Genomic DNA, 72089 nt, shown 5'->3' on the forward strand with positions numbered 1-72089 from the left:
GATCCAATAGATCCTCCTCAATTATTGGGTCTCCTTACTCAATTTTATACAATAAACATCAAAGAAACAACAAGACAACACATCAATATTTCCTCAAAAAAAATTTGGGTTATTATTCATATGAAAACCTGACATCCATAAAAATATATAAAAACTTGATTAGAGTAGAGATTTCTTACCACAATTGATACTAGGATGAGGGGAGGAGAGTTTTCCAAGTTTCCTATGGTTGAAACACCCCAAAATCACTCAAAGTATTCAAAACTTGAAATAGTAGAGGGGTGGTATCTCACTCCACACAACTCTTCACTTGAAATTGATGGTTTGGATTTGAAGAGGAGAGGATTTGACACACTTTTGGCTTTGGAATGTGTAATGTCCCGTCTGCAGCCAGTTAATTAACATTCATATGATAGTAAGCGTAGCGTGCTCCACTTAATTAATGTGGAAGCTAACTAAATAGGTTTACTCTTTTTCCTTATGTTTTGCGAACTTTTCACTTCCATGCCCAAAATAAAACGGACAGGATTTTCTCTGTATTTTGGACCACTGGGGATAATTTCCAGTATGAAAATTTCAACCTGATTGACAGTTTAATATAATTCAGGCATGCCACAACATAGATAAAAAGTATTGCCCAGCCATTCATGGCCTAGGCTATCTCATAATCATATTGTCTCAAAATAATGTCCATGATGTTACTTATATAATTACATCAAATAAACAAAAGAGATGCAATTAAATAAGTAACATAGACCTGAACATGCATCACTAACAATATATACACACTATCAACATGGCATAGACATCTCCAATGCTCTCAAAAAATACATGGCACATACAACCCAAAATAAAGTATGTCAGGTACAAATCTAAATATCCGTAAGACCATGACAATCATGTCAAGTAGTATCTCTCATCTGGCCTCTCGTCACGCGATGCCTCAGCACCATCAGCTCCTGCACCTGAAATGGTAATCCCCATAACGCAGGGTGAGATAATATAATTACCTCAGTAAGCTAGGGACCCTTGGAGGGCTCCTCCACCCCTAAGCTTACTTATGGTATAAACACAGTATAAAAATCCATGCATACATCGAAATATGTATGACAATGCAGTGTGCAATAACATAATCCTACTGGCCAGAGAATATAACAAGTATGCATTACGCAAGGAAACACCGTCTTGCAACATACTGTATGAGGAAACACCGTCTCATGCTATGCATAAGGAAACACCGTCTTATGCCTCACACAAGAAAACACCGTCTTGTATGGCACACAAACATACATACATATACATGCACCACATAGAAAATCATTTTCAACATATCATATCAAACTACCACCCTCCCTTGGAGTTTGGTGGAATAAACGGGGGATTAACCCCAAGGACCGAAAGCTTGCCTCGCAAGCAAAGTCCTTCAATAAATCTCGGGTCCAGGGATTCACAATCACGATCACAACCTAGTTCCAAAAATGTGAATACAATTAGCATATCACTAATCTATCACCATCATTAATACATACATACGATATTGTTCATCTATGCAGTACTATTCATGTATACGACACTATTCACAAATACGATATCTCTAATTTTTTTGAATACATTTTCACCGTTAAAATCTTCATCTAAACACTTTTCTCAACATGAGCTAAGCCTCAATCAAGCTCTAACATGTTCAATCAAGCCAAACTTAAAAAATGAAAACCTAAATCAATCTTTCTCAAAACTCAAATTAAACTAGGATTTCTTAACATACCTAGAATCACCCAATGAGTGGATTCCCAACCTCAAATGAGATCAAAATGCCTTCTTGGACCTTCAATCAACAAAGGGGAGCCACTTTCCCTTCCATTTTTCTCTCAATACAGGAGTTTTTGATAGATTATGGATTAGAAGTGTTGTGTTTGTCTCCCAATTCTATGCAACTTTGCTTTTTACCTCACTTGATTTCATCAAGAAATGAAGAAGTTGGAATTAAAGCTCCCCTTCAATGGCTACGGGTCGTCGACGCACAGAGAAGAAGAAAGAAAGAGGCGCATGCGTGAGAAGAAAAAAAGAAACGAGGATACTGTTTCCAAACTTAAGTATTTAAGTTAGTTTAATTGGGTAAAATCTTATCTATCTACGCACCTCCATTCACTACCAAACCTTACCCAATGGACTAGAATATTTTTCTAGTCACGTTCCTATTTTTACTTTCACTTTTTGGATAACTTTATTTACCCGTATTTTTACCCTTTAACTGTTATTTTACCTCCTTTTTCACCAAATGTGACTTTATTTCTTTTTCTTCTACTTTTCTTATAATTATTCTTCAATATCATGATTAAAATCATTAATTCATAATTGAATCCAACACTACATGTGAGGATTATTATAGAATGGATTGATTTCATCAATCTTAGCTCAAGTTATCAAAGGATGAAGATTGACTCAACTTTCCTTTTTTTTCTTCCTTTGCTCTCTGTCGAGTTGATGCGCAGAAGATGAAGAAGAATAGGAAGCTTTAGGTACTTAAGTGATTTAAATAAACCCAATGGGTATAAACTCATATATCCCGCTCACTTAACTCTCATTCTAACTTTACACATTGGTTTACAATATTTTTATGGTAATATTTACCATTTTACTTTTTTACTTTCGGGTAACTTTGCCTACTCACATTTTTACCCCTTAACTATCATTTTAACTCCTTTTTCACCAGATGTGACTTTATTTCCTTTTTTTCTACTTTCCTTATAATTATTCTTCAATATTATGATTAAAATCATTAATTCATAATTAAATCCACAACCACATGTGAGTGTTATTATATATTTGGCATCCAAATCATCAAATTAAATCTCTGTAATAAAGATTTACCGGTGAGAATCATTATATAAATGACTTGTTTGACATATTTTTAATTTTTACAATGATAGTCTCATTTATGAGCTTTTTCGGTAAAATTGCACACTAGAATTTTTATCCGGTAAAATTTACTGTTCACACTTTTTTTCCCCCAAAATGTGTCTATATTCTTAATTCATTTTTATCATTTTTATCACCAAAATGATCCTTAATTATTTATTTCACTGGTTAGGGTTATTATAATTGTCATGCCAATTCATGTCGAAATTCAAGTCATAACTAGTTAAACCAATTTTCAAAGGATGTCAAGTTTCATGATCTCTACATAAACATTAGACAAACGTGGTTTTCACACCTTGTCATCACATGAAATAAACCTAAAAATACATTCCAAGTTCTATTAATAATTTATTCCTTCCTATTCTTCATGCTTTGGCCAAATGGTACACTACTGAAATCAATATGATTACAAGCTTCCATGCACTGAAAATTAGCCTAATCATAATTACAATAATCAAGGATTATTATCCAACATCAAATAACCTTCGAACACCCTTTTTAAACTTCAAATATCAAATATCATAACTAAAAAATCAAAATGTGCTATGTGGTAATTTTTCTTGTTGTCCTCACACAAGAAGCATTTCTTAGCATGTTTAACAAAGGATATCATATACAAAACAACCTATAACACCTCCAAACATCAAAATTGTGTGTCACTATTCATGCAAAAACCTAACATCTTGAAATCCATGAAAACTAGATAGGAGTGGTGCAAACTTACCATGAATCATCCTAGAATGCAAGAGGAAGGATACTCCTAGCTCTAACGCACTCAAAAAACCCCAAAATCACGAAAATCCTCACTAATTTGTGGCTTTGAGGAAGAAATATCCCACTCGACAATGAGCTATGAGTTAGAAAGAGGAGAAAATTTGAAGTGATTTTGGCTTGAGAATTGTTGAATTTCGTTGTGTCTAGCTGAATCTACAAAATTTTTAAGCTTCCTCACTCTCTCCAATGGCTGTCACGGTTTAGGGAAGAAGAAATGGCTGAAAATGTGTCTTGCATGTCTCTTTCCTTCTTTTCTTTAGTTACATAAGTGACTAGTAGTATTTGGTCGCACCACTAAACATGATAATTTTCTATTCTAACTTGCTCTCTTACTTACTATAGCCAAATGACTTACTATAAACGTGTTCTCATTTCATAATTATCGTATAACTAACTTTTTTATACTTTATTTATCAGTTTTGAGTATTTTTGCCTAATTTTCATTTCTATTACCAAGCTTACTATAATTGCACTTTTATCTAAAAAGTGACTTTATGCACATAATTAGATTTTCCTCTAATTTTTCTCTTTCCAAAATGATTCCCTAATTTTATAGGCTTAGGTGAAATGTATTTCATAAAGTTGGTCCAAAACCAGGCGGTTTTAGCCAAATTGTTATTTTACCCCCCGGATGAGGTTTTACTCAAAGTTCAGGATTTTCACTCAATTAACCCTATAATTAGACATAAATTTCTAATTAGTGTAACTTAATTATTTGGGTCATTGTAGATTCTGTTTGGAATACTTAGTTCATGAACAATTAATTGTTCTTTCACCGAAAAGTGCAGAACTGTTATAGCAAATTTGTTAGTAAATGAAGGCGCTACAACAAGTTTTTGGTGTTTTAGGATATTTGGGTTATTATAGGATAATATAATATTATTTGTCCGCACAAATAATTACAACATGCCCCACACATAACATTTAATAGTAGAATGAGATCACAATGGTAGATACCATCACATGCAAAGCTATTAGGTGAAAATACATCAATAATTTTGTATGATATTTCTAACGGTAGTTAAGTGTAATGCCAAAGAAGTTGAAAGGTGGGTAAGAGGAACTAAATATGCAGTGTTATGCTTGGTTTTGAAATTCAAAAGATACCACTACTTTTCATCTCCAAAGCATGGACACGAAGTTTTTTTAAAAATTTGCGTGCCAGACACGTGTCCGACACGGACACGCTCGGACACTTGTTTGGGGACACGTAGTCAACTCTTCGACACGTTTTTCCGACACGCAGTCAACTTTTTTCGACACGCGGTTAACACTCGGACACGCTCAGACACGTTTTTTTTTTTAAATCTTAATTTTATTTTGTTAACTAAATATAAAAGAAATAATTTATAAATTAATTTTTTTCTGTTATAAAATTTGACATAAAAAATTAACAAAGTACGAAAAATTCTTTATATTTATATTTATGTTATGAAATTTAAATATTTGATTGGTTATATGATTTATTATGGACTCTTATATGTATAAAATATAAATTATATTATATATATTAAAAAATTTATTTAATATCAAAACGTGTCCCAACGTGTCGAAATATGACATTTTTTATAAGGGAAAAATTACTCTTATGTCACATGTGATAAATTTCTCTCCTACACAATCTTCGATAACTGTGTCACCTTTTTTTTTTCAGGTGATAGAGCCCACAAGTTTATCTCTATGACATGAGATAACGTATCTCCTTTAACATGAGATTAATAACACCCTTTTTAGAATTAACGTGTCAGCGTGTCATGTCCTGTCCCGTGTCCAGTGTCCATGCATCTTAGCTTTTCATTGCAAAATTCAATCCATTTTCTTAATCCATCTCTTATTCTCGTTAGGGATGTGCAAAAAAGAAGTCTCATTTCACTTAAAAGAATTGTTTTTTTTTAAAGCAATTCATGAACTCAACTAATTTTTTAAAATAGTTCATCATAAGGTTAAATATAACCTATACTTCAGTCATAATTCTGGGTTTTGGGTTGTGACCATGATGTAGTTAATATTTGCTTGAATTAGGGTTTATATATGAACTAAAGGAAGTTGTTGTGTTATTGAATCACTCTTTTCAACAATTTAAGAAGGATTAAAAATGGAGGTAAAGAGTTTACCAAAAAAAAAAAAATGGAGGTAAAGATGTTGAGATTGTTGTTGAAGGTTGCATTCTCATTGGTCCATATAGATTACACAAGGGACGGAAAATTATATACATCAGTATTAGAAAATCAAATGCATGTGCAAGCTCTTTCAAGGCTCCCAAAATCACAAAAAAAGAAAAAGAAAAAGAAACACTAGGTAGCAGATTCAGCCATTCCTAATATCTGAAATGTTTAAGCAGCTACCCTGATCCCCAAAGTTGCATCCTCAGGATTCAACACGTGATATTTGCTGTAACTCTGGGACCAGCAGCCTTAGATATTTTCACCCATTCTGAGTCCCCAGCTCTTTCAAAACACACGGTTGCCATGTCATGATTATTTTGAAAATACAGCTGCACAGAAACAGTCACGCGGTATAATATCATTTGAAAAAACAATAACAAAGAAGTGCGATATCAACAAATTGCTCAAATCCTTATATCTTATGCATATAAAACTAATAATAATGTTATAAATATCGACATGGTAAAGCCATCTGTGACTTTACCTACGTTGATGAAGCAAATCATAATAATTAATTTGTCAAAACAGTAATGACAAATCATTCAATCTATTTATTGATTTCATGGATTGTGCACTAAATAATAAGGAATAGAATATAAATGATTACCTTCATTCCCCTTGACTTCCATTCTTCTGTAGTGCTTGCCTCCTTCATTTTCTCGGCAAGTGAAGCATCTAGATTTTTGCATTGGACAAGATTCTTCTTTTTCCAATAGTCAAACATAGGTCTAGAAAACTCTTCTGCATCCTCACAAATCCACAATCTCTTCCTTGCACGAGTTAAAGCAACATATAATTGCTTGAGCTCAGAGCACAAAACATTGTGCTTGGAATCATCAAAACTTCTATGTGCTCTAGAGTCCAACAAATGCTTTCCCTTCATATATTCATATATTACCCCCCATCGCCTTTTCAAAGGTGAAGAAGCAAAAAAATTATACAGCATCAAATCCTAAAAAATGCAAAAGGAGACCATAAGAAAGATTCTTATTAAAAAGATTACAGAAAAAAAAAATGTACCTTAAACTAATCAAGTTCTGTTGTGACAACCTGAAACTCAAGGCCCTTGCACTCTAAAATGGTTAAAACAAGAGCTTGGTTTCCTACATATTGCATGATTTCCTTCCTGGAAGAATCATCTCGTACCAAAATTACTTGTTCTGCCCCAAATTCGCAATTACTCCCACCCTTCCATCCACTTTCACCAAAAATTGTTACAATTGGATTTTCTCTGTTTTTAGATTCTAGCACAACTGGGGCTTCCCCATGTATCAAACTATTCTCCACCTTCAACATATCAACAGAATAAGGAAAAAAATGAAACAGAAGTTCAATGACACTTTGTGATAATTTCAGCACCTCAGCACAAGTGCGAAAGTTCTGACTCAACAAAAAAATATCAGAAATATGTGCCTTCTCTTTTCTTTTGTCATGACCCCAAGTCTTAGATTCTAGCACAAAGTTCTTATAAAAAAGGGATCTTACATCTTGGAATCTAAAATCAATGCCTCTTCCAATAGTCTGTGCTGTATCTCCACAAAAAACAAAACCCTCTTTTACATTTCTACAGACATGTTTAAACAAAGCAATTTGAGCCATTGTTAGATCCTGCACTTCATCAATATACACAAAGTTCATTTCATCACCCCGGTATCTTTCCGTCCTTAGTCTACTATGGAGATCAATTACAATATCAGTCAAATCAAATTCACCATTTTGCATCTTCATTTTTTCATAATTTTGAAATATATCATATATCATTTCTCTTGTCTTCATGCTCAAACTTGATGTTCGGCTTTCACATGAAGTATAATAGTCCTCCCGGCTTAACTTAACAGCTCTTATTCCACCTTTTATATGTGACATTGTTTCGGTGAACACTTGATAAGAATCCAACTTCTTACTGAATTGGGAATTAAAATGAGGCCAATATAATGAATCAAACCTTTCATAATTCACTTCCTTCCTCATTATGATAGTCTCCAACTCAACTGAACTTAATCCATGGTTCTGACTGTAAGAAGAATTCTTCTTGGGATCACAAAATCTCTTAAAATAAGAATTACTCAATGTCCCATCAAGCATCAGCAAAAATTTACGAAATGTTATCACAAGAGGATAGAGGTCGGATGGGAGATCAAAAAAGGAATCTTGGATATCCTTAAATTGAATTAATGAATCACCAATATCTTCATCAATTGAACTTCCTTCACAAAGGGACCTGTTTGATGTATCCACAAGAAAGTTTATTAACTAAAGAAGATCAATAAATACTTTTTGTAATTAATTATTGCTAGAAATAAAGTAAAACAGTTAAAATGGTTTGCTTTAACAGTATTGCATTGTTAATCAAACAGGAAACATATTAAAGATGATGAAACTTTTGAAACAGAAACCCATACTGGGTATAAGATAATTCACAACCAAACTGTATTACCCTATTAATCATAGAGCACAAATCTAATCCTTTTAGTAATAAATAAAATACAAGTCATGGAGTACTGATATTTTTCTATACTCCTAGTTAATAAAAAAATAAAATAAAATCATGCTGTGAACATAAGTTTTAATTTGACAAACAGCCAATATCTAGGGGCCTGTACAGTATACAAAGATTCAATTAAACAAACTCTTTGAAAAAATGTAAGGATAAAACTGCATACATTAGGCTTTGTCTACTGGGATTTGCATTTAGTGAGTATCACCAAATTATACAGTAGTCTTATGAAAGAAGCTACATACCTTTTCAAACGAGAAACATGATGTTTGACTTCTAGACAGAGTCCAGGACTCAATGTCACAAATAACTGTCGTAGCACTGGTCTTTCAGTCTCAGCAGCAATCTCCTTAGACTGTTTGTCAGGATTTGCATAACTATTGGAACCATATGCTGCTTCAACTGCCAAATGGTGCAATTTTTCATTTTGAATCAGCTTAGTGGTCAAAACTGTAGTTTTTCCAGTTCCAGAGCGACCCAGTACAAATGCACTTTGAGGGAAGAGGATTATGTCACGTTCTTCATCTGTTAGCTCAAACGGAAGATCGACTACTAAACCATCATGGAAGGAGCAGTACTTAATTAACAACATACTCTCCTCAAACTTCGAGTTTTCAGCGAAACATTTATCTTCAAAAGCATTCAAATCTCCCTTATTTGCATTATTAACATTCTTAAATTTTTGGATATTGGCAGAGACTGGCCAACTCAAAGGAAACTCTATGTTCCTGTTCACAAAGAAAGAAATCGAAGGTTCCATATCAATTAAGGCTAGAAGAACTTAAATCTTTTAAACTTAATGCAACTGAATTCGCTTACCTGTCAAAACATTTCTCTTTGCAAAGACTTATGTATTCATCAGTGTATCTTCCAAATACACTGTCAAGGCGCTTAACCAATTTTGGAATATCCTCTAACGGCAAAATGTCCCATACTTTCAAAACCTGAATATACCTTGAAACTTTGACTATGTCTATTGAACAAATAACATAGCGACTTTCTACCTTGAATTGTTTCAAAATGTGTGATGAATTTTCACAAGACAATTCTGTACTAGTCCTTTTAGGCCTCCACCCACTAGAAAGTCTTTGTAAAAGGTTTATAACCATGTTCTTGGATTGTTCTGATCGCAGCCTTTTGAATGATCTTAGGAATTTACCACTGAAATGAACCTGAAAAACGTGTAGGTTGGTGGCAATGATAAGTAGACTATATCATATACAGAGGATATCAATAATGTATTATAAACCATTTATTAGTTCTTGGTTACACTCAGAACTTCAAACATTTACTATGAGAATCAACAACTTATAAATAGTTAATAACTCATTAAAACTATGGTACCCAAGAAAATAATTGTTTACAGTAACAACACACATGAACAATTAAAAAAAAAACAAGTATAAAGTGAAGTCCAGGATACATATACCTTCCACATAGCATTTCTAAAAAGGACACTATTGGTATCAAGCAAATCATCAAATTGATCCATCTCTCTCTTTGCATCCATGATAGCTTTCGCCAGTTCCATGTCTTGGTCTGCATTAAAGAAACATTTACGATTCATGGCATCAAGCACCACAGCCTTCCAAACATTGTCATTACTTGTTAGGGCCCTTTCATTCCCCAGAATCCATAAACAGTGCCTAACAAATTTGAAAGAAACAGAAACCTTTTACTTAACATAATACACTAAAACAAATAAGAAATTAAAAGATGTTTACAGTTTATGATCTATACCTGGCCCTTGTAAGAGCAACATTAGTCCTTTGCGGAGAGGCAATGAACTCAAGAGATGTCCTGTTATTGGTTCTTACAGTTGATAATATAACCACATCCTGCTCACCACCTTGGAAACCATCAATTGATTTCACATTCACCTTAAATCCATCATGGCTCTCATACATCTTTCCAAGTTTCTGTTGAATTGCAACCACTTGGCCATTATATGGAGACACTATACCAATGCAGAGTTTCTCCTTCTCCTTTGATGTTAACCATGCTGGAACAAGGAAAAAGTGTAGCTGCATATTAGATTTCAGACGACAAGTGTACATTATACATCAGTTATATTAGCTTTTTGTGTTCCTCCCAAGGTTTTATATTGCAGTTGTGGTCGTAGTTGTGAAATAGGACAATGCTACAAACAAATAGGGTGCATTCAATGGCGCTCATTAAAGAATTTGAACTTATTTGACTTTTCAAACTTTTTAATGAGAATTATTAAAAGCAAAGAAAAAAGAAAAAAAGAATGAATCATTGAATTCGTATTAGTGATCCAGAATCAAAGCAATTTATGCATATATCTCATGATTCAAAGCCATCTCTGATTCATCAGAAGATACTGAACAATTTTCAAAACGTGAATTAATCATCAGATTCTAGAAAGTACAACAATTTAGTTAAAACATCTAACACTTTCCTTCAGTACAGAAATTTCTTTCATCAGATATTATAGCTTAGAACTTGTATAAATGAACCAACCTTTGTACAAATTCTTCAGTATTGTGATGACAACTGCTACCTCAGCCATATTCTTATAGCTTCGTCCAGCATCATCAAATTGTTCTCTTCCCCCAATTACATTTATAAAAGAATATGGACAAAACATTGGCTGTGGAAGATATTGCTTCCTGTGGTTATTTCCTTGAACATTTGGTGCATCCTGAATTTTGTTAAAATAGAAAAACGAATTTGGAAATAAACTTATTTCCGGGTGCATTCTATGCTGCATGTTAAGAAGGTGCTTAGGGTGATCCAATGAGCTCAGCCTCTCAAATAAGCTTCTCCCAAAACCAGCCTCATAAGAAACCTTAAAACACAAAAAGAAGGAGCACAAATGTAAATTAGCAATAGAAGGGAGTTGGGAATGAAGAATTTATTTTAAAAGAAAAATAAATTCAAGCATATGCATGATACTTACATTACTTCTAACCATAGAAGGAAGTTGACATTCATCACCAACAAGAATGGAGTGGCTAATTCCTGGAAGTAGCATTGGTATTATTGATTCACACTCTTTTAACTGTGCAGCTTCATCTATGACCAAAATGTTCAGTGGCTTCATGGCCACAGAGTGTAGCTTATAGGAGCCAGAAGTTGTGCAAAATATTAATGATGAAGTTTGGAAGCAAAACTCTCTAATTGAATCCTTGTTAAAAGATTTTTTCAACTTGAGTCTACCAAGAGAATCTTTTACCCTTATTAAAGCAGATAGACATTCATTTCTTTTTTGGTACACTTGGTGTGCAGCATTATCTGACCAAGAAGAATTCTCTGATATTTTTAGATCAGAAAAATGCTTTTCCAACCCTTCACTAAGCAAACATTTTTCAAACAACGAATCTTGAAATGAATCAAGTGCCTTATTTAAGCAGACCAAATTCTGAAAGTTATGTTCCAACATACACATAGCTACATGTGTACATAAGATAGAAATGCAGGATTTTAGTGGCAATGCGATTAAAAGAAACCTTTCTCTCACAAACTCTATAAATGATTTGAGTTTTCTCTGGCTACAATCTGAGCTTTTTCTGTTTATTGTCTTCTCTCTTATCATCTCATTCTCAATGAATATATGATAATTAAAAACACAATTTTTCAGAAGATCAATCATTGATTCAATGCATGAACTCCAACCATTATTAGAAGGTGAAAAGCATTTCGTGAGCTCTTGCACACGACAATCCAAATAAATATCTTCAACATCTTCACCAATCTTGAGCCTCTCATTGTTCCCAAATAACAGCATATCTCCCGTGGAACAGAACAAATCATCAGATTCTCTACAATGTAACTCTCTCACAATACTCAAAACACGTGCAGCCACTTCTTTGATAGCTACATTTGTTGGGGCACACACAAGGATTCTATATTTCATTTTCAATAGAGCAAAAAGCAATGTCCCCAAAGTTTTTGTCTTTCCAGTCCCTGGTGGACCCCAAATGAGTTTCACAGTGGAGTTGTGATTGCAATGAATGCCAGAAAGACATGCGCAAATTGCCTTATATTGGGATTCATTAAGTTCTGAAGACAACCATCGATATGAACAGTCATCCCACACAGCATCACCCTCAGAGCTGTAATTACAATTTTCCTTAAACTGTTTTCCAGAATATATACATTCATCAGTTTTAACGTTGATTTCAAAATCAATTATTTTAAAACAACACAGCCTAAAAATATATTATATGAATAACAAGAAAAAGAAAATAAAGATACATGTCCAAAACATAGTGCTCCACTTTATAGCATGTGAAATTTCAAGACAATTAGCATCCAATACGAATACACACTCTGCATTCCTTCTAGTAGTTAGCAAAGCAAGAATGTATGTTGGCACCGACTTAACATTAACATCATCACTAACATCACCTTTATCCCAAACTAGTTAGTTGGCATCAATGAAACAAAATAAAACACAAGAAAAAAAGAGGGAAAGGAAACAAATAAGAGGGAAAGAATAAACAAATAACTAAATAGCATTTCATTAGAACAATGAATATAAGTTTAAGATGATGTATTAAAACTATATTACCACAACATAATATTAAGTTTCTTACCTCAGTGCATAAGATTTGCTTGACTAGCTTCAAATTACCAGACATGTGAAGCCCGCTCCAAATTCTTCTGTTAGGACTTATATTTGTCAAGAAAACAAGAAATAGAGATTCCTTCCTTAGTTTACTGGTGTCAATATCTTTTGATGTCTTTACTTTAAAATAAACAGACATGTTATCATCATTCTCATCTTCAGTTGTCTTGACAACTGACACAAAACTCCAAGTCCTTCCAAACCTTTGCATATCTCGTGCAGTTTCAGGTTTATAATCAGCCAAAACTAGAACATCCCCAGGTAATATTTTGTATGGCTCTCCAGGATGAGTAAACCTGTTTTTCCAGCTATCAATTTTAAAATTGTAGAGTTTCTTTCCAAACGGTTTAGCCTCCTCAAGGCCAATGACTTCAGCAAATGGTGCTTGGTATATCATGTCCATATTTGAGCATAGTTGCGCTCGAGTTTCTTCCAATAAAGGGTACTTGTAAGACCCAAGATAATGATCAATGGACTGAAACGATAGCTCAATCTTCTGTACCTGAACACAATAAAAAGATGGACTCAACATTAAAGGTTAAACTCAAACAATACGTTAATGGGGTGCGCGTGAAAAGAGAGCCATTTATAATATGAAAACTTGTGAAGAAAAACATCTTCTATATATGTTATAACAGCTGGAAAATTCTGAAGTTAATTTATTTCTTTCGTTTCTAAAATGTGAAATATACATGTGGCTGTGCAAAAGTACATATATGCACGGTAATTAAGTGATAAAGTCACAGAGCCAAACAGAAGAATATGAGAAACTAGTGTTTGTGTATGAACTAAGCATTAAACTAGATAAAGCAACAGGAAGAACAAAAAACCATCAATGCTTAAATAAGATAAAATGGAGGAATAGTCCCAACCTGGTTTTTGTACAGTTCTTCATTGAGAATGTCTTCAATGGACCAAGAAAAAATAAAATCCGTAAAGCCATAATCATCATAGGGTGCCCTCTTCTTGCTTGAGGAACTATCACCTTCCATCATTTCCCTCTTTGTAGTAAAATTGGCAGAACAGAATAACAAAATGCATGCATGCAATGTAGATATAACTTTGTGATCAGAAACCCATTGATAGTGATACTTTTTTTAACTGCATTTATACTTGTTAAGGAAGTATTAAGAAATGAGCTTGATATTCAGGAAGAAAGGTGGGATAAGGAGTTGAAAACATGCTAAAAAAATGATGAAAACTCTTAGATTAACCCTCTGTAGGAGCTATTCTTTGGCTTAAGAAGAGAACAAAAAAGGTGTCTTCTTGTTTTCCCTACACTCTTCTTTTGGCGCTTGTCTTCAGAAATCAGAAGGTCCATATATATATTACTTCTTGCCTCTTCGTTTACTTTTTTTTTTTTTGGTAAGCGCCTCTTCGTTTACTTTACTCATATATTTCATGTTCCCTCAAACAATTTGGGAAAAATGTGTATCATTATAAAGGACATAAAGTTGTGTCATTTTAAGTGAGAGAAAGAGATAAATCATGGAAGAGAGTGGGGAAAAAAAGTTTTAAAAATGTTAATCTCATCTCTTTGTTAGAGTGAAAGGATACAAGGTGTGTCATTTAAAATGACACACATTTTTTCCAAATAATTTTTAAGTAAAAAGTAGAAAACTGTTTAACTTCCTCAACTTTAAGATTAAAATATATTACTTTTTGAGATAATTTATATTTATCTTTAATTTCGTCATCATAATCTATTAGTGATGTTTGATTTATTACACAATAAAGTGTAGAAACCAAATTAAAAATAAATATCGTGTATAAGTATTACAAATATACATTTTTAGTTTTCAACCGCGACAATAATTTTCAATTTGGTTCTTATATTTCACAGTAATTACATGTCAATTTCACATTACTATAACCACAATTACAATAAGAACATCGTTAAATTTTTTTTTCGTATAGAAACCAAATTAAAAATGATTGTAATGTTGAAAGACTACAAATATATTTTAGCCGAAGTTTTAAATGACTAATTTCATATGGGAAATTTCGCAGTTCTTAAATGAATTGATGGTGTCAAGAAATAATAATTAAGGAAAGTTGTAAGAGAAAGTTAGTAACATGCACATTATTTTGCACTCTTTTCTAAAAAGTTTCTTTATTATTGACTGAAATAGTAGCCGATTCAGAATATTTAGTAAGGCAAGTTTGGTATAAAGTATACGATAAAATTTGATACTGATAGTATAAGGTTTGATTAAATTTTAATATTATTCAGCGTTTGGTATGATATTGTAAAATATAATATCATTAATGTTTGGTAATGTACTATGTAATACTAGATAAGATAAAAATAAATATTTTTGACGAAAATACCTTTTAATAATGAATTTATATAATTCTCACAAATATATCAAATGATATTAATTTTTATAGAAATCTGTTGATTAGTGTATCCAAAAAATATATTATTTTTTATAAAAATAAAAAATCTCCAATTTTTATAATAAAAAAATCTTCAATTTTAATGTCAAAGCAGTAACCAATTGGCTAAACAAAAAGAAGAACGAAACAAGAATTGCGAGAAAACACTTTTCTCTTTCTTAATTTTATTTAACCAAAAAAACAACCAAATAACAATAGGGTTCTCCAAGACTTAAATAGGCAAAAATAAAATAACAAAAAGAGTAAATAACTATAATCATGCGCAATCAAAGGAGATAACATGTAACATCCCCGTCTCGAGCCGGTTCAATTAGCATACATATGATACACACAGAAACAGCGGAAGACTTAATTTACGCAAAAGACAAGCTAAATTTTTCTTTTTCTAGTTTAATTCTTATTTGACGAAGACGAAAATCGGACAGAGTAACCTCTGTAAATCGGACAACTAGGGATTTTCCAATCCCACTCTCAAGAGTTCCTCATAGACAGTTTATACTTTCAGCAGTACCAGATATCCATATAAAATTATATACCCATCCATTGGCGCATATATAACTTGGCTCTGTGCCACTATATCTAACAGTATGCAATCCAACACGTAAACATAACTGAATACTACATCGTCATATCAACATGCCTGAATACACCAATGTACATACATCAAACTGAAAGACATGTACAAAACATATACAGGCCATATACAAAGTAAAAGGATCAGACATCATGATCCACAAAATACTGGAATGCTAAATAACATCACTATACTACAAAATAGCAGTAGCCTACAGCTATTCAAAATGTGGTCTGTTGAACGCCTCAACCACGGATCGCGACCCTGCCTAATGAGGGCTCACCAGGGATCTGAGAACCTGAAATGATGTCCTCAAAGAGGGGTGAGATAACAAATCTCAATAAGCTCCAGGTTTATAGAGAATTCTTCATACCCCTGGGCTCACTCCTGCATGAAATTTAGATACAGAGTATACAAGGCAACATATAACAGATATCTTCACTGAACAAAACATATATACATATCTTATCAGAGGCGTGCGCCGTCATTCCCAAGGGAGGACCCCAAGCAGAAATTAACGCACGTGTTCCCAAGGGAGGACCCCAAGCGGAACCAGAACATAACAGAGGTGTACACAGCCAGTCTCGAGGGAGGACCCCAAGCGGACATCAATGCACAAACAAATCAATGGCCAAGGATCAATACGAAAATCATATCAGAACAAGTCATATCATGTTATCAAATAGCTCTATATGAATGCATCTATACAAAACACCAAATACAGTCATACAATCCAACCATAGTCCACTAACCATGGTGGAGCACTCAAGTAGGAAAAGACTCCTTAAACATAGAGCTTACCTCTTAAAGCTTTACTAATTCGCTTACTTGTCACACAAGTTACTTATGTAGCTCCAAGGAAATTCAAACCCTCTCAATCCCTAGGCACACCTAGAGAAAGAATTCAAAACAAAATCAATAAAATGTTACAATGCCATGAAATTTACACAAGGCATACATCTTATTGCTCACTTTCTTTTCCTCACATTATGCCAATCCTATGCCAATTCACAAGTCAAGACCATGCCTTCGTAATTTCCTTTAATTTACCATTTTATAATTTTAACAATTCCTAGTCCCCAAAATTCCTAAATGGCCGAGCCAACATATAGGGAAACAAGGGAATTTGCATCAAATCAATGGATACAACTAATAGTTCATAAAATTCACACTTAGTCCCTAAATTATTCATATATTTTAATAACAATTTTTAAGCCTAACTTTGCCTATTCTTTTTGTTCACAAAGTCGTGGCAATACATACAAAGAGCTAAGGTGCCTCTCATTATGTCTTAAACCATTTAGTTTCAGAATCATACTAAAGCCATGCATTAGGACCTAACCACATTATCAAAATAATTTTTAACATAATCATCCCTAATTAGGTCCTAATGGCCGAAATTCACAACGAGGGTTTCCAATGAATTTTTCACTTGGTATTCTCACTTTAATACCTAAATCTCAACATACACATACATATAAACCTCCACAATTATTTAATTTAATTATTTTGGCACATTAACCCCTAAATGCCCAATATGTACGAAATCTAAGTAGTGGCCTAGGGAATTTTTTTCAATTTTCCAACTCATCATCATGCTTGCTTGACACTATATCATCATAAGACACACTAATACTTCATAAATTTCAAGTTTTCACTTCATAAATTCTACACAAAATATGCTCATAATATTCAAAACTTAAACCATGAAATCAAACCATGGAAATAGAGATTTCTCACCTCTAATCCCTTATACCAAGCCTAGAGAACCAACTCCAAGCAAGGCTCCATCAAAAACTCCAATTTTCAAACTTGATCAATAGTAACTCGCACAAGGGGAAGAGGAGAACTTTTTACACAAGCATTTTCAGCCTAAAATAAGTGGTGGAATGGATTCATTGGATAATTTACTATTGGTTTTATGTAATTGACTTTTGCAATTGGATGATTGTGTGATGAGAAATCAAAGAAAGAAAAAGGAAAACCTAGCTTTTGTTTTCCATGGAAAATGAAGACAGAGACGTTCGTGAACGGGAGAATGAAGGAAGGAGTGTCACTGTGCTTTAATATGAAATAGGTTAAGTTACTTTACCTGGGTAATAACTCATCTATCTACACACCTCCATTCATTACCAAACTTTACCCAATGGGCTATAATATTTTTCTAGTCATATTTATAATTTTACTTTCACTTTTCGGGTAACTTTGCTTACCCTCATTTTTACCCCTTAACTGTCATTTTAACTCATTTTTCACCAAAGGTGACTTTATTTCTTTTACTTCTAATTATTCTTTAATATTAAATCCACAACTACTAGTGAGGGTTATTATATTCACCTTACCTTTTAAGAATTTTGCCCAGAAAATCAAACACAAGACATAACACATACCTGACGTCAAACTCAGGATAACGCTGAAGAATATCATTCTCTCGCTCCCAAGTAGCGTCTTCAGGAGTCAAACCTTCCTATTGTACCTTGATCAGGGGAATAACCCTGTTCCTCGATACTTTCTCATCACGAGCTAGAACCTTCAATGGTCCCACAACAAACTTCAAATCTTTCTTTTCCTCAATATCGTCTTGCTGGACAATGTGGGACGCATCAGGTACGTATTTGCGAAACTGACTAATGTGAAAAACATTATGCAGGTTTGACAGATGTGGAGGTAAGGTAAGCTGATACGCCACAGGTCCGACCCTCTTTATAATCTGGTAGGGCCCTATGAACCTAGGACTCAACTTCCTCACTCCAAGAGCACGCCCAACACCGTAGTCGGAGACAAGCGAATAAACACATGCTCCCCTTTAGAAAATTCTAGGGGTCGGTGTTTTACATCATAATAACTCTTTTGGCGGCTCTGTGCTTTCTTTAGTCGATCTTTAATCATTATAATCTGATCAGTAGTCTCCTGGACCATATCAGGCCCAAACAACGGTCTTTCACCAATTTCTGACCAGCAAGTAGGTGCCCTGCACCTACGACCATACTAAGCCTCATAGGGAGCCATGCCCAAACTGGCATGATACCTATTATTGTAGGAAAATTCCACCAATGGCAGATACTTATCCTACGCAGTCCCCTGCTCTAAGGCACAAGCCCTCAACATGTCCTCCAGAGTCTGAATGGTCCACTCTGTCTGACCATCAGTCTGGGGACGATAAGCCGTACTCAATCTCAGCTGCGTACCGAATGCCTGCTTCAATGCTTCCCAGAGTCTAGAAGTGAACTTAGGGTCCCGATCACTAATTATACTTTCAGGAACACCATGAAGTTTTACAATCTCTTTCACATATAATCGAGCCAACTGCTCAGTAGAGAAACTTGTCTTGACTGGAATGAAATGTGCAGACTTTGTCAATCTGTCTACCACAATCCATATAGAATCAAAACCAGCTTGAGTTCTCGGTAATGCCACTACGAAATCCATAGAAATACTGACCCATTCCCATTCCGGAATATCCAAGGGCTGCAGTAATCCAGAAGGTCTCTGATGCTCAATCTTAACTTTCTGACATGTCAAACACTTATTCACAAACTGAGCAATATTTTTCTTCATACCCGACCACCATAAATTTAGTTTCAAGTCTTGGTACATCTTGGTAGCACCAGAATGGATAGTGTACTTACCCATATGGGCCTCAGTCAACACCTCATCTACCATCTGACCCTTCAAAATAATGATTCGATCTTTGCAAAACTTTAGACCGAACTTATCAGTGGATATAAAGTCCTGTTCTTTCATAGACTGAATCTCTTTATCAAGTAGCTGAGCTTCTTTAATCCGCTCGACTAATGAGTTCTGGACTACCGTAGTAGTCAACAAATACTGGCTATCTTCTGCAATCACATCCTCTGCATTCACAGGAATGTTGAGATCCCTAAACTTCTCAATCAAACTATACTCAGAAATCATCATATTAGCTTTACCAAGCGCCTTTCTACTTAAAGCATCGGCTACTACATTGGCTTTACTAGGGTGATATTGCAATTCAAAATCGTAATCCTTCAGAAATTCCACTCATTGGCGTTGCTTCATATTCAACTCTTTCTGATCAAACAAATATTTTAAACTTTTGTGGTCACTGTAAACAGTGAAATCGGCCCCATATAGAAAGTGTCGCCAAATTTTCAATGCGAACACTACGGCTGTAAACTCAAGATCATGCGTTGGATAGTTCTCCTTATGCGGTTTTAACTGCCGAGAAGCATAAGCAACCACCTGACGAAACTGCATTAATACACAGCCTAACCCAAACTTAGAAGCATCGCAGTATACCACAAATTTACTTGTAGGATCAGGCAATATCAATAACGGAGCGATAGTCAACTTCCTTTCTAACTCCTGAAAACTCACTTCACAATCTTGGGTCAACACAAATGGGTTTCCTTTACGGGTTAACTGTGTCAAAGGTAGTACCATACGTGAGAATCCCTCAATAAAACGCCTGTAATACCCAGCCATACCAAGAAAACTCCCGATCTCTGTAATATTTTTAGGGCGTTCCCAGTCTAATACTGCTTCAATCTTACTCGGGTCCACTGCCACTCCTTCAGATGAGATGACATGGCCCAGAAGTTGTATCTCAAAAAGCCAGGATTCACACTTTGACGGTTTAGCATACAACTGGTGCTCTCTCAGAATCTGCAAAAAATCCTCAAATGCTCAGAATGTTCTTCTCTGCTATTTGAATATATCAGTATGTCATCAATAAAAGCAACCACAAACTGATCCAGATAGGCTTTAAAGATCCGATTCATATAACTCATGAAAATGACCGGTGCATTTCTAAGCCCAAATGGAATAACCAGGTACTCATAGTGTCCATATCGAGACCTGAAAGCTGTCTTCGGAACATCTTTCGGCTTCATCCGTATCTGATGATACTCGGACCGGAGATCAATCTTAGAAAACACAGTCGCACCATGCAACTGATCCAACAAATCATCTATACGCAGCAAAGGATACTTATTCTTAACAGTAACCTTGTTTAACTGCCGGTAATCTGTACATAATCTCATGGACCCATCCTTCTTCTTAACAAAGATCACCGGGGCTCCCCACGGAGACACGCTCGGTCTGATGAAATTTTTACTGGACAAGTCTTCAATCTGCTTTTTTAGCTCAGATAATTCCAGAGGCGACATCCGGTATGGGGCTAGAGAGATAGGTCCCATACCATGCAACAAGTCAATTGAAAATTCAATTTCCCTCTCTGGCGGAAAGTGCGGAATTTCATTCGGAAAAACATCCTAAGTCTGAGACAATAGGGATATTAGAAATTGGTTCCTTATTGACACCAACCAGACCTCCCAACAGAATAAACCCGGAATCTCCTTCCTTCAAAGCCTTTACAATCCAAAGAACAGACAAATAAGGAGACTCTCTCTCTTCATCATTAGATGAGACAAAAATGGTTTTACTGCAGCAGTCAATCTTCACACAGTACTTAGACAACCAATCCATTCCAAAAATTAAATTCACAGAGGCAAGATGTAAGAAGATAAAATCGGCAAAATACTTCCTGCCTTCATACTTGAATTTCACATTTTTGCAAATATATTTTTCATCAAAAACACTTCCCACAGCCGTAACAATACGCATATGAGTTCTCATTTTTGTCACACACATATTAAATGCTTTAGCTACATAATCAGCTACAAACGAGTGTGTGGCACTAGAATCAAACAAGACACTAAGCATTTCATCAAGAATAGAAATCATACCTCGCACCAAACTAGCTGATCTCTCAGCCTCTTCCTGAGTCACTGCATATACTCGGGCAACTGGAGGTGGAAGAGGTAGAGATGGTTCCTCAACCACAATAGGAGTCAGAGTAGCCTGGACGGTAGCAACCTATCCCCCATTAAAGGGGTAGTCCTTAATAAAATGTCCCGCTCTACCACACTTATAGCATAATCTTTGCCCTTTTCTGCAAACTCCAGAATGAGGTTTACCACACGTAGCGCACTGAGGAGCAGATTTAAAATTTCCAGGCTTTGAATTTCCATCCTTCCTGAACTTGCCATCTGACTGTTTCACCTGCAGACCTTTTCCTTTAGAACCGCTAGTTGTATTTTTAGGACCAGGATTAGGAGCAGCTTGATCTTTGTTCTTATTTCCATAATATTCTTGAACAAGTTTACACTTCTTGATAAGTGCCACAAAAGTGTCAGAAGAATTCCCTGCAAGTTTTTTTTTTGAAATATTATCATGTAGTCCTCTTTGAAACTTAAACATCAGATCCTCCTCAGTAGGCGGAGCTATCTGGAAGTGGGAATATTTTGCCAGCTTATTAAATTTATTCAAGTATTCATCAATGGACATTTGGCCCTGCTTTAGTTCCTCAAATTCTCCTTTTTTCCTCAGTCGTGCTTCTTCCGAGAAATATCTCATCAAGAACTGCCTTTCAAATAAAAGCCAGGTAATAGCATATCCCTGACATTCCAAGGGTTGACGAGTATTTCTCCACCAGTCAGCTGCATCACTCTGCAACATATATGAAGTATATAATAATTTCTGCCGATCGTCATGCTCCATAACAGTAAAAATACGATCCAATTCTTCCAACCACTGAATCGCAGCAATAGGATCAATAAGCTCCAGGTTTATAGAGAATTTTTCATACCCCTGGCTCACTCCTGCATGAAAGTCAGATACAGAGTATACCAATGCAACATATAACAAATATCATAACAGAACAAAACAGATATACATTACTCATCAGAGGCATGCACCGTCATTCCCAAGGGAGGCCCCCAAGTGGAAATTAACGCCCGTGTTCCTAAGGGAGGACCCCAAGCGAAACCAGAACATGTCAGAGGCGTACACTGTCAATCTCAGGGAAACCCCAAGAAGACATCCATGTACCATACAATCAATACAGAAATCATATCAGAACAAGTCATATCATGTTATCAATTAGCTCTATATGAATGCATCTATACAAAGCATCAAAACAGTCATACAATCCAACCACAGTTCACTAACTATGACGGAGCACTCAAGCGGGAAAAGACTCCTTACTATGATATGCATGTGTGATCACTAAGTGTGAGCGTAGCTAACTCATTCCTTAGCGTAATATATGCAGAGATATGGTTCCTCCAAGGAGGACTTGTAGGACATTTAATAATGATGATCCATCACCGAATCTTGTTGTAGCAATTTTTGCTGCACTACAACAGACTTGGACTGCAACTAGGCAGAAAGAGCTTGAATTAATAATGAAGCATTCAATTTGACTGTGATAAGGATGAGATTCCCTATGTGTATTATTACGGTCGTTGGGAATGTTAGTGAGGAATCATTCATATGGAGGGATGTGAAGTCTAAGTATGATGATAGGGAGTATTTTGCTGACTTTATTGTCTTGCATTTTGTCTCTGTGAATGTAATTTTGAGAATGGATTGGTTATCTAAGTACTGTGTACGGATTGATTGTTGCAGCAAAACCATTTCTATTTCCTCTAACGATGAAGTGAGAGAGTCTCTGGATATGTCTGTCCTTCGGGTTGCAAATGCCTTGAAGGAAGGAGATTCAGAGTTTATTCTATTGGGAGTTCTGGTTGGCGTCAATAAGGAGCCAATTTCTAATATCCCTATGGTCTTTGATTTTGTGGATGTCTTTCTGGATGAAATTTTGAATTTTCCGCCGGAGAGGGAAATTGAATTTTCAATTGGCTAGTTGACTGGAGTGAGGCGTATGTCTCTAGCTCCATACCGAATGTCACCTCTGGAATTATTTGAATTAAAGAAGCAGAGTGAAGACTTGTCCAGTAAGAATTTCATTAGACTGAGTGTGTCTCCGTGGAGAGTCCCAGTGATCTTTGTTAAGAAGAAGGACGAGTCTATGAGATTGTGTACAGATTACCGGCAGTTGAACAAGGTTACTGTCAAGAATAAGTATCATTTACCGCGTATAGATGATTTGTTGGATCAGTTGCGTGGTGCGACTGTATTTTCTAATATTGATCCCTGGTCCGGGTATCATCAGATCCGGATAAAGCCAGATGATGTTCCAAAAACAGATTTCAGGTTTCGATGTGGATACTATGAGTATATGGTTATTCCTTTTGGGCTCACAAATGCAAAGGCCGTTTTCATGAGTTATATGAATCGGATCTTTAAAGCCTATCTGAATTAGTTTGTGGTTGTCTTTATTGATGACATACTAATATATCCAAAGAGCAAAGAAGAGCATTCTGAGCATTTGAGAGTTGTTATGCAGATTTTGAGAGAGCATCAGTTGTATGCTAAGCTATTCAAGTGTGATTTATAGCTTTCTGAGATACAATTCCTGGGCCATGACATTTCATCTGAAAGAGTGGCAGTGGACCCGAGTAAGATTGAAGCAGTGATAGATTGGGAACGTCCTAAAAATATTATAGAGATCAGGAGTTTTCTTGGTTTGGCTGGATATAATAGGCGTTATATTGAGGGATTTTCACTGATGGTACTACCTTTAACATGGTTAACCGTAAAGGGAACCCATTTGTGTGGACCCAAGAATGTGAAATGAGTTTTTAGGAATTAAAAAGGAAGTTAAGTACCACTCCGGTATTAATTTTTCATGATTCTGCAGGTAAATCTGAAAAATAGTGTGATGTTTCTAAGTTTGATTAGGCTGTGCATTGATGCAGCAACGTCAGATGGTTGATTATGTTTCTCGGCAGTTAAAGTTGCATGAACAGAATTATCCAACACATGATCTTGAATTGGAAGCCGTAGTGTTTACATTGAAAATTTGGCGACACTTTTTATACGGTGCTGAGTTCATTGTCCACGGTAACCACTAAAGTTTAAAGTATCTATTTGATCAGAAAGAGTTGAATATGAGGCAAAGCTGATGGGTTAAATTTCTGAAATATTATGATTTTGAATTGTAATATCACCCAGGTAAAGGCAATGTGGTAGTCGATGCCTTAAGCAAGAAGGCGATCTATATGTCTAGTTTGATGATTTCAGAGTATGATTTGATTGAAAAGTTTAGAGATTTCAACACTCCTGTTAGTTCCGAGGATAATCCGTATTTGTTGACTTCTACTATAACATTCCGTAAAAACTAGGAACTCATACATATTGTATTTAGCAATGTGGAAGTACGCTTGAATTCAAAATATATAAATTGCTATGAGGAATTTCGAATTACGTGCAATACATGCTTTGATTTTGAGTGGTATGACTATTAGTAGGGAATTAATATTGAGTGAGGCAAGAGTCAAATGAAACTTGGCCATTCCCAAGTACAAGCCGTCGGCCATGTTAGAAGAAAGGAGACATGAATTGCTTTTCCCACTCCCTAGGCGACACATCAAAGATTCATAAACCCAAGGCTTTCTTCATTCATGATTAAAAAAGTAGATTCACTTTTCCCAATCCCCTAGGCGAAACTGTCATCATGAAAAGAGTTAAGAGCATGGCTTGTCTTACGCACTCTACATTGAGTGTTGCACACTCAAAGTTACCCTATCCAACCTCTATGCATTGGGAAGAACAATATGATACCTTAAGCCACCATCCTCTCCCCGTTATGCGAGCTCCTCATCACTTGTTACACACACCACACCTTGGGTGTCTTACACTCTACACCTTTTTACCCCTCCCCATGCGTATGACAACATTGAACAATGTGAGAAGACTTGCTTATCCCACACTCAACCTAGGATCTAGCCCATCCATTCTTGTATCTATTGCATGCGCTAAGTGTAGAAGGGAAGAAAATTCTGATCATATGTTCTTATATTCACATTCCACTCAAGCTTTGCATGTTTACCATGTGTCAACCAAAATCTTCCACCACTCCTTGCATGTACGCCACCTATACATTTAGAAGGCCCACATGCCAAAGCTCACCTATCTTTGTATCTCCCTTGCATGCGTATAGAATATGTAAAAAGCAAACTGATTGCTTGCTTAAGTATCCAAATCCTTTAGCTTTTTGCCGCCCATGCAGCCAATGGCACCAAAAAGAAATCTGAAGGGGGTCATTTTTGATTCAGCACCCATAACCCTTATCTCTCCATCACTTGTGCATGCATTAGGAGAAAGAGAGATGACCATTCTCTACAAAAAAATAAACCCAACACCACTTTTCTCCTTTCACCACCCTCAAGGCCGTGAGTATGTGAGGAGCAAAGAAATAAAACTGCATTTTTCCCTCATCTCCTCCTCTATAGAAACCGTGTACTTCATAGAAAGGAAGTAAGACACTTGAACATATTTTCTTCTTCTTGACCGTAAGCATACTTAGAAGAGAACACCAAGAAAGTGTGCCCCATTCCCTTTTCTTCAAGCCGTGAAAAAAATATGTGCAGGGAGCAAAATACCTAGGCATCATTCTTCTTCCTTCCTTGTTGGCCGAACCCCATCTATCGACAAGCAAAGATTCGAAATTTTGGAACATGGGAAGTTTGGTTGTGTTCCTCACTTGGTGACCGCCTTTCATTGGTGGATTTGGAAGCTATAGGCGTGTGTTAGAGGTAAGAGCCAAATATTTAACCCCCTCTTTTTGGCATCCCTGTTTCGATCTCCATGCTTAACTTAGGGAGACTATTTTTGGTGATTCACCTTTCTTTAATTATGCCCATTTAAATAGCCTTAGGATTTGAGACGTGTAAGCCAAAATTGTCCTATTGTGAGCTTGGGATCTTATTACTATTAACAAGTGGATAAAAGTACTGGAAGATAGAAATTATTAGAGAAAGAAAAGCATGGTAAGACCGAATGGACATACATGGGAAACATGGAATTTCGTCATTGTTACAAGTTAGAAAAATTAGTATGAAACCAGGAAATAAATTCTTTAGGAAAACCATGAAAATCGAATCTGTATGTTAAGAAGTTTAGTTTTGTTAACCATGGGTAAAGCTAAATTTTAATCAGAAAATTTAGCTAAGATAGGAACCGTGAAAACAGATTGCGAACCTAGGTTCAAGAGGAAGTGGAAACGTATGTTACGTAAAGGAAAAACCCGTGAATCGTAATTCTGACTCTTGATATTCTGTTTAGATGCGCATAAACGTTAAGTGCAAATCCATGAAGATGATTTATCTTCTAGTGAGGATTCACAGTCCTCGCAAGAAATTAATGTCCTGAGACTGACTATCGCTGCTGTTTGGTAAATAATATTGGTGGCACGCGAGGTATGTGTTAGGTGGTATTACCTAATGTGACTATTAACTAGTGTATGAAGTTGTGAATTGTTGCTCACATGTGCCTAATGATTATCCTGCTATTTATGATGAAAGTATTCTGCCTATGGAAATGTTATGATGGTAACTCTGTTATGAAAAGAAATGATGGCGTGGCAGTATGGCATCAAAAGTACATGAAGTATATGTTATGATGATGATGATATAAGCATGCACTTTACATCATACCGCATCTGCTTTTTTGTTTTGTGTGTGAGAGCATAGTATGACATGCATGTACAAGATTCATGTTAGCCTTGAAATTTAGAATAGTTATATACAGGACCATGTGTATGAGCACGCATCATATAGGCATCCCTTCGGTACCAGGGTATGGGACACATGGCTTCCGTCCGCATAGGCCACAGTTGGAATTCACCTTTGAGGGAGCCATTATATGGAATATCCACTGTGTATGTACGTGCACGACGGTGCTATGAGCATAATGATGGCGTTATATACGCACTAATGATATGTTAGTACGCGCACGAAGGTGATATGAGCGTAATGATGGCGTTATATACGCACTATGATATGTTATCGGAAAATGAAATGTTGATGTGACTGTTTATAATTTTGTGCCTAGTTTAATTTTGTTGCATTATTGGTTTTGTTGCCACACTACTGAGATTTTTCTCACCCCTTTGGGGATGCTATTTTTACAAAATGCCAGGAGGACGGAAAAACATATGAAGTCATGATTATATGGATATTTGCTGTTATGTGCTATTGTTTGGACTTTTGCTGTTGCTGTTCATTTGATGGATGACTGTATTAAATTGAGAAATTTGGATAAATGTTGGATTATGATTTTATTGTTGATTTAAGACTTTTATGATCAGCAAGTATTTTGGAGATAAATTCTAGAAACAGTTTGCGAAAATAATTTCTGACGTTTTATCAAGTGCTGATTTTCGAACAGTTTTGCGAGCACTTTGCGAGTTATGTTAAGAGGGGCAAACGAACTCCGATTTACTATTATTTTATATGAACGCGAAGCCCCAGACGTGCTCTTTCTACAATATATGGAATATTTTTTTGAATCGTCGAAACTGATTTTATACAAATTTTTAAAGACAGCAACATCGGCCAGGAAATTACTATTTTCAGCAAGTTAAGAAATTATGAAAGTATACTCTGATTTTTGTAAGGAACCCGATTCCAATTACAAGTTTTAATTACCAACATCAAAATGATTTTTCAGTACTTAAATATGACAAAAGAACTCTAATTCCGCTTAGCAAACAACTCTCTTGGAGGCCTACAAGGGAGGGTGTTACATCTACTGTAGTTCTGAACTCGTTAATAAAGCAGATTAAAGAGGCTCAATTATTTGATGAAGGAGTTCGTTCTATGAAAGAAAAAAATTTGTATTCACTGATAAGCTTAGTGTTAAGTAAAATAAGATCAGATCATTATTCTGAAATGTCAGATAGTGGATGAGGTGTTAACGGAGGCCCATATGGGTAAGTACATTATCCATCCTATTGCTACCAAGATGTATCAGGCCATGAAACCAAATTTCTGGTGGTCTGGTATGAAGAAAGATATTGCTCAGTTTATGAATAAGTGTTTGATATGTTGTATATGTGTATTGATTCACATTCATATAGATATTACATAATTTTTGATGTTATGATGATGCACTGATGATGTATGTTATGAGAACCCTAGCCACTTACTTTGGTATGTAGACTGCCTATGGCTTGACCCTGTGAGTTATTTTCATACTACAGTTTGTGTACAGTTTGTGTTGATTGCCTATGGCTTGACCTTGGGAGTCACACTAGGCATGTGAGACATGTCAGTTAGCTATTCTTGGGGAGAGCCTTTGAATAGTTAATCAAAGTATGAGTTATGATGTTATGTTTTGCATTTATTATGTATCAAGGAGATTCCTTGTGTAATTCATAGAGAGCAGTTTCTCTGGCCAGTAGAATTTATAAATTGTATTACCAGTGTAAGGACTGATGTACAATGAAATTGTAAATTGTATTATTAGTGCAAGGACTGAGGTACAATAAATTGTGAACTATATTATCAGAAAAAGGGCTGATACACTGATGTTTCAGTGGAATTATATTTTTAGTGAGAAGACTAAAAATTCATGTTTAGATAAAAAAGATAAGTTTAGAAGTTTTACGATTTTGCGTGCAAACAGTGCGCAGTTAGTAATTCACAGGGCATTTCATTAAAAACGGTGCAGAAACTCAACTGTGAATTGTAATATTGTTCCTTAGGGAATAAAAGTGAACTTAAATGAGCTCAGAGAAATAAAATGACGAATATAAGTTTGAGAATGAGAAGCCCTCTGGATTACTGCAGCCCTTGAATATTTCGAAATTGAAGGGAGTCAATATTTCTATTGATTTTGTAGTAACATTGCCAAGAACTCAGGTTGGTTTTGATTTTATACGAGTTATGGTAGACAGATTGACAAAGTCTGCACATTTCATTCTAGTCAAGAAGAGTTTCTTCACGGAGCAATTGGCTCGATTATATGTGAAGGAGATGGTGAAACTTCATGGTGTTCTCGAAAGTATCATTAGTGATCGGGACCCTAAATTCACTTTTCGACTTTGGGATGTAGTGCAACAGGCATTTGGTACGCAGCTGAGACTGAGTACGGCTTATCATCCCCAGACTGATGGTCCAAGAGACTACTGATCAAATTATTATGATTAAGGATCGATTGAAGAAAGCACAGAGCCGCCAAAAGAGTTATTATGATGCAAAACACCGATCGCCTTGAATTTTCTGAAGGGGATCATGTGTTTATCCGTTTGTCTCTGACTACAGGTGTTGGGCGTGCTCTTGGAGTGAGAAAGTTGAGTCCTAGGTTCATAGGGCCCTACCAGATTACAAAGAGGGTCGGACCTGTGGCGTACCAGCTTGCCTTACCTCCACATTTGTCAAATTTGCATAGTGTTTTTCACATTAGTCAGCTTCGCAAATATGTACATAATCTAAAATAATAAAAAGGAAATAACTAGTAATTATTAGAATTCCCTAAATAAAGAATAAATAATGGAAAAATCCAATCCAAGCGAGTTACCCAGGTGCATCATTCTCCCCTGCCAAAAGAAGATTCGTCCTTGAATCTAACGGGTCTTCATGGTTATTCTCGCACGTTATGCCCTCTTCATTATCATGATAAGGAGACAAGTTAGTAACATTGAAAGTACTAGAGATATTGTATTCCCCAAGAAGTTCAATCTTGTAATCATTGTTATTGATCTTCCCGAGCACCCTGAAGGGACCATTAGCTCCAGGTAGTTTAACAATCTTGTTAGCAAGAAAATGTTCACTCCAATTATGTTGCTTTCCTTTTCTTCCCAAACAAATCACAATCACATCTACTACTTTACTGGGACTTGGATTCGATTGTAATTTGTTATATTTCAAATCATTGCCTCTTTCAACAATTGGGCCATATTTATTGGGCCACAACTCTAGTTGACTACGAGCTTCTTGAATTAATGGTTGGACCATGTATAATGGGTCAACTGTAAGTTCAACATTCTCCCCTGCTAGGAAAAGATTTATCCTCGAATCTTGTTTATCTTTACTGATCTCAATTTCTTTAGATGAAAATTCAAATGATAAATCTTCCTCTATTATATCTTCATAATCTGATTCACCATCAGATTTATTATAGACTAGATTATCATAATAAACTGAATTTTCATTATAAGATGGATAATCATTATAAATGGCATAATTATCAACAATCGGATAATCATCATAAATTGGATCATTATCATAGATCGGATCACCATCACAAACTGGATTATGATCATAGACATCAAAGTCAGGAATGCTGATTTGCATCTCACTATCTTGAAAAGTGGACTGATTTCCAAGTCGTACTTCCCAATTTGTCCCTTGTATGAACCCGCACTGTTAAATTAGAAATTTAAATTATTTAAATGTGAAATTAGGAAACAATTCCATAATTGACCATAATAATTATGAGAAGGCTTAAATAATTATGGTAAGTGATTAATAATGTTGAAAGTCGCTTTTCTGACAAAAAGTGCAGATAACGGTTCTGCCTCACGGTATAAATGTGTACCGATGAAGTATCCCGGAAAATTATGAAAAGTGTGTATACATTACTAGAATAATATATAAGACTAGTATAACAAGTTTGGAGTCAAAATAATGAGAATTGGTGTCAGAACTGATACCGGCTACGTAAGAACCTGCATTGTTAAATTAGGAATTTAAATATGTAATTATGATTTTGAGGAAATAATTCCATAATTGACTTGAATAAATATGGAAAGAGTTAATTAATTATCAGAAGGGTTTAATAATGCTGATAGTCGCTTTTCTGACGAAAATTGCAGATACCGGTTCTGCTTCACGGTATAAATGCATACCGATGAAGTATCCCAGAAAATTATAATAAGTGTATGAATATTCCTAGAATAATATATAGGAATAGTAAAACAAGTTTGAAGTCAAAATAATGAGAACTGGTGTCAGAATTGATACCGGCTACGTAAAAGCGCATACCGGCAAAGTGCTGCGAAAAATAAATTAAAAATATGATAAATCCTAGAAAAATGGCTAGGTTCAGAATCCAAAATTTGGGATTAAAATGATAAGCGTAGCTATTAGTGCTAATACAGTGAGATTAAACTTAATGAGACTATAAATAGCGATTGGCACAAAGACCTAGGTCAGATTATCATCTTTCATACGTGAGTTTTCTGAAGCTTGGTTCAGCCACATTGCCACCCTTCTCCTCTCCAAGAAATCACTCTTCTCTCCATGGAAATCACCAAAGCTTTCATCTTTTTCCTTCTCCATTCCATTTAATCACTAGGGAACCTTGAGAGCAAACACTTTGGTAGGGAAAACCCTCATCTTGGAGCCATAAATATTCTGCCCATGTGTGTTTAAACACCATCTCCATTTGTGAGAGCTTGAATCACCCCAAGCCATTGTAGAGTAGTTGTTTGGCAAGAAAGAACCAACTTTGAAGAATCATTTTCGTGCTCTTACCTTGGCAGCAGTGGAAAGTGGGTTGTAGACCATGAAGTCCCTTCCTTTTGCTGTCTTGAAGCTCTTGGGTATATACCTCAACACTTCCCTTTGTGTTTTCATGAAAATAACATGATTTAAAGATGTAAAATTATGAGTTTTGATAATTTGAACGTTGCTTGATGAATCTAAATGTTAAAATGCATGTTAAGTCGATGGGATAGATGTATCTAGGTGAAAGATGGAATTTTAATTGAATAATTTCGTGCTAGGCTGCTGTTTTTGGCCTCTATTGAGAAATATCCGGATAAGATATCCGGATATGGCATATCCGGATATTGAGACAACAACGAACCTGTTTCGGTAAAAATTTGATATCTTGGGCTACAGAGCTCCAAATCGAGTTTCTGTTTGAACTTATGAGTAGCTAACACATAGAGTTACTACTCCGTAAAATGTTGTAGCCATTGGATAAGTGGTTTGATCTCAGTGTTAGTTTGAAGTCGCGTCTTGGTTGTTGGAAATTCAGTTTGCAGCAGTCACTTTGCGAAAATCATAACCAGAGTTATACAACTCCGATTGAGACATAAAACATATCTTTGAAAAGCTTGTGATGTCTAGTTTAACATATTATAATCTTAGAATTTTCGGTAAAGATTTGCAACTGCAGTTTTAAAATTGGGAAGCAAAGTTTGTTGTCGTATTCGTAGATAGAGTTGAATTCTTTGGAATATTCTTCAAGGAAATGAATTATAGACTCTATGGTACTTGTAAGTGATGTTCTAAAGTTAAGAGACCTTAGGGAGTGGACTTACTTCCTCCCACCTTGAGTTGGTGTCACTACGTAAAGAATGACTACGTAAAAGATAATATACAAAAAAATGTCGTAAAAGAGCATATTTATTAATTGTCTTTATATCTTGAAATAGGTTGTGATTTTGTGAGGGCCTATGATTGTGGTCCTTTGGATACTGAGAGTTCATTGGAGCAAGTTGCAGATAAGGTAAGCTCTTGGTCCTCGGATTGATCTGTTGCTTGTTCCACCGACCTCCATGGGAGGGTAGTTTATATGCATGGTATGCTTTTATGAAAATGATATATGCATTGATATATGCCTGAAATATGTGGATATATATGTTGATATAATGTATGGATTTGATGTTGGATACTTACACAATCAGACAGCAACCCTGGTGTGTAATATACCTGTTGATGTAATGTATAGATGGATGTGATGTTAGTACTTGTACGATCAGGAAGCAACCTGTAACAGCCTGTTGTACACCGGTATTGTTAACATTAATTATGATATTAAGCGCAGTTACAATCACAACAATTCATTTATAAAAATGCGAGTAAACTTTTTCCATTTATTACGCGAGCGTTTAAAACAATAAAAAACGTAATAAACGAAATGTGACACCCTCCCCTGTACGCGTCCAAGGGAGTTGTCTGCTAAGCGGATTAGAGTCGAATTTTTAACAAGTAAAATTTCTTGTTCAGTAAATTTTTTTTCATTAATACCAATTAGAAAAGCTTGCTTAGAAAACTGACTTTGGAAAATAAAACAGCAAGTAAAACTCAAAAAGGCTTTCGCTGCGCAACTCTGATTTTCCTGAAGACAGCCTGTCTTGAAAATATCATGAAAAATTCGAATACAAAAATTTTCTTTTCTACGAAGAAACTAGACATCTGGGGCTTCGCGTACATATAAATTATACGCGAATCGGAGGAGAATAGCCCCACGAAACTGAACTCGCAAGGTTCTCGAAAATCCAGTGTGTTTTTCTAAAAACCTCCTGACTTGTAAAAATCATAATAATTCAAGTTTTCAAAATTTCATCATAATAATATGAAAGTACACAACTGGGGCTTCATATGCATATAAAATAAGCCTCATTCGGAGGTATGTAGCCCCAGAACGACAACTCGCAAAGTGCTCGCAAAAACCGTTCAAAAACTCCGAATTGGATACAACAGAAATCGGTTTGACACTTTAATTTTTAGAATCACCTAAATTCCGACGTTATGAAAATATCATGTCACAAATCATTTCAAGACAGAATGCACATAATAAACTGCCATCCTTAAAAGGCTACATCAAAGCTGAATATACATTATACTTCCAACAGAAACATCAATTAAACAATAGGATATCCCAAACAGTAAAACTCAATCAATTCATTTCCATGAAATCACGTCATCAAATACTTCTTCACATGCTTCTAAGTCCTCCTGCAATTTATGAAAATTGAGCCCCCATAGGGGTGAGAAAAATCCCAGTAGTGTGACAATAAAACCAATACAGAAACAATATTAGACTAGGTACAAAATTCAAAAACAGTCGCATCAACATTTAATTTTCCGGATAAATCTTAACATTTCATAGTGCGTATATAACGCCATCATTACGCTCGTAGCACCATTGTTCGCGTACTTAACATATCATAGTGCGTATATAACGCCATCATTACGCTCATAGCACCGTTGTGCGCATACATACACAGTGGATATTCCATAATGACTCCTTCAAAGGTGAATTCCAACTGTGGCCTATGCGGACGGAAGCCAAGTGTCCCATACCCATGTACCGTAGGATGCCTATATGATGCGTGCTCAAACGTATGCTTATATTTATTGTATACTCCAGTCTCCAAGATGAATGCATAATGCAGTATGCGATGACATGCTCGACACACACACAAACAAACACAGGTGAAATTATGATGTGCATAAGCATGACTAGATCATAATCATAATAGCATATTTCTCTTGTATATGTAATACCAAGCTGCCAAATAACATATACTTCCATAAACAGAATTTTCCATCAAAACAAGTCCAAAGGCAGAATACATATACCATATAACAAAATGCTAATCAGGGGCACATGTGAGCATCAGTTCAAAATTTCATACACTAGCTAATAGTCATAGTATGTCTCACCACCAAACACATACCTTGGGTCCAAGCAATAATCAACAGCACCAAAATTCAGCTCACTTAACAAGAGTTACGTGCACCTAAAAACATGTGTGACAAGTCAGAATTGGTCTCATGTTATTCCTATAATTTATCAACAAATTTTCATGCTTCTAATTATTATTCTATAATTGGTTTCTATACACACAATTCGGTTTTTTTCATGGTCCCCAGGCTAAATTATATATTCTGACTTAGTGTTAATATATCAATAGGTCACGGCGAACAAAATTTAAGCCCCCTTGTACATGCAGGTTCGATTTAGGCAGAACTAAGTGTTCCAAATTGTTTTATCACTTAATCACCCTTACAAGGCCTAAATTTTTATCCCAACATGTGCTAGCAAAACAAACTCTCCAAGGTTTAACAAGCATACAGGTTCGGTTCATTTTAACATAACTAGGATATTCAAATAATTATTTCAATACCACCTCTTCTAGGCCTAAGGGGTGTGCTAAAAGGGCAGTCTCAATACAAGCCGTCCCATTAAATTTTACACATGCACATATCTACTTTCACCTATTTCAACAAAGCAGAATTTCCAACACAAGCGACTATGTTTCAGTTAAACAAACTACTCTCTATGCGTGTGATCACAAGCCCCAAACGGTCCACTCATGGCAAAGGTAAGAGAACAAAATAACAAAAGAACTAATCTTTGACACACCCTTGTGCGTTCGGTTTCTAGGCCAAAAGCTAGGGGCATTTAATGTATCTTTTCCAAGCTCACAAAGAGGCCAATTACAGCTTACACAGGCCACGTTCAAGGCTGTTCACAATTTCAATTTAAAGTTTTCAAGGCTGTTCAAATATGCAGAATTCAACGGAAGTAAGTGACCAAATTAAGGTATTCTCCAATATTCACAAGAGGACCGAATAGATAAAAAAAAAACAAGGGAAAGTTATTTTCAATTTATAAAATCCAGCTTTGGCTTGCATGAATTCATTCTAAGGCTGTTCTAAATGGGCAGAATCCAAATGGGGTGAATAACCAGAAGGCAACATTCTCCTAAACGTATGTGATGGCCGAACATGAAAGTGCAAGGCAGAATTACATCTATGACTTACTTCTATTGGAGGGACACCCAATGTGTACAATTCGGCTGGAGGAAACCGTGGCCCAAAGATGCTCCAATCCCCTCCCATTCCACTCTTCAATGTACGGTTTTTAGGCTGCCTGCAAGGGGGAGAGCCCCAGTCAGAATCGATTTCTGTATAAGAGAGCAAGAAGATAAAGAAATACCCTCCCTTCCGTGGTGGTTACTTCACGACAGAGCAAAAGAGAAGAAAGAATGAGCAGCCATTGAATTCCGCATGCAAGAGGGGTCTCCACCAGTTTGCATAGATAAGCAGAAGCGTGAAGAAGGAAAATTTCACCATGCCCCTTTTCTTGAAAATTTACAGCCGAACCATGAAAGGAGAAGAAATGTGTGTTAAATGGGTGGGTGGTCCTCTAAACAGTTTACGGTTTGTATAGAGGAAGAGATACACGTTCCTTGATGTTTTGCCTCTTGGGGATTTCACGATTTGTAGGGAGAGAAGGAGATGGATGTAGTGTATAAATTTTGTGGTCTGTCATGCGTTCTTTTCTATAGCTTACGGCTTTGGAAGTAAATGGAAGGGGTAATACCATTGGTTCATATTCTGAACCAAGTGCAACAAAGAGTGAAACAAAAGAAATCAGATTTGCTAGTTCTCAATTATTTTGGGCCTTACATTAAAAGGCTAGGTGGCGTACATGCAAGAGGGAGATAGGGATCTTGTTTGCCACATGGTACGCATGCACAAGCTGAAGTGAGTTTGGCTATCAAAGCATGAGATCAGAATTTTCTTTCTATCCTAAGCGCACCAATGAAAGAGGGATAAGGTGTTTAGACATTATCATGTGTTTCCACTTGACTAAGGTATAGTACTATTCAGACTTTGTTGGATGATTAAAGATAAAACCTAATAGATCATGGGCTAACTTAAGTCCTCCAAGAGGACCCTTGGCCGCTGGCCATAACATGAATTGAGTCCAGAATTTTAAGTCCAACAACTCTCTTATCCTAGGAATTAACTCATGCCCTTTTTATTTTATGTAGCTTCTATTTGTTTATCTATTTATTATTTTATTTTAATTTTTTTCTAAGGGTTTATCCATGGAAATAATTCCTTAAATATTTATCATAATTGCAGCAAAATAATATTTCCTACTTTAAGTTAGTCCCACCCTAGCCTTATACAAAACTCTCCCTCAAGACAAGATTCTTTATTCCAAGTAACAATTTATATATCTTCCTAATAGTTATCATTTCATGTATTCCCTAGGTTGTAACTACGGTTTCTTCATATGATGTAACCAATATTATTTAAAATTTCATTCCATCATAGTCATATGTAAGTAATTCAAATTCAATGCATGCATTCACATTACTAGAGGTAATTTACCGAAGTTCCTAACTTTTACGGGATGTTACATGAAAGCTGTGATCGTAAGTGTAGAATCTTTGCGGAATAATTATTTAAACTATTTTTATAACTTATTTTACATCTCTCAAGTCACTAAAGGGTTCTCATAAACCCACTTAGCTAAAATCTCACTTTTACGTTTTCTACCTATCCGTACATGGTTCGGTCTTTAATTTTCTGCGGACAAACCACATGCGAAAAGTCTCCCATCTTTTAGTATGTTATTCTACACTCAAATACCTTTCTAGGAAGCTATCACAAGATTCATAAAGTTCTCGTTTACTCCGGATATCGCCGTTTGAAGTTGGACAAGCAATTCTGCCAGCCAACCCCAAAACAGCTCCAAACATCCTTCACTAAATCAATTACTGCAGAAATTCCACTCGACCAATTGCTCTCAAATTTTTATACAATAAACTAGACACCTCAATCTTCAATTTTGTTACATCATACACCTAATTTGACCAAGAAACGAAGCGGGAATAAATTTCTCAATTTCGGTCCAGAACAACCCCATGTGCAGGGACCAACAGGGCAGTCCGTGTTCTTTGCGTTCTCCAGTCCGACTCCCAACCCAGAATTTCCTCAAATATTGACACAAGATAGAGGACATCTCAAGCTTCAAAACGGCGTATGGCACGTCCCTATCGTACCTCTGTGGAGGGAAATATGCTCTCTCAAAGTTTGCCTAAATTCTGCCAATTTCTAGAAAATTCGCCAGAGTTTCCTTTGTTTTTCCAATAATCCCCAAGTTTGCACAAGTGATCTATGACCTCAAAATGTACCTAAAAATCATTGTGTGGCACACACAAGGACCAACAATGCTTTGTGGCTCTTACAACCTGTAACATCCCGGACGCTGACGAGGGCGGGGAGTGATCGCCGGTGCGAAAGGGAACAAACAAGGAGCGTTTCGTGGCAGGCTTCTAGGGACAGAGTACATGAATGAATCGAATCAACACCCGAAAGAGAGGGATTCCAGAGACTGTGCTGGTGTGGGACGGTACAGTTGGGAATGACTTATAAGAATTAATTGGTACTACCTATACTAAGAAGATGCATCTACTTTTCGGTAGCCCGAAACGGAAGAACTCCATAGTTAAGCGTGCTTGACTTGGAGCAATTCTGGGATGGGTGACCTCCTGGGAAGTTTTCCCGGGAAGTGTGCGAGTGAGGATAAAGCACACTGAAAAGTCTCATGTTAGTGTGTGGGGACAGTCGTTGATCCTTGCAAGTTGCCAGGCGTCACACTAAATGGTATCAGAGCAGTTTTGATTCAAGGTGTCTGTATTTGATGAAATATTTGTTGTTTGTACGTGGTTTCTGAATGGTTGTGTTTGAATTTATTGGCTGTTTGTATATGTTCGTTGTATGGTTGCTGTTTGAATATAACTGCTGCATGGGTTGCTAACTAAAATTTCTGTTCCTTTAGGTGTGATGGTACTGGTAGTGCCCGGTATTAAGCATGGTTGTGCCCATTCCCTTGCTAGGTGGTGAGCCTGATCAACTCACTGTCGCGCAAGATGTGTGTGCATTATGTACGAAATAGTGAATTTCTACTCGAATTAATGGTTATTTATCAGTTATGTTTACTATGGATTGAAAGGAAGGTCTTACATAGATATATATACTTGATGTGAATATTTTGTGATGCTCTAAACCGTGAATGACATATGTGATTCTTTAAATAATAACTGCTGGTGCATACTTGCCCTTGAGATTTATGCTGTTTCCTTTCATGTATGGTGGTGTATATAACTGAGTAAGAATAACAGTGATAGAACCCAGGTAATTGATGTAGTTAACTAGCATTAAGAAGACTTGTTGTATAACCTTAAAACTGTACGAAGACAGATTGATGTAGGGATAGATCACGTATTTAAATAAATAAATTTAATGCTATATAAAGCATAATTGGGGTAAGTAAGACTCAACCATGTGGGCCCTAAACCCTTCCAAATTTTCTAATGCTGAATTAGCACTAGACATCATTCTTGAGAAAGAAGCTGCGAAACAAAGTGGGGTAGAATAACTTGACTGATTTGTCTATGAATTATGAATTTCTTTACATTGTCGTAGTAGTGAATCTTTCTGTAACTTTAGTCTATGTCACTGAGTTATAGTTATAGTATACTTTCAAAGTAACTTATGCAGCATATTGACTGACTAGGCCCTATTTCCCTAAACACCTAACTGATCTCATAAATCAACTTGTGGCTTTCTATCAGCAATTTGTTTGTCATAGGAAAATTGGTCTTGTATGTGTCCCAACAATCTGATGATAAATGAAAACTTTGGATAGCCGCTGTATGTGCGTGTCAAACTTCCTTGGGTTACAAATGCTATGCGTTACATGCAATAGTGGTTTACAGGCCTTGCATCCTTATTTGCTGCACATGATTTATTAATTTGATAAAATTGTGGATTCGAAAATTTAACGTCTGTATATACTTAGGACTTTAGGTTTGATTTACTTTATGAACATCATTATACTAATTTGGTCAATTTGGTCTCCTTATTTCTGATCAGAACATTGTTTAAATCATCGAACACTTGGTTACATGTAATGTTTTCTTTAGTTGCATAGTTTGGTTTTCCTGTTGAGTGAACTACAACTGAAATTGTTGAGCTAGTTAATTGACTATAGAGGCAAACCAACATCTATTTCATAGAGCATACTATGTGTAACATTTTTTTTTTACCATTCTAACCGAGCTTTACTAATTTGTCCAAGTCTCCAACACTTAAGTGTTACATACTCTTACATATAATGTACACCTTATAAACGCCCCCGATGTATAAACATACAATTTTCATGCCTAGTAGTTCAAGTGGTCGAAGCAATCATAAGTTGGCACATTGGGTGCATGAGCATGCAATTTTACATATGCATCATTGTCCGTATGTGGGTCTACACGCTGTTAAAGTAGTGTCTGAAATACACTTGATCTTCCTTGGTTGGCTAATATGAATTGAAAGAAATTTATGTTTTTAATTAAATACTCGGCACCTGACGTATAGGTTATTCAAACTGCCTTGATTGATACATTTTGTTTGTGTCATAACATGAATTTATGGAGTGTTATTCATTATATCCCCGCCATGCTGCACAGTATCTGATTCCAAAAGAAAATTATATTTTTGCCATAAATATTGACCCTTAAATTGCATCTATCCACTATATGATTTGATTGAACTACTAACGGAGAAACGGTGAGTCTATAATTTTCCTACTCTATGTTAAATTCTGGGATCAACCATTCTCTTGATTTAATTGCATGTGTACTCGAGTCCTAGATCTAGATTAATGTGAAACTCCCATACCTCTGTTCATATTGTTGGGAACTGTTACTTATTTATAAATAAGTCCCTAGAGCTAGTTACTGGTTCGAACTCTCCTGTTATACTTGCATAGTTCCTTGGACATCTAATATAAAAATTGAGTTGGTGATATAAGAGTTGAACTCAACGTGAGCACCCTAATGTTGTTTAATTGTTATCTAACCGATATAATATTCAATCTTGGACTTAAATACGTTGCTGTAAATCCTATGTTTAAAAGTATGATATATGTTTGTGTACGTCATACTATATTATTATTATCCTTGAGATGTTCTTCCTGAATAGATATAATTGCTGCTTGTATGAATGAGATTAGCCATCTATTTAAGAAAAATTGGATTGGGTGCTCTTCATGCATGAGGTCGTGTACTGTAATCTCTACTTGTTTCTTTAAAGGCAGATTCATCTGTAACTAGAATTTTGAATGTGAGTATTGTGAATTTGAATTACGAAAGTGTGGTCTATGTTAGTGGATTAGGTCTGGTATCTGTTTCAAAATTGTGATGTGTGTCATTGATTGGAAAGTTCACATCATGGCTAATGGATCCTCTGATCAGTGGAGTCAATTACATTTGAGGTACCTAGGACAGCGGAAAGCTCGAAGGAGTTTCCTCATATGGGTGTTTTGACGAACTGTATGAGAGGTACCACTTACCATGATATGTATGAAAAATAGGATGGAACTTTTGTGATTTTATGAAGATCCCCCTTATTTAAAATTTAGAATGTAATGTGCTCTGTTTCACTTCTTTAACATCCTGAAAGCTTATAGTATGGAATCCTGCCTACAATTTTATTTAGTAAGGTAATTAATGTAAAAGTATGAATATATAATGCGAATGTGTAATGTGTTTAGTGAGTAAACTGAGTCGTTGTCATTGATAAGAATTAAGTTAGGAAGTGATGGCACTTCTTAATTGTAACATGTATATTGCGCAGATGAAACATTTGTAAATGGAGATCCTAGTTAAATAGCCTTATAATTGCACAAGTAATAGGAGGTAATATTACTTATTATTAGATGGAACCCTACATTCTAAGGAACCTTTTCATTTAGGCCATTGTTTTGTTAAATGCATTTCTTATGGAAACATGTAAATTCAAGACCAGTCGAGTAGTAGTATGGTGTGACGTTAAGGGTGAGTGATGATATAGGGATATTGAGAAGCCTCTTTATATTGTCATGTTCTACTGCATATGTTATAATTTCGTATCGAGTGAATGAAAATTTTGGTCATTTATGCCACCCTAGTATCATTGTTAAAGTGATATAGTGAAGAAGTGTTTGTGAATAGATTTTTTTAGTTTGCCAACCGAATGTGTGCTAGATCCATGAGCTCATTATAAATGTTGGTAGCTGGAATTCTTTGTTAGTAAGCCCATACATCAGTTTTACGTCTTTTTGTGGGAGCAAGATTTTTGATGTTGAAAAAGGGATAACTAGCCATTCGTTTTGTTACGAATAAGTTTAGAAAAGTTTTATCTCCTTCTTGTGAGTAAAGCGTGGATATATATATATACCCTTGACGAATAGGTAAGGTGCTATCTGTTTGTAGTAACCGAGTCAATGTCCAACGGCTTTATAGAGGCCTACCTAAAAGTAACCTAATGTAGTGTATGAATGAAATCGCATAGACAATTGAAATCAGCAGCTTCTGGGATGGTAAGACGAAGTTTGGGGACAAACTTCAAAATTTGGCGGGGAGAGTGTAACATCCCGTAAAAATCAGGAATGTATACAAACTACCATTGGTGAGATAATACATGTCTGAACTCGAAATATATAGGTACAGGATGGAATTAATTCGAGTTAGGGAAATTAATTTCTGTGCATACATGTCATTAGAAATAAATAGGAATACTTTCTGAATTTGAATGTTAGTTATAAGTATGTGATTAATTTTAATTTAATGAATAAAACCCTAGCAAATAATTAGAGGGCACATAAAATAATAAGGCATGGGTTAATTCCTAAGATAGGAGGGTAATTGAACTTATATATTGTAACATACCGTGTAATTAGGAAAATATGTATATATATATATATATATATATATATATATATATATATATTGCCATGAGGAATATGGATACTTATGTTAAATTCGAATTATGTGCAATACATGCCTTGTCCTCGAATTATATGGCTACTAGTAGGGAATTAATATCGAGTTAGGGAATTATTGAATTGCAATGATAAGTGAGAATTTATTTTAGGCATGTGAAACCTTAGTAAAAGATGTAGGAATAAATTAATAGCAACATATAGAAAAACTAAAAATACTTAAAAGATTTGGGAACTTATGATTTCATGGGCTAGTACCTAAGTAGTACACCTTTTGGGCTTGTATATTTTTGGTCCCCAATACTAGTTTGGCCGAAGCCTAAGGGCTGTAAGGGGGTCCTTGATACAACCCAATTTTTTTTGCATTCTTCCCTAATCTTATCCTTAGAAATCCCACAAGGCAGCCCTTGATTGGCAAGGGACCATCACTTGGCAAAACCCTATCTTAGTTCCTCTCCATTTGTGCGCCTAGGGTAGAGAAAAAGAAACTGAAAATTCTGATAAAGATTCCTATTAGATAACTCAAGCCAGCCACTCTCCATTACCCTCCTTCCATTCGCCTAGGTGGGGTAAAAAGCTGGCCATTACTTGCTTCAATATACAAACTAACTCAGCTTTTCAACATGCATCCAACCAGCCCTTAGAAGTCAGATTGCATGTTTTATTATTGGGCAGAATTGCCACCCCCCTCTTGCACCTTTGTGCGCCCCAAATGAGAGATAGAAGTCTAAGTTATTTTTTGATTGTTGTTGGCTTTTAAATCAGCCATATAGACCTCACCTCCTCACCATTTCAGCGCTGCATGTCCAGACTCATAGGTAAAAGAATTGTTTTGTCAAGTAAACATTGAGCCACTTCATCATCTTCCTTTCTCCCTAAACAAACTGAAACCTAAGAGCATAAAGACTCCATAAGAAAAACTATATTTTGCATCTTCCTTTCCCCTTCCACTATCATGATCGTATGTATCCTTGAGAGGATACAAAGGAAACTCTCAAATTTTATTCTCCTCTCATCTTCCTTCCCCTAGAAACCGCGGACCTTGGAGAACAACTACCATTGAAGAATTCACTCCATCTCATCTCTGTCCAGCCGAGGTTCTCCACACAAGAAGGTATAGAAAATCTTCATCTTCGTTTTCTTCCTCTACCATGTTTGGTTGACGGAAATGTCCCTTTGTTTGTAGGTTATAACTCAAGAAAATCCTTTTTCCCTATTCGTGCGCGCCACTGTAGGAGGGCTGAACTTGTTGTGTTCGTGGAGTCTAGGAAGCGAAGGTGTTGCTCCTTGTTTTGTTCGGCTTTCTTTGTGTGCTTGCAAGAGGTAAGCACAAAATTTTTGAACCTCTTTCCCCTCCTCTGTTCAAGTCGTGAAGCATGCTTAGGAAGTAGCCTTCCATTTATTTTTATCACTTTTAGATTCTGCCATATTAAATCCATTGGACCCTAGCTTGAAAGCATAACAAGTAAACTTGGAAATGACCTTATAATAAATTGTGGGGCTGTTTGGTTGTGATTTAGTGTATATCAAATTTTTCAATAATCAATTAAAGAGGACCCTAGGAAATTGGTTGAGTTTGGGGAACGAAAATTATTGATGTTTTTGCTAGGAGAAATCTGATTCTGCTTTGGTGGGAATATAGGAAATTGTTTTGTTATTAAATGTTGGTAATCTTATTCTAAAGTCATAATTTAGTAGGGAAGAAATCATGGTGAAACCAATAGAGTAGAGTGCGAGAGCTTAGGGGAAAATGTGGGGTATTGCTGCTGTTCAATTAAATAAAATTAGACGAAGTCAGAAATTACGCACTTAGGAGAAGTCTTAAAAGCGAATCCACGCATGCTATGAACCTTGCAAAAATGGTAAATGCTAACAAAGAATGGAATACTCTTAAGAGCAGAATATAATTAACACCAGGAAACCTATAATTCGATGAAAGTGCATGATTTAGGAGCTTAGAAATTATAAGAATAATTGTATAAAATGCTGATTTGGTATGTTAATATATTAGGTGCGCAGAAACCTTAAGACTTTGGATTATTTTCGCTGCTGCCTGCTAATTTAATTGTGATGCGTGAGGTAAGTGTCTGGCGGCATTACCTTCGCTGACTGCTAGCTGGTACATGGATTGTGAACGTTGCTCTCATGTGCCTTGGTTTCAAATTTTTGTACAAGTTGCTTGGATTTTGTTCTTGGACTTGTATGCTGGATATTTTGTTTTGAAAATTAATTATGATTCAGCATCCTGATATTTGAATCCATGAGATATATGTTATCTTGATTATTATCTAGTCATGCATACACATTCATGATTTTTAACTGTTGTTCGTGTGTGAACCATGACATAGCATACATGCATAAGTTTCATGTTGATATCTGAAAATAATTTTGAAAAGTATGCATACGTTTGAGCACGCATCATGTAGGCATCCCTTCGGTACCAGGGTATGGGAGATTTGGCTTCAGTCCGCATAGGTCGCAGTTGGAACCCTCTTGAGGAGCCACTATGGGATCTCCACTGTGCTTGTTAGTACGTGCACATTAGTGCTACAAAAGTACTCTTGGCGTTATATACGCAATATAATAGTACTTAGTATCTGTCGAATTTAACTTGATGATGCGACTGCTTTGTAATTCTGTATCTAGTTAGTACTATTGCATTATTGGTTTTGCTATCACACTACTGGGATTTTTCTCACCCCTTTGGGGTTGCAATTTTTATAAAATTGCAGGAGGACGAAAGAGCATATGAGGACGTGGTTATATGGATAATTGTTGTTAATTGCTGCTGTTTGGATTTTTGCTGTTACTGTTTACTTGATGGATGACTGTATTATTTTGGGAAGTTTGGATTACTGTTGGAACTATGATTTAGCTACGATTTTAAGACTTTTATGATCAGTTAGTACCTTGGAAAAATTCTGAAACATTTTGCGAAAATAATTTCTGAACGTTTTATTAAGTGCTGATTTATAAACAGTTTTACGAGCACTTTGCGAGTTATGTTTCGAGGGGCTGACGACCTCCGATTTGCTTATATTTTATATGCACACGAAGCCCCACGTGTCTAGTTTTTGATTACATAAATGTTACAATGGAATTTTGAAAACTTGATTTTACACGAATTTTTCAAGGCAACAAGGTCTGCCAGGAAAATAATATTTTCAGCAAGCTATGTACTTTTAAAGCCTCACTTTGATTTTTTTTTTCAAGTAACCAGATTTCGACTTAAGATTTTAATGAGAAACAAAGAATTGCGTTTTCAGTATTTAAGTAAAGAATTTAGAACTCTAATCCGCTTAGCAAACAACTCTCTTGGATGCATACAAGGGAGGGTGTTACACTAATTGGTATCAGAGCAGTTTTGGTTCATGGTGTCTGCTTGCTGTTTGAATTGTTTGCTGCTTGCTGAATTGTTTGCTGTTTGTAATTGACTGTTACGTAATTGTTGCTTGCCGTATGATAAAATGTTTAAATTGTTAAAGATATATCAATTGTTATATTTAGACTGTCAGAAATAAGTCGAGATAGGGACAGATGCATTATTAACTTACCTGGTTTGAACTCGAGTACCTACTTGGGATTGCTGTCATGAATAGCTTACAGTGAGTCTGATCAGCTCATTTCATGGTATTGTGAGTGCAGAAATATGGCAGGTACCCGCGGTTCTACTCAAGGAAGGACAGGCAATGCACCTGACGACCTTATCACTACCGTCGGGGGACTGGCCACTTTTGTCCAGAACATAAGTCAAGAGTGGCGAGAATATATGCATCAAAAACCGAACCAGCCCCGCTGAATGACAATGCTGAGGAAATTGCCAGACGGAGGTTGAAGGACTTCCGCAACTTTCAGCCACCTACATTCGAAGGTGGAGATAATCCTGAGGCTGCAGCAAGATGGCAGCAGATGATTGAGCATATATTTGAATGGATGAGATGTCTAGAGTCCCAGAAGACTGATTATGCCTCATACCAGTTGATTGGGGAAGCTTTGACTTGGTGGACCAGTGCGAGGGCTCTGCTGCAAGCTCAAAATGTTGATCTGACTTGGGCAGTGTTCAGACGGGTTTTCCTGGACAAGTATTTTCCGAAGTCCAAGAGAAGAATAAAGCATACTGAACTGTTGTCACTAAGGCAGGGTAACATGACTGTCAATGAATACATCGCTAAGTTCGGGCAGCTGATGGAGTATGCCAACTATGATCGGAACATCTATGACGAAGAAAGACAAGTGGAGAAATTTGAAAGCGGATTGCACCCAGAGATCCGGAAGCTCATTCTGACTACAGCTAATCGTACTCTGCCTGAATTAATTAATCAGAGTCGGCAGGCGGAAGAAATTATCAATGAAGCAAAGAATTTGTCAAAACAGCCTATGCAAGCTCAGGGAGGAAGTAAAGTGGGCCGGTTCTTCAGAAGGATTACCGGAATGAATAGAGGAAAGGGTCCGCAGTTGCAAGCTTGGACTGGAAACTTCAAAAAGAATAATGCTCCTGCTCAAACATCTGCCGGACGACAGGGTTCCAACGCTTGTCCTACTTGTGGGAAGAATCATACCAAAGTCTGCCGACATGGGAACAACTTATGCTACAGATGTGGACAGTCGGGACACTTTATTTCTGATTGCCCACAGTATCCTAATCGAAATCCTACTCAGGTTCGGGTGTTCACCCTTGATGCCAATGAAGCTCAGAAGTATCCTAATCTGATTCGAGGTAATGTAATTTTGAATGGCTATCCAATATCTGTTATTTTTTATTCTGGAGCATCAGGTTCTTTTATGGCAAAGCACACTGCTATGAGAATAGGCATCACCCCAGCTCCGTTACCTTATGAGTTACAAATCAGTACTCCTACTGGAGGATCTTGTACTGCATCAGAAATCTGCAGAGGTGTTATTTTGCAATTTGAAGGGAACACTTATACAGTGAATTTAGTGGTTCTGCCGGTATTCAATTTTGAGGTGATTATTGGTATGGACTGGTTGACGGAGAACAGAATAACATTGGACTGTCAAGCAGGGAAGGTCATTGTTCCTCCAAGAGATGGTAATTTCCAGCATTTTGCTACTATTTCTTTGTTACAAGTTAGAAAAGAGCTCCTTCGGGGAGCTGCAGGTTATCTGTTGTTGACTGAGTTTGAGACTTCGGTTGACAACCCAATTCAGAATGTTCCAGTTGTGAATGAATTCGAGGAGGTGTTCCCAGATGAAATTCCTCGACTACCTCCTCACCGGGAAATTGAATTTCCCATTGAATTTATTCCCGGAGTTGGACCTATTTCCATTGCTTCGTATCGTATGGCACCTTTGGAACTGCGGGAGCTGAAGAAACAAATAGAAGAACTGTTGTCAAAAGAATTCATTAGACCCAGTACCTTTCCATAGGGTGCTCCAGCTATTTTGATTAAGAAGAAGGATGGCAGCCTGCTTCTGTGTGTGGATTACCGTCAACTGAACAAAGTGACAGTGAAGAATAAGTACCCGCTTCCTAGGATCGATGATTTGATGGACCAGCTGAGAGGTGCCAGAGTGTTTTCCAAAATAGATTTACGATTGGGATACCATCAAATCCGGGTCAAACCGGAGGATATTCCGAAAATAGCCTTTAGGACTCGATATGGGCACTATGAGTACCAGGTGATTCCGTTCGGACTTACCAATCCTCCAGCGATATTCATGGATTATATGAACCGCATCTTCCGCCCATTCCTGGATCAATTTGTTATTGTGATCATCAATGACATCCTGATTTACTCTGCCAATGAGGAACTGTATGCGGAACACTTGAGGATAGTTTTGCAAATCCTTAAGGAGAAACAATTATAAGCAAAATGGTCGAAGTGTGAGTTCTGGCTAAGTGAAGTTCAGTTCTTGGGCCACATAATTTCAGCAGAAGGTATTGCCGTGGATCCCAGTAAAGTTGAAGCTGTCATGAATTGGGAACGACCCAGGACCGTCACCAAAATGCGGAGTTTCTTGGGCCTTGCAGGCTATTATCGAAGGTTTATTCAAAAAATTTCTCAGTTAGTACACCCACTTACCCGTCTCACTCGGAAGGATGTACCTTTTGAGTGGACTGATGATTGTGAAGAATGTTTCCTGGAGCTGAAGAATAGATTGGCGAGTTCTCCGATACTTACCATTCCAGATCCAACTAGAAAGTTTGAAGTATACTGTGATGCATCCTTGAAGGGACTTGGTTGTGTGTTAATGCAGGACCGAATGGTTGTAGCTTATGCCTCTCGGCAACTGAAATCTCATGAAGAGAATTACCCTACGCACGATCTGGAGTTAGCAGCCATAGTGTTCGCACTAAAAATCTGGAGACATTATCTATATGGTTCACAGTTTGAAGTTTTCAGTGATCGCAAGAGTCTGAAGTACTTGTTCGATCAGAAGGAGTTAAACATGAGGCAACAGCGGTGGATAGAATTCTTGAAAGATTACGAGTTTGAACTTAAATACCACCCAGGCAAGGAAAATGTGGTAGCTGACGTGTTGGGTCGAAAGACTCTACACACTGCAACTCTGATGATTGAAGAACTTATACTATTTGAGGCCTTTCGAGATATGAATTTGTCGGTTGTCAGAAGAAGGCATAGTATAAGGTTGGGCAGTGTGAGAATAGAGAATGAGTTACTCCGTATAATCAAGAGGGCTCAAAGAGATGAGGAACTAGTCCATAATTTGGCTGGTATCCAAGATATAGTATGGGATGAGAATGAAATGTTGAGATTCCAAGGGAGGTTAGTTGTACCGAATGACGAATTGAAGCAAGAAGTTTTGCAGGAAGCCCATAAGGGTAATTATGCCGTCCATCCTGGATCCACAAAAATGTATCATGACTTGAAGACTTCGTTTTGGTGGCCAGGTATGAAACGTGATATCGCGGAGTATGTGGCTCGGTGCCATACATGTCAGAAGGTGAAATATGAACATCAGAAACCGTCGGGACTTCTTCAACCTTTAGAAATTCCCGAGTGGAAATGAGACAGTATTGCAATGGACTTTGTAGTCGGACTTTCTCGAACGCGAGAAGGATATAACGCCATTTGGGTAATTGTTGATCGGTTGACGAAATCTGCTCATTTCCTGAGTGTTCGAACACCATATAACACAGAGAAACTCTCCAGGATTTATCTTCGGGAGATCGTGAAGCTGCATGGAGTTCCTACCAGTATTGTCAGTGATCGTGATCCCAAGTTCACCTCTAAGTTCTGGAAGTCCTTTCAGCGAGCTCTCGGAACCCACTTGAGGTTGAGCACTGCTTATCATCCGCAAACCGATGGTCAGACGAAACGCACTATTCAGGTCTTAGAGGATATGTTGCGGGCATGTATTTTAGAGCAAGGAGGCAGTTGGGACAAGTATCTTCCTTTGATAGAATTTGCATACAATAACAGTTATCATTCCAGTATCCGAATGGCACTGTATGAAGCATTGTACGGGAGGAAATTTAGATCCCCATTGTGTTGGGTTGAAGTTGGTGAGCGGAGTATTTTGGGGCCCGATATGATTCAAGAAACAACTGAGCAGGTACAGAAGATTAAAGAAAACATGCAGCAGGCCCATGCTAGACAGAAAAGTTACTACTACAATCGTCATAGGCCCTTATCTTTTAAAGTGGGAGACCACGTATTTTTGAGAATCACACCCACATCGGGACTCGGCAGGAGAATGGGAGTAAAGAAATTAAGTCTGCGGTACTTGGGGCCTTATCTTATCTTGGACAGGATTGGAGAATCAGCTTACCGGTTGGCGTTACCGCCCAATTTGTCAGGGATTCATGATGTTTTTCATGTGTCGCAGCTGAGGAGATACCTCTCCGATCCATCTCATGTATTACAACCAGAAGAAGTGGAGTTAAGGGAAAATATGATGTATCATGTTCAACCATTCCAAATTCTTGAGAGATATGTTAAACAACTCCGTTCCAAGGAGATACCGCTGGTGAAAGTGTTGTGGAACAACAAATCGACATATGAAGCCACTTGGGAGCGAGAAGATGACATTCGGAATCGCTATCCAGAACTGTTTAATTAGTAAGTAAGTCTAATTTTGCGGACAAAATTCTATTATGGTGGGGAGAGTGTAATATCCCGTGTAATTAGGGTAATGTGTATATATATATATATATATATATATATATATATGTATATCTCCATGAGGAATATGGATACTTATGTTAAATTCGAATTATGTGCAATACATGCCTTGTCCTCTAATTATATGGCTACTAGTAGGGAATTAATATTGAGTTAGGGAATTATTGAATTGCAATGATAAGTGAGAATTTATTTTAGGCATGTGAAACCTTAGTAAAAGATGTAGGAATAAATTAATAGCAACATATAGAAAAACTAAAAATACTTAAAAGATTTGGGAACTTATGATTTCATGAGCTAGTACCTAAGTAGTACACCTTTTGGGCTTGTATATTTTTGGTCCACAATACTAGTTTGGCCGAAGCCTAAGGGCTGTAAGGGGGTCCTTGATACAGCCCAATTTTTTTTTGCATTCTTCCCTAATCTTATCCTTAGAAATGCCACAAGGCAGCCCTTGATTTGCAAGGGACCAACACTTGGCAAAACCCTATCTTAGTTCCTCTCTATTTCCGCGCCTAGGGTAGAGAAAAAGAAACTGAAAATTCTGATTAAGATTCCTATTAGGTAACTCAAGCCAGCCACTCTCCATTACCCTCCTTCCATTCGCCTAGGTGGGGTAAAAAGCTGGCCATTACTTGCTTCAATATACAAACTAACTCAGCTTTTTCTACATGCATCCAACCAGCCCTTAGAAGTCAGATTGCATGTTTTATTATTGGGCAAAATTGCCACCCCCCCCTCTTGCACCTTTGTGCGCCCCAAATGAGAGATAGAAGTCTAAGTTATTTTCTTATTGCTGTTGGCTTTTAAATCAGCCATATAGACCTCACCTCCTCACCAATTCAGCGCTGCATGTCCAGACTCAGAGGTGAAAGAATTGCTTTGTTAAGTAAAGATTGAGCCACTTCATCATCTTCCTTTCTCCCTAAACAAACTGAAACCTAAGAGCATAAAGACTCCATAAGAAAAACTATATTTTGCATCTTCGTTTCCCCTTCCACTCTCATGACCGTATGTATCCTTTCCCCTTCCACTCTCACAACTACCATTGAAGAATTCACTCCATCTCTTCCCTGTCCAGCCGAGGTTCTCCACACAAGAAGGTATAGAAAATCTTCATCTTTGTTGTCTTCCTCTACCACGTTTGGTTGACGGAAATGTCCCCTTGTTTGTAGGTTATAACTCAAGAAAATCCTCTTTCCCTATTCGTGAACGCAACCACTGTAGGAGGGCTGAACTTGCTGTGTTCGTGGAGTCTAGGAAGCGAAGGTGTTGCTCCTTGTTTTGTTCGGCTTTCTTTGTGTGCTTGCAAGAGGTAAGCACAAAATTTTTGAACCTCTTTCCCATCCTCATCGTGAAGCATGCTTAGGAAGTAGCCTTCCATTTATTTTTATCACTTTTAGATTCTGCCATATTAAATCCATTGGACCCTAGCTTGAAAGCATAACAAGTAAACTTGGAAATAACCTTATAATAAATTGTGGGGCTGTTTGGTTGTGATTTAGTGTATATCAAATTTTTCAATAATCAATTAAAAAGGACAGCATGCTTAATCCCTTGTAGCGCACCCTAGGAAAATTGGTTGAGTTTGGGAAACGAAAATTCTTGATGTTTTTGCTAGGAGAAATCTGATTTTGCTTTGGTGGGAATATATGAAATTGTTTTGTTATTGAATGTTGGTAATCTTATTGTAAAGTCAGAATTTAGTACGGAAGAAATCATGGTGAAACCAATAGAGTAGAGTGCAGGAGCTTAGGGGAAAATGTGGGGTATTGCTGCTGTTCAATTAAATAAAATTAGACGAAGTCAGAAATTACGCACTTAGGAGAAGTCTTAAAAGCGAATCCACGCATGCTATGAACCTTGCAAAAATGGTAAATGCTAACAAAGAATGGAATACTCTTAAGAGCAGAATATAATTAACACCAGGAAACCAATAATTCGATGAAAGTGCATGATTTAGGAGCTTAGAAATTATAGGAATAATTGTATAAAATGCTGATTTGGTATGTTAATATATTAGGTGTGCAGAAACCTTAAGACTATGGATTATTTTCGCTGCTGCCTGCTAATTTAATTGTGACGCGTGAGGTAAGTGTCTGGCGGCATTACCTTCGCTGACTGCTAGCTGGTACATGGATTGTGAAAGTTGCTCTCATGTGCCTTGGTTTCAAATTTTTGTATAAGTTGCTTGGATTCTGTTCTTGGACTTGTATGCTGGATATTTTGTTTTGAAAATTAATTACGATTCAGCATCCTGATATTTGAATCCATGAGATATATGTTATCTTGATTATTATCTAGTCATGCATACACATTCATGATTTTTAACTGTTGTTCATGTGTGAACCATGACATAGCATACATGCATAAGTTTCATGTTGATATCTGAAAATTTTTTTGAAAAGTATGCATACGTTTGAGCACGCATCATGTAGGCATCCCTTCGGTACCAGGGTATGGGAGATTTGGCTTCAGTCCGCATAGGTCGGAGTTGGAACCCTCTTGAGGAGCCACTATGGGATCTCCACTGTGCTTGTTAGTACATGCAGATTAGTGCTACAAACGTACTCTTGGCGTTATATACGCAATATGATAGTACTTAGTATCTGTCGAATTTAACTTGATGTTGCGACTGCTTTGTAATTCTGTATCTAGTTAGTACTGTTGCATTACTGGTTTTGCTATCACACTACTGAGATTATTCTCACCCCTTTGGGGCTGCAATTTTTATAAAATTGCAGGAGGACAAAAGAGCATATGAGGACGTGGTTATATGGATAATTGTTGTTAATTGCTTCTGTTTGGATTTTTGCTGTTACTGTTTACTTGATGGATGACTGTATTATTTTGGGAAGTTTGGATTACTGTTGGAACTATGATTTAGCTACGGTTTTAAGACTTTTATGATCAGTTAGTACCTTGGAAAAATTCTGAAACATTTTGCGAAAATAATTTCTGAACGTTTTATTAAGTGCTGATTTATAAACAGTTTTATGAGCACTTTGCGAGTTATGTTTCGAGGGGCTGACGACCTCCGATTCGCTTATATTTTATATGCACGCGAAGCCCCACGTGTCTAATTTTTGATTATATAAATGTTACAATGGAATTTTGAAAACTTGATTTTACACGAATTTTTCAAGACAGCAAGGTCTGCCAGGAAAATAATATTTTCAGCTAGCTATGTACTTTTAAAGCCTCACTTTGATTTTCTTTCAAGTAACCAGATTTCGACTTAAGCTTTTAATTAGTAACAAAGAATTGCGTTTTCAGTATTTAAGTAAAGAAGTTAGAACTCTAATCCGCTTAGCAAACAACTCTCTTGGATGCATACAAGGGAGGGTGTTACATATATTTTTGAACCTATTTTCCATTAAGGGCCACGGCTGAAGGGTCTTTGAAGGGGGCTTGTAATCATCTCAATTTTCCTAACCTTAGATAACCTTCACTCATAATAAGAAATCTGCATGGTAGTTGGTCATTGGCCAAAAATCAACCACATGGCATCATATATCCACCTCAATTCTCCATTCCTTGTGCGCCTAGGATGTGTTGGAAATTTTGATTTGCTTGTTACTTTATCCAAACCCAAGACAACCTTGTTTAACATGCAGCCAATGAAAAATGAGTATTCAGCTTGCATGAAATGCTAGTGGCCGAAAATCACACCTCCCTTATCCTCTCCATCCTCTTTTGTGCGCATAGTGGGATGTATGGCATGGTAGAAATTCTGATCCATTGTTGAACACCCTTTGCCCATCGTGGTTCCTTCTTTTTCCCTAAGCACCTAACAATGTAAACACTCAAAGCTTAGCACTCTTCAAGTATCAATTGAGTCAGAATTAAGACTCAACCTCCTTTCCCTTAATTCTTCCCAAAAGCCGTAAGCCTAGGGATAAAATACAAAGAAGAGAAAGGGTACATCTCATCCTATATTCCTCCCAAAAGTCGTGAAACCTCTAGAGGGAGAACAACAAGAAAATTGTATTTCATTTTCCACTACCCTTAGTCGCGAGCTTCATTGCAAGGAGCAAAAATAATAGAGCACTGTCTCCTTTCCTTCCTTTCTCAGTTGAAGATCTAGTCCAAGAAGGTGAGCGATTTTCCCTCTCCTTGTTCATCTCAATACATGTCGCTGATTATGGAGGGTCTCCCTTTGTTGCATGTGTGGGTTTCTGCCTTGATTGGGGTCTGTTTCTCATGGTATGAACCTGAAATCGATTTCTTGGAACCTTGTTGGAGGAGGTTGTTGGCCATGAGGGAATTGTGGGCTGTGTGAGCTTGACAAGAGGTAACATCTCAAAAACTCAATCCTCTCCTTCCCTCTTTGTTTCGGTTCACATGAGTACTTAGGGGAATTAGTGGGTTGCCATTCTGTTTCAGTTTATACTAGCATTATTGGGGAATTATTGTGTTGCCATTCTCATTTCTTGTTTCCATGGTTCGGTCCTCACAGACACGTAGGAAAATGCTTTCTTTTGGTCATGTACTTTCATTGGATTCTGCCATTTTAACTCAGCCCTTGGATGTAAGGCATGTAAGCCTTAAACTGCATGTTGTAAACTTGAACAATAGTGTCTCTAATGATGTTAGACCAGCCTTTGTTTTGGAAAATTTAGGTAATCTTGGTATGAATTTAGACTGCCTGAACCGGTTGCCTAAGAACTTGTCCCTTACATTAAGCTTCGTATAAATGACCTTGTAAATAGATAAATTATTGTTCCTAATTTCTGGCCTAAACCGAACTTGCATATATTGGAAGTTTGGGATTTATTTGTTGTTAACTAGTTGCTAAATGAGTATGAAGTCAGTAATTGATTTAGTGCAAGAGGCATAGTAAACTAAAATGAGTAAGTACAAGGACTAGGAGGCAGGGAATAATTGTTTGTGAATTATAGAATCGTATAAATTCTGATTTAATTGCACTATTACTTAGGTACACATAACCTTTGAGTATGGACTGAGTTGCTGCTGCTTGATTTATATTTGGGCACACAAGGTAAGTGTTTGGTGGTGAGACCTATTGTGACTATTAGCTAGCGTATGGAATTTTGAACTATTGCTCACATGTGCCTTGTGATTAGTATTCGGTTATATGTTATATGTATTCTGCCTTTGGACCTGACACGATGGAAATTCCGTTTTGGGGAATTATTTGTGATTCGGCAGCTTGGTATTAAAAGTACGAGAAATATATGCTATTATGATCTAGTCATGCATATGCACCTCATGATTCATCTGTTTCTGTTTGTGTGTGCCAAACATGTCATAGCATCCAACATTATGCATTAATTCTGGAAACCGAAGTATATAATAAAAGTAAGCATACATTTGAGCACGCATCATATAGGCATCCCTCTGGTACCAGGCTATGGGACACTTGGCTTCAGTCCGCATAGGCCGCAGTTGGAATCCTTTTGTGGAGCCACCCAGGAATTTCCACTGTGCTTGTTAGTAGTACGTGCACTGTAATGCTATGAACGTACACTTTTGGCGTTATATACGCAATATGACTAGTACTTTGGTGTTATATACGCAATATGATTAATACTTTGCGTTATATACGCACTACGATGATATGTTAGCATCTGTCCGGAAATGATATGTTGATGCGACTGTTTTGGAATTTTGTACCTAGTCTAATATTGTGGCAATACTGGTTTTACTATCACACTACTGGGATTCTTTCTCACCCCTTTTGGGGCTCAATTTTTATAAATTGCAGGAGTACAAAAAAGCATTTGATGATGTACTTGTATTGGAGATATTCTGTTTACATGCTGCTGTTGGAAATTCTGATGTCTGTTTGCTGATTCTGCTGAATGCGCATGAAATATTTGACGTTGGTGTAATATTTTGGGAAGTTGGAAAAAAGTTGGGACATATATTATCTGGTTGTATTTTAGGATTTATGTACTGTTTGTAAAATACCTAAGGTTGAACTCGTTTACGAAAACAACTTATGTCTGTTTTTTTAAATTCGGATTTCTGAAACTGATTTAGCGAGCATCTTGCGAGTTCTGTTTCTGGGGCTACAGATCTCCGTTTAAGACATAATTTACATGTACTTAAAGCCCCAGATGTCTAGTTTCATATTATATAAACTTTACAATGAAATTCTGAAAGCTCGATTTATTATAATTCTTGCAAGTCAGGTCGTTGTGAAACATTGCAATGATTTGCCTTGTATTTTTGCGAGTTTAGTTTCGGGAGCTAGACACCTCTGAACGAAATAATTTTTATATGCTCGTAACGCCCCGGATGTCTAGTTTTCTTGTGTCAAAGAAGTTTTTTAAGCTATTGAATCTAATTTGATATGATTTTTGCAATGCAGCAAGGTTTTTGGAAAACTACTATTTTTAGCAAGCAATGTATTTATGAAGCCTCACGCTATTTTTTTTACGTGCAACCAGATTTCGTTGAAGATCTTATTTAATTGACTTAAAAACATAGTTCAATATTTAAATTAATTCTGCTCCGACTCTAATCCGCTCAGCAGACGACTCCCTTACACGCGTATAGGGGAGGGTGTCACACTAAATGGTATCAAAGCAGGGCCTCTCTTCCAGTACGGTGTGGTTCGAGGACGAACCAGGCGGAAGCTGGTGGGCATGTAACATCCCGGGCGCTTACGAGGGCGAGGAGTGATCGCCGGTGCGAAAGGGCATGGTGTGAAAGGGCATAAACAAGGAGCGGCTCCTGACAGGCTTCTAGGGACGGGGTATATGAATGAATCGAATCAACACCCGAAAGAGAGGGATTCCAGAGACTGTGCTGGTATGGGACGGTACAGTTGGGAATGAATTATAAGAATTAATTGGTACTACCTATACTAACAAGATGCATCTACTTTTCGGTAGCCCGGAACGGAAGAACTCCATAGTTAAGCGTGCTTGACTTGGAGCAATTCTGGGATGGGTGACCTCCTGGGAAGTTTTCCCGGGAAGTGTGCGAGTGAGGACAAAGCACGCTAAAAAGTCTCGTGTTAGTGTGTGGGGACAGTCGTTGATCCTTGTAAGTTGCCAGGCGTCACACAACCCATCACAATTTATATTAAATTACTCAATTCATATCACACCACGATCCCAGGTCAAATGGAACTCCCTCACGGAGACCTATCCAGTGAAAGTCTGTAACGCCCGAAGGCAACACGTCTACTCGCCAAAGACACGGTACATCCTATGTACCAACACACATACTATATGCATAAACATGTTATCCTACATTACTTACATACACTTCTTATCATCACCCTCAACGGGCATGGTGGAACACACAAGGGGATCAAACCCCAGTACCAAGAGGTTACATGTATAATCCTCTCCATGTAGCTCCACTGCAATATATCTTTCCGAGCTCATTACACAACAGAAATGCCTACACAGAGGACATTCCCAATTAATTACCATTCATACAAACATATGCAAGTTATCAACTCCTCAAGCATGGTTTCAATTACTCACCACGATCCCACATGGTCCGGGACCAAGGGCAACCCACCGAGCTCACGGTTCGGGGTTCAAATCCATCTACGGCAACCTACAATGACCATGTATAGACCATCAACACACGACAAATCTATTAAAATCCAAAAATTTCAAATTCCTCCCCCACACCTAGGTAGGTTCGGCCAGTGTAGTGTTGTAACATCCCACGTAATTAGGAAAAATATATAATTTGCTAGGAGAATTATGGATATTATGTTAAAATTGAGTTATGTGCAACATTTGTTTTGATTTCGGATTATATAGTTATTAGGAAGGAATTAAATTAATTTGGTGAATTATTAGAATAACAATCATAGTGAGTAATTATTTTAAGCATTGAAACTCTAGTGACCACTTAGTAAACTACACGAAGGAATGTTGTTGGGAGTTGAAATAGGACCAAATTATCCACGATAGGCTACGGCCCATGCACCTTAGTGGAAGGCCCAAATCAGCCAAAAACCTCTACGCTTGATCCTTGTAGAATCTTTATCCTTTGACTAAAACGAGACTTTTCAGTGTGCTTTGTCCTCACTCGTACACTTCCCGGGAAAACTTCCCAGGAGGTCACCCATCCCAGAATTTGTGGAGTTCTTCCGATTTGGGCTACCGAAAAGTAGATGCATCTTGTTAGTATAGGTAGTACCAATTAATTCTTATAAGCCATTCCTAACTGTACCGTCCCATACCAGCACAGTCTCTGGAATCCCTCTCTTTCGGGTGTTGATTCGATTCATTCATGAACCCCAAGCTGCAAGATTTGGCATGTGCCGCTCATTGTCCGTGCCCTTTCGCACCGGCGATCACTCCCTGCCCTTGCCAGCTCTTCGGATGTTACATGCCCACCAGCTTCCGCCTGGTTCGTCCTCGAACCACACTGTACTAGAAGAGAGGCCCTGCTCTGATACCACTTGTAACGCTCGGCCACTTGCAAGAATCAATGACTGTCCCCACACACTAACACAAGATTTTTCAGTGTGCTTTGTCCTCACTCGTACACTTCCAGGGAAAACTCCCCAGGAGGTCACCCATCCCAGAGTTGCTCCAAGTCAAGCACGCTTAACTGTGCAGTTCTTCCGATCTGGGCTACCGAAAAGTAGATGCATCTTGTTAGTATAGGTAGTACCAATTAATTCTTGTAAGCCATTCCTAACTATACCGTCCCATACCAGCACAGTCTTTGGAATCCCTCTCTTTCAGGTGTTGATTCAATTCATTCATGAACCCCAAGCTGCAAGATTTGGCATGAGTCGCTCATTGTTCGTGCCCTTTCGCACCAGCGATCACTCCCTACCCTTGCCAGCTCTTGGGATGTTACATATGCGCTAGTGTGGAGAGAAAATTCTGGTCACATGTATTAGACTTAAAGTCCAAATCAGCCTATGCTTGCCATCTAGTGTTTTCACTCCTTGCATGGATGACACTTGTTCCCCATCACTCCTTGCATGATTGCCACATGCCTTTCTCTTTTCTTTGGCATGTCCGCCACCCTTACATCTTAGTGGACATTGGATTTCCATACCACATGGTTCGACCCACCTTGTTCTTAATTTAAAAATCCAGTTCGCCACACTTTAAACAAATCACCCCAGCCATTGCATGCTCTTTAGGTGTCAACTAAACCCCTCATTTTCCCCTTCTTGTCAGCCACCTACTCTGCATCATTGTCCCTGGATGAAAGCTTCTTAAACATTAATAAAACAATTTGCTTATTTGCCCCTGTCGGTCGAGTCACAAGAATGTACTCTTTAATATATTGGAGCTGGTCCCACACTCTTGCATGCTCGACATCTTGCCCCCTTTCCCTTGCATGTCTGTCAGGAATCATTTTATTTAGACACTTGATTCCATTATTTTATTTGGCCAAGCATGCTCTGACTAAAGGCTGCACCTCTTAAGGTTTTAAAATACACCACTAGCCACTCCATGCCTCCAACAAGGGAAAGTTAATTTGTTTGCATGTCATCGGATTGGGTAGAACAAATCTCTCCCATCATGTCTCTCCGCATGCGTATGGGAGTGAGGCAAACAAAATAAAAACCTGGTTAATGTTAACAACACAACCAATCCCCTCTTGGCTCTTTCTCCTTCCTATGCGTAAAACAAAGCATCCAATATGTTCCCTTGAGCCACAAACTGAACAAACACTTTATTCCCTTTGCCTCCTCTCAAACGAAACAAAAACTGTAAGTCCATATTGAGATATGAACACAAGGAAACTTTCATCTCATCTTCTATACCACTCAAACCGTGAGCCCCATGAAGAATCCCTACACCTTAACTCCTCATCTACTCCTCACCACCGCAAGCTTCTCAAGGAAAAGAATCTAGACACCTTAGTGTTTTCTCTCTACTCCTAGCTCGGCAAACCACCAACCCCATGAAGGTAACATGTTATTCCTAAACCCTTGTTGGGCTCTTCACTCCATACGGTTTTAATGGGGAAATTTCCACTACATGCAGAGAAGACTCTATCACCGAGCCCATCTTCTTTTCTTCCTTTGCCTGGCCGAAGACACCATCTATGGTGAAGGATTTCTCGGGTGTTTCCATGTTCCTCTACCACATCCAGATGAGGAGGATTCCCTCTTTTTAAATGCAGACTTCGGTTTAAGCTCACAACCACCCCTTCATCCTTGTTCAGCCGAAGCACCATCATCAAGAAGGTGAGGTGTTCCTTTGATGTTCTCTTGTTCATTTTGTGGACCGATTCTGAGTTAAGTTCCCCTTATAGCATGTGAAGGTTCCAATTTTGATTGGGTCCTTTACTCCCATGGCATGCAGCTAGACCGAGTTTTGGGAGCATGGGGAGGGGGAGGTTGTTACCCTTTTGACTGATTTCGTAGTCTTGTGGACACGCAAAGAAGTAAAACTCGGACCTTCTGTTTCTGCTTTCCCTTTTCTTACCGATGCATGTAGTCAAAGTGGGTTTAATGGTGTCACTTCTCACCCCTCTGTTTATGCCGTTGGAATAGCCTGGGATTTTGGTACATGCAAGCCGAAGTTGACCTTGGTGAGTTGGAAAATAACTTCTCTTTATTTTGTGGGCTGTACGTTGGAGTAGGAAAACATATGAAGTGTTACATATGCCTAATTGTTGTAGACATCATACCTTAAACCTCACTAGTGCATCCTAAATCGTGGAGAACATTTTATGTAAATGATAACTTAAAAGTTGTAACATCCTCTCTTGTATGCATCCAAGAGAGTCGTTTGCTAATCGTTATTAGAGTTGCGGAAGCGGATAAAAACTTTTTCTTTAAATACTTTGGAGTTATTAAAGTGGAAAACTGAATCTAAGAAGAATCTATTGATAGATCTTGATAAAAACCTTGTTGTTTGCACAGCGGAATTTCCAAAACCAGTCAGCGTTCAAATATCAATATAAAATCGAGCTTTCAAAATATTTTTGTATAGTTAACGAAATCTGAAAGTAGACGTTTGGGGCTTCGTGTGCATATAAAATAATAGTAAATCAGAGGTCATTTGCCCCTTGAAACGTAATCGTAAGTTGACCGTAAACTATTAAAATTCAGAATTTAGAAAAATTCCTTTTCGCAAAACATTTTTAGATTTTCTTAAAATAGCCGTTGTACATAGAAGACTTTAAAACAAAAACAAAATCATAGTTTTACAGTCATCCAGAAAGTCATCAAGTACCACATCATACAGTCATCCGAAACTTAAAACAGTCATCATGGAATAATGCTAATCAGCAGCAAAATACAAACATCCAAGTCCTCAAATGCTCTTACGTCCTCCTGCAATTTAAAAATTGCAGCCCCAAAGGGGTGAGAATAATCCCAGTAGTGTGGCAACAAAACCATAAAGCAACAATATTAAACTAGGCACAAAATCATAAACAGTCGCTTCAAACATTAAAACCTTTTCATCATATATCATATAGCGTATATAACGCCTTCTTCACGCTCATAGAACCGTCGTGCGCGTGCATACACAGTGGAAATTCCATGCACGACACCATCATTTGGGGAATTCCACTGTGGCCTATGTGGACTGACGCCAACTGTCCCATACCCTGATATCAAGGGATGCCTATATGATGCGTGCTCATACACATGATCCTGTAATTAACTATTCTACATTTCAAAGCCTGCGTGAATCTATTGTGTACATGCCATGAAATGCGGTCACACACCAAACATAAAAATGCATCATGATGTAAAAATGCATGCATATACCATTATCATCATTTCATGTTCTTACCTTTGCCATATCATCATCATAAAATATCATTGAACATATGTGAGCAACACATCACAATTTCATACACTAGCTAATAGTCACATTAGGTAATACCACCTAACACATACCTCGTACGTGGAAACTTACTTTACCGATTCACAACGAAACAGTCCAACGTCTCAAAGATTTTTCGCACCTATTTTACATTATAATAAATCAGCATACGTTTCACTTAAATTTAATAATTTGACAACAATTCCTCAAGCCTACATATCCTTACATCACTCGGCTAAATCGGTTCCTTTTTCTAAAATTATTCTTGACTCTCATTTGACCTTCTTTAATGCTAACCCGTGAAAAAAAACAGTGATCATTTCCATCTAAAACAGTGAGCAAACGTTGAGTATCTTCACCCAAAACAGTGAGCAAAACAATGAACGTTTTTACTTAAAACAGTGAACGTTTTTACTTAAAACAGTGAACGTTTTTCCAATAAAACAGTGAACGTTTTCTAATAAAATAGTGGACACTTTACAGCAACAGTGAGTAAAACAGTGAGTAAAACAACATCGTTTTTTTAGCGAAACAGTGAGCGAAACAGTAAGCAAACAACAACATTTTTTCAGCGAAATAGTGAATAAAACAGTAAGAAAACAGCAACGTTTTTCACTTAACACAGTGAGCATTATTTATCAAAACAGCAAACGTTTTCCTTCAGTAAAACAGTGAATAATTTATGACAAAACAGTGAGCTGAAGGTCAACATACGATAACGTTTTCAAAGGAATAAATTTTCCTAAAACTTACTACTCTAGTAGGTGCGCTACAATGGTGCATAAGATGTTGTCGTCATAACTTTGTTTCAAGGAAAATCCTAGATACATATATAACATGCAAACATTCCTATCTTTTTAATATTTAAGATCATTTTCGTTTTATCCCAAAAACTTTTAATTTAAGACTCAAAACAGAACCTAAAGGCATAAAATTTACAAATGAAAGGCTATTTTCTAAGTCATGCTTCACTATTTAAAACAAGAGAATGGTGGAGGGATTTTCGTGCCTACCTCTTGGCGGAGCACAAGGTAAAACCGAATGGAACCAAGGACACTACTTCAAGCTTTAATCTACTCAAAACAGCAAGCTTTTCTCTTCAAGGCCGACCATGTGAAAAGAGGAGAGGAAAGAAAAGGATTAACTTAAGTTAGTCATGAATGTCTCCTTCAAACCTCATGACGTAAATCATAAATGATGATGAAGTAGAGGCAACGTTTTACCTCTAGGGACTATGGTGCACAACCGGGAGGGAAGATATGGGAGCAAGATATGATAAAAATCCTTGGTTGATTCCAAGAACTCCACGGTTTAGATGAAAGATATAAGAAAATATGAACGTGTTTCTTGTGTTGCCTTTCTAGGAGGGCTACGGTTTAAGGGTGGAGGAAATAAAGAGGATGAAATTGAAAGTCTTTTGCTTGGGGTTGCAAGGTCACAGCTTTGGAGTGAAAGAAAGCAAAGTTACTTTGGCTTGGTGTGTATCTTCAGCAACGTTGGAGTGTGGAGGGAAAGAAGTTGAGATATATTTAAATTGTAAAGTGTCTTACAATGCTGAAGACTTCCCCCATTTGGAGCGCACAAATGGGGTTAGAGTGTGACTTGTTTGATCCAATGCATATGCATGCAAGGCTGGCCACTTATTATCCATTGGATGCATGAGATTGTTGTGTAATTTATGGCTAGTCTTACAAGCAACCTATTTGCTTTTGTGCTGGCCTAGGCGTGAAAGAGAAATGGAAAGAGAAGTGTACATCTTTGTGTTGCTTTTGATCTGAATTTTCTGATCACAACCGGTTCCCTATGCGCTCAAATGAGAAGAATACACAATGGATAATGCTTTGTTGCCATGTGTAAACAATACCCAATGGGAAGTAGCTTTGTGGAATTACTAAGATAGGATGAGATTTTGGGTGGAGTGAGAGGGATTTGGGCTGAACCAAACCCTTACAAAACCTCTTGGGCCAGCACCCCATTCATGTGATGAGGCCCAATTTATTTGATCCTAATGTTTTATGTTACTACAAATTAGCCCAAGTGTTGGTAAATTTTTATATCTTGTTTGTATTTGAATTTTCTTCAACAAACCACCACTAGATCCTAGTTATTCAACTTGTCTAAAATAGTTCTTCATCAGTCCTTGCAATTAAATTAATTTCCCACATCTCTATTAATCACGTACTAATATCCTACTACTAATCATAGAATTCGAAAATTAAACACATATACCATGCGATTTAAATTATCATTCATGCATGCTTATACCTTATAATAATATATGTATTTCCTTAATTACGTGGGATGTTACATAAGTACATTGTGGAAGGTCAAAACTGAATTCGTATGCATGAGGACATTTAATTAGTACACCTACGATGTGTAATAGAACTGAACATAAGTCAGAAAATTACTAGTTGAGGGCCTTGAAATTCAGTTACCAATTAAGTGTCAAGATGAATGGAAATTCTTTGTAATGTGTAAGATTATATAAATCAAAATCAGAGCTCCCTAGCTATTTAGAATAGTTATATACAGGACCATGTGTATGAGCACGCATCATATAGGCATCCCTTCGGTACCAGGGTATGGGACACTTGGCTTCCGTCTGCATAGGCCACAGTTGGAATTCACCTTTGAGGGAGCCATTATGGAATATCCACTGTGTATGTACGCGCACGACGGGGCTATGAGCGTAATGATGGCGTTATATACGCACTATGAAATGTTAGTATGCGCACGAAGGTGCTATGAGCGTAATGATGGCGTTATATACGCACTATGATATGCTAAGGGAAAATGAAATGTTGATGTGACTGTTTATAATTTTGTGCCTAGTTTAATATTGTTGCATTATTGGTTTCGTTGCCACACTACTGATATTTTTCTCACCCCTTTGCTCTGCTATTTTTACAAAATGGAAGGAGGACGAAAGAGCATATGAAGTTATGATTATATGGATATTTGCGCTTATGTGCTGCTGTTTGGGCTTTTGTTGTTGTTGTTCATTTGATAGATGACTGTATTAAATTGAGAAATTTGGATAACTGTTGGATTATGATTTTATTTTTGATTTAAGACTTTTATGATCAGCAAGTATTTTGGAGAAAAATTCTTGAAACAGTTTGCGAAAATAATTTCTGACGTTTTATTAAGTGCTGATTTTCGAACAGTTTTGCGAGCACTTTGTGAGTTATGTTACGAGGGGCAAACAAACTCCGATTTACTATTATTTTATATGCACGCGAAGCCCCAGACGTGCTCTTTCTATAATATAGGGAATTTTTTATTTGAATCGTCGAAACTGATTTTATACGAATTTTTGAAGACAGCAACGTCTGCCAGGAAATTACTATTTTCAGCAAGTTAAGAAATTTTGAAAGTATACTCTGATTTTTTGTAAGTAATCCGATTCCAATCACAAGTTTTAATTAGCAACATCAAAATGATTTTTCAGTACTTAAAATATGACAAAAGAACTCTAATTCCGCTTAGCAAACAACTCTCTTGGAGGCCTACAAGGGAGGGCGTTACACTAATTGGTATCAGAGCAATTTTGATTCAAGGTATCTGTATTTGATGAAGTAATTGTTGTTGTTATGTGGTGGCTGAATTGTTGTTGCCTGGTTATGTTGATTATTTGTATTTCTTTAAATAATGATTGCGGTTACATGTTTGTTTTTCTGATTTATGACTTTTCTTGTGTGTGGTGATTGTAGCGTATAGTTGGATAATAGAAATTGTTATTCTTTTTCACTGATCCTGTTGGGTCTCATAACTGAGTAAGGGTAGCAGTGAGGTAATGATGACAGGTGATGTAGTTATTTAGTCATACGAAGGACTTGTTATTTGACCTGAAAACTGTATGTAGACAAACTATGTAGGGATAGGTCATTTATCAAAGTAGATCCAGTTAATACCCTTAGAAAGTAGAGTTGGGACTAATTAAGGCTTAGACATGTGGGTCTGCTATTTTTACAAATCTTCTAATGGTGAATTGGCACTAGACATAATTCTTGAGAATAAAGCTGTTAAACAAAGTGGTGATGTGTAGGGTATGGTACTTGGCTCCTGTCACTGTGTTAACCTTGTGAGTGATACTTGTCATTCTACTTCGTACGTATTGGATTGCCTTGTGTGCCTTTGATCACTTTTAGACTTGCATGTAAATTTATTGTTTTTGATTATAGTAGCGGATTTTATGTGATGATTGTTGAACTTACCAGTTTAGATTTTTCACATCATAGTGTTTGAAGCGTTGTTGCTGAAAACTTGATTTCATTTTATGCTGGTATGAGTTATCCTAGAATAGTCGAGTGATTCATATATATATATACTTCTTTTATGAATATTGTGAGGCAAATTATAAACGGGAATGATATTGGATAAACGTGTATTATTTGGACTGCCTAAATTTATTTTAATTTTGTAAGTGGTAAGAACCTTGAATTTTTCTCTGCTTTAATTCGAGTTCTTCTTGAATTGAACATACAGAACTTACTATTTAATGACACACATCAGTTAGGTATCATGTTAGTTCATGAATTGTCTGCGTTTAACTAAACATTATATCTATGATGTACTGTATCATACATAATCCACGGTTATGAGAGAAAGTCTAATTGCATTTACTCCACGATAGCTTTAGGGGATGTTGTCAGGTTGGATTGTTGAAATCTTGGTATGTTGCATGCTTTGTTGGGTTGGTACTTTAAATTGAGAAGATAAAGTGGCTAGTGTAGGAATTATGATCAACTAAACCATGCTTCGGTTTTGATTGGTCTGTGTTGAAATAATTAATGAGGAATTTTAACAGTGTTGGCACCTCAAAATTTTGAAATTATATTTTCTCGACCACAAGATTTTATGTCCAACCTATGCCAGATATTTTAGTACCAATTCCCTATAACATAAGGAACGTTGTCATAATTATTGTTGTAGACGTCAAGTAATTTAGATGTTACGTATTTGATTTATGCAACCAGTTTGTTGTTGTTACAGAAATAAGATTGCCTATTATAGACCCAGACAATGGATAAATTCCTTCTCGTGCATGTTGAAAACCTTATAGTATCGGTTCATTTTTTTTTTATGAAGCAAAGTCCGCAAGTCCTTTAGTTGGTTTTGGTGATCTGAATTTTATATGAATATGTTTCAAGTATTCTGTTTTAACATTGTTAAACGTTACATTTTAAACTTTTACTGTATCTTGATTTTTGGTCACTTACACCCAACACACTCAAGAAAATTTACAAAGTATGACTTACCTTGTTTATAGAACTCTCTTGATATGTCTAAACTTGTCCCAATGGAGAATGCTTGTCTCTATTTTAATTATTTGTCATCGAGGTGTAATCTTATGCATGCAAAATATTGTCTGAAGTTATGGATTCATACCAAACTTTGTGCTCTAATCGATTGAAGGTGTTAATCAACTTATTGTGTATTCTATACTAAGACCTAGTCAATTGACCATAGGTGCTAATCAACGCCTGTTTCATATAGCATACTATGTGTAACCCCTTTAACCATTTTAAGCGAGTTTTACTAATTTTGTCCAAACCTACAACATTTAAGTGTTACAAACTCTTTCATGTAATGTATACCTCATATATGTTCCCGATGCATAAAAGTGCAAATTTCCATGTCTAGGAGTTTAAGTGGTCGTAGTAAGCATAATTTGACACATTGGGTGCTTAAGCATGTAATTTTACATATGCATCATTGTCCGTATGTGGGTATGCACACTGTCTTATATATATAAGAATTTACCTTATCCGTACACTTTGAGAATCTGAACTTTTCACTATCATGATATTTCTGAATGGTAGTACCTTACACTGGCATCGTAGTAAATTTTTGTATGTGTCTTAGGGATACATTTTAAATTTCAACGTAGTACATGTTGGATTTTGAAATATGCATTGTGTATACAGGTGAATCGGTATTAACTTGCTGTGTGTAAATAGGAAGATTAATATAGCTGCATTCGGTGATAACCTGAACTATTCTCTCGATTTAATGGCTTGTGTGCTCTAACCTCTAAATTTAAATCGATATGAATCTTCTTTACCTTATGTTCATGTTGTTAGGAACTGTTAATGATTTTGAATATGTCAAAAGCCAGTTAATAGTTAGAATTCTTGTATACTTGCATAGTTCCTTGGACATCTAATATTAAGTTTGAATATACGAAATAAAAGTTGAATTTAACGAGAGCACATAGATGTTGTTTAATTACTAGTTAACAGGCATGATATTAAATCTTTAACACAAACACGCTGCTGTAAACCTTATGCTTAAGAGTTTAATATCCATTTTGAGTGTATCATAATGTAATGTTATCATTTTGAAATGTCCTTATCAAATAGATGTATTGCTGCTTGTAGGGGGATAGGATTAACCGACTGTTTAAGGAACTTTGTATTTGGTGAACTTTGTATTTGGTGTTTTCATGCATGAAGTCTCGTACCATAAATTTTAATTGCCCTTTGAATGCAAATTTAACTACAGCTAGGAACTTTGAATGCGAGTATTGTGGACTTGATTTATGAAAGATTGTTCTGTTTTGATGGGTTATGTTTGATAGCTGTCTTAGAAATTGTAATATGTGTCATTTCTTGGAAAGTTCATATCATGGTAAATGGATTCTCTGATCAGTGGAGTCAATTACATCTGAGGTACCTAGGACAGCGGAAAGCTCGAGGAAGTTTCCTCATGTGGGTGTTTGACGAACAGTATGAGAGATACCACTTAACTTGATATGTATGAAAAATAGGATAGAAGTTTGGAATTTTATGAAGTTTAACATAACGTAGGATACGAATGAGATAGTGTTAGACACTTGAATTAAGTAGCCTTTGGGAAGGTAGGACGAAGTTTGGGGACAAACTTCAAAATAAGGTGGGGAGAGTGTAACATCCCACGTAATTAGGAAAAATATATAATTTGCTAGGAGAATTATGGATATTATGTTAAAATTGAGTTATGTGCAACATTTGTTTTGATTTCGGATTATATAGTTATTAGGATGGAATTAAATTAATTTGGTGAATTATTAGAATAACAATCATAGTGAGTAATTATTTTAAGCATTGAAACTCTAGTGACCACTTAGTAAACTACACGAAGGAATGTTGTTGGGAGTTGAAATAGGACCAAATTATCCACGGTAGGCTACGGCCCATGCACCTTAGTGGAATGTCCAAATCAGCCAAAAACCTCTACGCTTGATTCTTGTAGAATCTTTATCCTTTCACTAACACTAGAAATCTGAATGCATAATTTTTATTGGACAAGAGGCAAGCAAATCTTCTATCATTCTTTCCCTACTATGCGCTAGTCTGGAGAGAAAATTCTGGTCACATGTATTAGACTTAAAGTCCAAATCAGCCTATGCTTGCCATCTAGTGTTTTCACTCCTTGCATGTACGAAACTTGTTCCTCATCACTCCTTGCATGATTGCCACATGCCTTTCTCTTTTCTTTGGCATGTCCGCCACCCTTACATCTTAGTGGACATTGGATTTCCATACCACATGGTTCGACCCACCTTGTTCTTAATTTAAAAATTCAGTTCTCCACACTTTAAACAAATCACCCCAGCCATTGCATGCTCTTTAGGTGTCAACTAAACCCCTCATTTTTCCCTGCTTGTCAGCCACCTACTCTGCATCATTGTCCCTGGATGAAAGCTTCTTAAACATTAATAAAACAATTTGCTTATTTGCCACTATCGGTCGAGTCACAAGAATGTACTCTTTAATATATTGGAGCTGGTCCCACACTATTGCATGCTCGACATCTTGCCCCATTTTCCCTTGCATGTCTGTCAGGAATCATTTTATTTAGACACTTGATTCCATTATTTTATTCGGCCAAGCATGCTCTGACTAAAGGCTGCACCTAACAAATCTCTCCCATCATGTCTCTCCGCGTGCGTATGGGAGTGGGGGAAACAAAATAAAAACCTGGTTAATGTTAACAACACAACCAATCCCCTCTTGGCTCCTTCTCCTTCCTATGCGTAAAACAAAGCATCCAATCTGTTCCCTTGAGCCACAAACTGAACCAACACTTTATCCCCTTTGCCTCCTCTCAAACGAAACAAAAACCGTAAGTCCATATTGAGATATGAACACAAGGAAACTTTCATCTCATCTTCTATACCACTCAAACCGTGAGCCCCAAGAAGAATCCCTAGACCTTAACTCCTCATCTACTCCTCACCACCGCAAGCTTCTCAAGGAAAAGAATCTAGACACATCAGTTTTTTCTCTCTACTCCTAGCTGGGCAAACCACCAACCCCATGAAGGTAACATGTTATTCCTAAACCCTTATTGGGCTCCTCACTCCATACGGTTTTAATGGGGTAATTTCCATTACATGCAGAGAAGACTCCATCACCGAGCCCATCTTCTTCTCTTCCTTTGCCTGGCCGAAGACACCATCTATGGTGAAGGATTTCTCGGGTGTTTCCTTGTTCCTCTACCACATCCGTTTGAGGAGGATTCCCTCTTTTTAAATGCAGACTTCGGTTTAAGCTCACAACCACCTCTTCATCCTTGTTCAGCCGAAGCACCATCATCAAGAAGGTGAGGTGTTCCTTTGATGTTCTCTTGTTCATTTTGTGGACCGATTCTGTGTTAAGTTCCCCTCATAGCATGTGTAGGATCCAATTTTGATTGGGTCTTTTACTCCCATGGATGCAGCTAGACCGAGTTTTGGGAGCATGGGGAGGGGGAGGTTGTTACCCTTTTGACTGATTTCGTAGTCGTATGGACACGCAAAGAAGTAAAACTCGGACCTTCTGTTTCTGCTTTCCCTTTTCTTGCCGATGCATGTAGTCAAAGTGGGTTTAATGGTGTCACTTCTCACCCTTCTGTTTCTGCCGTTGGAATAGCCTGGGATTTTGGTACATGCAAGCCGAAGTTGACCTTGGTGAGTTGGAAAATAACTTCTCTTTATTTTGTGGGTTGTACGTTGGAGTAGGAAAACATATGAAGTGTTACATATGCCTAATTGTTGTAGACAGCATACCTTAAACCTCACTAGTGCATCCTAAATCGTGGAGAACATTTTATGTAAATGATAACTTATAAGTACATTGTGGAAGGTCAAAACTGAATTCGTATGCATGAGGACATTTAATTAGGACACCTACGATGTGTAATAGAACTGAACATAAGTCAGAAAATTACTAGTTGAGGGCCTTAAAATTCAGTTACCAATTAAGTGTCAAGATGAATGGAAATTCTTTGTAATGTGTAAGATTATATAAATAAAA

General features: G+C 36.9%; 2 protein-coding genes and 1 long non-coding RNA gene across 3 annotated transcripts; 1 reads left to right on the forward strand and 2 right to left on the reverse strand.

Moving 5' to 3' along the window:
• Nucleotides 1–6067: 6067 nt before the first annotated feature.
• LOC133298681 (uncharacterized) lies at nt 6068–13941 on the reverse strand. The gene is made up of 11 exons (XM_061498008.1): nt 13822–13941; nt 12918–13451; nt 11279–12457; nt 10840–11167; nt 10096–10357; nt 9785–10001; nt 9175–9527; nt 8601–9083; nt 6909–8079; nt 6466–6810; nt 6068–6187 (listed from the first exon to the last, which is right to left on the reverse strand). Exons 1-11 carry the CDS (start codon nt 13939–13941, stop codon nt 6068–6070), a joined length of 5112 nt encoding a protein of 1703 aa, XP_061353992.1.
• A 9237-nt stretch (nt 13942–23178) lies between these two features.
• LOC133298682 (uncharacterized) lies at nt 23179–23610 on the forward strand. Its single transcript, XM_061498010.1, has one exon. It carries the CDS (start codon nt 23179–23181, stop codon nt 23608–23610), a length of 432 nt encoding a protein of 143 aa, XP_061353994.1.
• Nucleotides 23611–34082: 10472 nt separating this feature from the next.
• Nucleotides 34083–36791, reverse strand: LOC133298684 (uncharacterized). The gene is made up of 3 exons (XR_009749840.1): nt 36158–36791; nt 35068–35130; nt 34083–34342 (listed from the first exon to the last, which is right to left on the reverse strand). It is a non-coding gene; the product is annotated as an uncharacterized LOC133298684 (long non-coding RNA).
• Nucleotides 36792–72089: the final 35298 nt, after the last annotated feature.

The sequence above is a fragment of the Gastrolobium bilobum genome, unplaced genomic scaffold (genome assembly GCF_033153095.1).
Source record: "Gastrolobium bilobum isolate Gb01-03AN ecotype WA unplaced genomic scaffold, APGP_CSIRO_Gbil_v1 utg9460, whole genome shotgun sequence".
NCBI classification, from domain to species: Eukaryota; Viridiplantae; Streptophyta; class Magnoliopsida; order Fabales; family Fabaceae; genus Gastrolobium; species Gastrolobium bilobum.

Coding starts and splice junctions, on each gene's coding strand:
- LOC133298681 (XM_061498008.1), bottom strand. CDS start 13,941: ATGGAAGGTGATAGTTCCTCAAGCAAGAAGAGGGCACCCTATGATGAT. Junction 12,458..12,917: donor AGCAAATCTTATGCACTGAG/GTAAGAAACTTA, acceptor TCTGGAAAACAG/TTTAAGGAAAATTGTAATTA. Junction 11,168..11,278: donor CTTCTATGGTTAGAAGTAAT/GTAAGTATCATG, acceptor TTGTGTTTTAAG/GTTTCTTATGAGGCTGGTTT.
- LOC133298682 (XM_061498010.1), top strand. CDS start 23,179: ATGAGATTCCCTATGTGTATTATTACGGTCGTTGGGAATGTTAGTGAG.